Source organism: Equus caballus, chromosome 14, assembly GCF_041296265.1.
Source record: "Equus caballus isolate H_3958 breed thoroughbred chromosome 14, TB-T2T, whole genome shotgun sequence".
NCBI lineage: Eukaryota > Metazoa > Chordata > Mammalia > Perissodactyla > Equidae > Equus > Equus caballus.
In genome coordinates, this window is record NC_091697.1 from 99,624,560 (window position 1) to 99,685,507 (window position 60,948).

At 40.1% G+C, this 60,948-nt stretch overlaps 2 protein-coding genes across 13 annotated transcripts; one reads left to right on the top strand and one right to left on the bottom strand.

Moving 5' to 3' along the window:
• Positions 1–12,235: 12,235 nt before the first annotated feature.
• On the bottom strand, positions 12,236–56,370 carry ATP6AP1L (ATPase H+ transporting accessory protein 1 like). 12 transcript variants are annotated; one of them, XM_070233370.1, is made up of 13 exons: positions 56,257–56,348; positions 47,985–48,194; positions 45,981–46,123; positions 44,480–44,562; positions 43,014–43,090; positions 40,951–41,130; positions 40,434–40,456; positions 33,841–33,887; positions 33,525–33,586; positions 25,257–25,492; positions 19,931–19,981; positions 17,303–17,543; positions 12,236–12,680 (listed from the first exon to the last, which is right to left on the bottom strand). In XM_070233370.1, exons 6-13 carry the CDS (start codon positions 40,981–40,983, stop codon positions 12,378–12,380), a joined length of 996 nt encoding a protein of 331 aa, XP_070089471.1. In that variant the 5' UTR covers positions 40,984–41,130; positions 43,014–43,090; positions 44,480–44,562; positions 45,981–46,123; positions 47,985–48,194; positions 56,257–56,348; the 3' UTR covers positions 12,236–12,377. The 12 variants fall into 12 exon arrangements, with proteins under 12 accessions (XP_070089471.1, XP_023473817.1, XP_001503872.3 ...); XM_023618049.2 differs by lacking the exons at positions 44,480–44,562; positions 45,981–46,123; positions 47,985–48,194 and having other exon boundaries at positions 56,257–56,370; XM_001503822.6 differs by lacking the exons at positions 44,480–44,562; positions 45,981–46,123; positions 47,985–48,194 and having other exon boundaries at positions 40,434–40,563; positions 56,257–56,351.
• A 38-nt stretch (positions 56,371–56,408) lies between these two features.
• RPS23 (ribosomal protein S23) lies at positions 56,409–58,728 on the top strand. The gene is made up of 4 exons (XM_001504640.6): positions 56,409–56,693; positions 57,136–57,295; positions 58,297–58,417; positions 58,532–58,728. The coding sequence occupies exons 1-4, from the start codon at positions 56,690–56,692 to the stop codon at positions 58,676–58,678; spliced, it is 432 nt and encodes a 143-aa protein (XP_001504690.1). The 5' UTR covers positions 56,409–56,689; the 3' UTR covers positions 58,679–58,728.
• Positions 58,729–60,948: the final 2,220 nt, after the last annotated feature.

Consider the following 60,948-nt stretch of genomic DNA (forward strand, 5'->3'; position numbering starts at 1 on the left):
ATTATAGCTAATGATACTGTATTATACACTCGAAAGTTGCTAAGTGGTTGCATCTTAAATGTTCTCATCGCAAAACAAAATAGTAATTTTGTGACTTGCTGGGGATTTAGCTAACTCTATGGTGGTAATCATTTTACAACACGTAAGGGTATCAAATCAATACATCGTACACTTTAAACTTAGAAAATGTGTCAATTATACCTCAATAAAGCTGAAATACAAAAAGGAAATCAAAGTAGAGGGAAAGTCTCTCTTTTGTGTGCTATTTCAACAAACGCTGCTGGATGGAATGTTCATCTTCCTTAAGCTTACCTTCCTGAAGTACCTCTCCCATTCTCGCCTGGACTCCCTGTCCTTCCTGAGCCAGTAACACAAACTCTACTCATCCGGACTGCCAGTCCTGTGGAGACCAGCAACATTGATTTGAGTGACACAGAGGACAGAGTGGCAAAAATGTCATACTATCATGTCTACAGAACCTCAGAGTAAAACAAACTCAACAAGGCAAGAGAACTTAGTTACTTCAATGGGTGGTGGATCCTAAATAACATCCCAAACACAAGTTAGTACTTGAACAACAAAAACTTTGAAAGTTTATGATTTGCCAGACCCAACAACAGGAAGCACTGATGGACACTCAGGAATAAGAAAGAAAGAGTCAGAAAATGCCCTGCACGTGGCTTATTTGATGTAATTTGAGAGGCTCCAAAATTCCCAGGACTAGCCCACCACAATACTGAAGTTTCTCCTATTAGAGTAGTAATCTTTTCTGTGTCTAAGACAGTCTGCAAAAAACGACGATGAAAATATAAACATGTTTCAAATATATTTGGAAATACATATTTCCAAATCACTGATTCATTAACAATTTATCATTTTTCCATCAGAGTTCAAATCCTGAGCAAAAGAATTAAAATCATTGCAAACTTAGTGGCTTAAAATGACACAAATTTCTTACCTTACAGTTCTGGAGGTCAGAATTCCTAAAATTAAGGTGTCCAGAGGGCTGCGTTCCTTCTGGAGGCTCTAAGAGAGAATGTGTTTCCTTGCCTTTTCCAACTTCCAGAGGCCTCCTGCATTCTTTGGTTCACAGCTTCATCCCTGTATCACTCCAACCTCCACTTCTGTTGTCACATCCATCTCCTACTCTCTGATTCTACTCTCCTGTCTCCCTCTTTCTTTCATAAGAACTTTGGCAGTCACATTGGGTCCACTTGGATAAAATAGGATAATCTCCCCATCTCAAGACTATTAACTTAATCACACCTGCAAAGTCCCTTTTGCCATGAAAGCTAACATATTCATAGGTTCCAGGGGTTAGGACATTAGGACATGAACAATTTGGGGGGGGGCATTATTCTGCTTACCGTGGGGTCCATTTCAAACACACACATGAAGAGTTTATGGATTATATATCCTTCCCCTAGAACTAAATATAATTAGCAGTAACAAGGAGCAAAAGCTGAAATCCTGTGAGCTTGTACACAAGGAGTCAGCTGGAAGGGTCATCAGTGGATAGGGCTATTGTATGGAGCCGCTGGCAGGCCCCTATTAGTGAATCACAATGAGGATTTTGCAGCAGAGTCATGCCTTCCTATGCAGATAACTATTCTCCTTTTGAGAAACAGCTTTTGGCTTTCTACATGACCTTAGTAGAGATGGAACACTTGACCATGGGCCACCAAGTTTCCATGTGATAGGGGGTGCCCATCATGAAGCAGATGTTGTCTGACTCACCAAGCCCATAGAGCTAGGCATGCACAGCAATTGGGCATCCCGTCATCAAATAAAAGTAGTATATAAAAAGCAGGCAAGTCTTGGAGGCACAAGTCAGTTGCATGAGAAAGTAGCCTAGATGCCCATGCCCCTACTCCTGCTAATTGCCTTCTCTCTCTCAGCCCACACCTACGGCCTCATGGGAAGTTCTCTATAAGCAGTTGACTAATGAAGAAAAAACTCAGGCTTGGTTTACAGATGGTTCTACTCAATATATGGCAAAGAAAGGGGTTACTCCAGTGGTTACCAACTGGGGGCAATTTTGTCCAGGGGACATTTGTAATTTCTGGTTGTCACAACTGCAGGAGGAGAGTGTCATTAGCATCTAGTGGGTAGAGGTCAAGGATGCTGCTAAACATCCTACAATGCACAGCATAGCCCCCTACAACAAAGAGTTGTCTAACCAAAATGCTAATAGTTTGGAAACCCTGGATTACTGCAATGGTCCCGGTGATTGATCTTCACTATCAAGAGGAAGTCAGATTGCTAGTGCACAGTGAGGGCAGAGAGGAACCCTGGGGTTCTCCCAAGTTCTATAATTAATGTCAATGTCAATGGAAAACTACAACAAGTCAATTCAGGCAAAATGGCTAATGGCCCAGAAACTTAAGGAATAAATGTTTAGGTTACCCCACCAGGCAAAAACTCCAACTGGCAGAAGAAGGCAATTATAAATACCAGCTAGACCATGTGACTAATTGCAGAAATGAGGAGTATGGTAGTTATGAGTATTCCTTCCTTATTTTGATATGAGCATCTTTCCATATTCATATTAACCAAATATTTTTATTTTCTTTCCCTTCCCCATTGCCCTATCATCTAACACAAGATGTGTCGATAGTTGTTAACCTTATATCTCAGAATTGAAGTTGCAGGGTTTCAGAGGAAGAGGTTGAATAACCTAATAGAAGAATGAACATGACCAAAAACACAAGAAGGAATTAGTAGTCACTTTTGGAGAAAGGATTAGAATATTTTCAGTTGTACTCAAGGTAGTTGTATCATGTTGGGCAGAAGTATGACTTTGTTAATGTATTTATTTTTAAAATAAGCATGTTTTGCGGAGATGTATTTGGGTGCCTAGTTGAAAATCAGTAGGCTGTGGTGGTTGTGTAATATGTCCATATAGCTAGGCTGAACTGTGTTTCTGAATTCACTTCCCTGTATGTTTCTGGTTAAGGTGGACCATATTTGAGAGATCTATTTGCGTGAGATTTAGAAAGTGAAAGTGAAGCAGCAGCCATATTGTTTTTAACCTTCAAAAGGTAGAGTCAGGTGCATTTGTAGCTCAGGTACATTGTCATTTATCTGCTGGCTCACCTCGTTGGCACAGGGTAGCACCCAGGCCTGCAGCTACTCTGCCTTCTCCTGGCTCCTCCTTCAACATCTTCAACTCTTGGGCCATGTGTTTAACTCTGTTACTTCATCAAGGTTGGAGGCAGTGAAAACTGGCACAGGTCCCAGTTCATTCTCAGGGTCCTAGCTCCTCTTCATGGATTCCAGCTTGTCCTTGCTCTTCCCCACTTTATATCCATCTTCCCTTCCCGATTGCCTGCTATGCAGACTTCAAGTTTTATCATCAGACGTGAAGACAAGTTCACAGAAACTATTCAACCAGCTTCCAAGTTTGTGCATAAGTAAGGTCAAGAGTCTGCAAAAACACGTGCGTGTATATATATATACACATACACACACACAAATACACACACATTTATACGGGTCTCTTCCACGGCCCTGGAAGGGTCCCTAGCATTGTGTTCTCATGATTGTATTTTTTTGTGAAGGTTGTAAAAATAAGCTATTTCAAACAGTCAACTTTTTAAATTTTTAGTTATGATTTGTTTTTGCTCTCTAAATAATCACCTTCATGCCCAATTTATATTTGTAATTTTATATTCATTTTCCTAAAGAGGGTCTTCTAAATAGCAGGTACTTCAGAATCCATGTCTGTCACCACAGAGGTTCCTGGACCTGAGGTCATTTCTGAGTTGATTTCCCAGAAAACAGCTGGAAAACCCTTTTGCAGGTGCAGGATGAAATAGATGCAAACTGCAAGCAAACGGAGAAGGTCGGCAAGTCCCGAGTTCTAACCACAAGGCATTCCAACATGAAGTGAATTCAGCCAATTCAGTCTTCAGTGTAGTTTACATTAAGGCAAATATCACTGTCAGAAGGAGAGTTGTACTGGCAAATCATCTCTGTTTGGAATACACACATCCTCAACAAGAAGAGAGATGGAGTGGAGGGCACGGGAGCCAAGGCACGGAGGGGAAGATGAATTAAGGTTAGAACATTTATCCAGATCTCCACAAGCATACTTTCCTGGACCCTGGACCTTCCCAAAGAGCAGAAAAATTAATATCAACACACAAAGAGATTTTCAGCTCTCATTGGAATGATTCATTGAGGTGGGAACAAGAATATGTCTTGTTAAAGGAAAAGAATTTGAGACTACTGAGTAGGTTTCTAAGTCCAATACCTCACATAAATGTGACAACAAACTCTTAAGGCCAGAAATGAGTTTTTTGTAAGAATGATGCAACTGCTGGATAAAAATGAACACTTTGGGAAACAGACTATCATCATAATATAGTTGGAAATAAAATTTAGCTTCTTAACCAAAAACTGTAATAATATGCATCTACAGTCAAGTATTTTGCTAAGAACAAAAAAATTTCTTCATCTTCCTAAACTTTTCTATGATGACTTTTAAACTGCAGAGCTATTTTGCATCTTTCATGGCCTAAACATATAGACTTTAAACATTCTTCAAGTTTTTTAACATTGCAAACCCACATTCATCTTATATATGTAACAGAACGGAGAGGTGGATGGATGGCTGAAGACAAAGAGAGAGATCAATAGATGAATGAAGAGCTGTTATTTTAAACCTGGCTATAGTTTTACCTAGGCAGATTAAGAAGAAAGAACTCTGATGAGGGAGAAAGGCTCTTTTCTTTAAGAGCAACACCATACTGAGCACATCGGTTATGAAAGGTAAGGTTTTTAGGGCCCAACTTCCATAAGACTCCAACAAAGAAGAATTAAATTGTTCTACATGATAAAGAAAGAGAAATTTGCAGTGTCTCATTGTGGGTTGAGAAGAGAACAGTCTGTAGGCCCTGAGAGTGGGAAGATACATAGAACATTTGGGGGAAGATAAGGTGAAGCCCCCAAAACGGTGAAAGTTCAGGGTAAAAAAAAAGGAAGACGGCGAGTGAGAAATTCCCTGTGACAGGGAATAAGCATTAAGCTTCCACAAAGAGAGAATTTGAAATTATTCCCTGCCCTAGGCTGTATTTATCTTACTATTCCCTAACCTTCAGTAAAAGTCTGCGATACTCATGTCAAGGTCAGACAGCAGCTCGAGGAACTGGGAGAAATGGGAGAAGGTGAGGCCACCAGAAGAGGGACTGAAAATCAACAGAGGCAGGACATCAGAACTAGAAGAAGCAAGAATAGAAGTCACCACTGCTCATGCCACCAATCCATCCTCCTGCTGAATTCTCAGCTATCTTGGGGGGCAGATTCATTTCTCACATTAAGGGAACTCAAGCTGCTTTATTAGGAGAGTAAAAAAAGTTGACTGCAGAGGCCAGAGGATTTGAGGACACCCAGGTGGTCAGCATTAGATTCACACATGTTGCAAAATAATAACCTTTATAACAACTAAATTTGACTATCTATATTTGTCCTACTTTTCCTTCATAAAATATCAGAAGGTCCAAACCACATTTTAAATTCCATTTATTGAGAACTAGAGGTTTTGTTCTCATATCATTTTGTCCTTGTAAAACGTTGTTGATCTCAGTAATTGAAACCATCAAACAGCAAACATTACAAGTTCTATTATGCAGAGAGATATCTGAAATAAAGGCAGGTTGTCTCAAAGAGTCACAGAGAAAAGCTAGTGGGTTCATTTCGTTAACTATCTTTACACCTCTTGAGGTGTGAGGGCGTGGAAGGCACAGGCATGGACAGAGGCAGAAGAGACAGCTATAGTCAATGTCCCAGAAGTCTGTGTCCTTTCTATGCGTCTCTGTTGAAGAAGGGAGACAAGAAGGAAATCTGAAACACTATGCGTTCTCCGAAGACCTTGTTCCACTGATTTTCTCCCTTTTCTGGAGTATTTATTTTTTAACCTTTCTCTAGACCCTGGTTCCTCCCTCTAGCCCAGGGGCTCTCAACTGCAGAGGCAATCATCTTGGTGGGGTGCCCATGCAGCTTGTTAGCAATGATTTTTATACCGTTTAGATAAATGAGAGAATTTTGCAGGGCTGCCCGATAATAACCACACTCTCACATCCTGAGATGCTTTTTTGAGTGAGGAAGCCCCAGTTTTTTACCTAGGAATTGTCCGTAGCCTGCAGTTACCTATCTCAGCTATCCAGTGGCCTTTGTGCAGCAGGGACCTCAAAGGACTATCTGGCTCTGGAGCCCTTAAAATTGGGGCAAGGGGTAACAAAATGTGGGTGTGGCTATGGGCACATATCACACATGTGAACAGTGTTGTTCATAATGTCACAGCAGGCAAAAAAAACCCGCCACAACCTCAGAAGTGCTGCCTCACCCTACAACATGTTCAAGTTTCTCCCACCTTATTAAAATAGCTGTTTTAAATCCTTTCTCAAAAAATGCCAGATATAAAACAAACAAAGCAACAAATATTAATTTTTCTAAGACTCTATATAAGTCTGATTCCCAATAGGAAGGACGCACCTCAAATTAGGATAATTTAAGGAGAGTTTATTTACAAAGGGACCATTTATGAAGGTCCCAGTATGGTATAGGAGACCCACAAAAGACAGTGCAGTAATCTGGGGCTAGTAGCAATGGAGTTGTTTCCATCTCTGAGCCCAAAGGGACAAGAGAAGAAGTTACTGAAACCCAGAGGGACAGAGTCACATAGAGGAGGCTGTCTTGAGAGAAACAGTGACCTTCAGAGAAGGGATGGTAACCAGCCCAACATATCCCTTCTGGGAGAAAACCAGAGGAATAAATACTCTGAGCTATCTCTACTTCCTCTTTTCCATGGAGTACCATGTTCATCAATGACCTCTTACTGGCCAAACCCAAGGAATAAACACTTCCCAGTTCTTCTCTTACTTGATCTCTCTCCAGCGTTTGAAATGACTGACCGCTCCCTTCCACCTTTTGATTCGTGTCACACTATTCTTTTCTAGATTTGCCTTCCTCCTTCTCTGATCTGCTCTTACTCTAGCTCCTTCACAGATTTCTCTTTCTCATCCTACCCCATAATGACAGTCTTCCCCAGGGGTCTATTGTAGCCTATGCTTTCTCCTTGGGTGATCTCATTCACTTCTCCATCACCACTACCCACTCATTTCCAACTTTCCCATATGCCCGTTACTGCTTGTCTTAGTGTGGGTTTCCTCAGAAGGAGATTTTGAGACAAGGTCTTGAATGCAAGTAGTTTGTTTTGGAGGTGATGCCAAGAAACATCATCAGAGGAGCAGGGAAATAAGGCAGGGCAGAGAAGGAGTCAATAAAATGAACATTATCAAGCAAGATACCACAATGGGCAAAAGCTTAGTCTTGCTGGGGAGCTCCAGGAAATGGTGTAAAACACACTCTAGAAGTATTCCACTCAAGGGATAAGTGACCTGGGGTATTTATACCCAAATCCTGAGAGTCACTGAATGAGGGCTACTCTCAGGGGACATTAATTCCTCAGTACTTCCAGCCTGCCATGTACACAGGTACAGCAGCCTCAGAGGGCAGTGACTGGCAATGGAAAGATGGGCTAGATGCACAAAAAGGTAAGGTGCAAAAGAATATGTGTGGGACACTGACAGCATCGGCTACATTTCCAAATTTCTATTTCTAGACCAGATCTCTCTATCTTTTGCACAAGATGCATACAGCCAACTGCCTACTTGGACCTGTATCACAGGACATGCCTACAGGAATCCTGTACTCCCACTCCTACCCTCATCAATTTCTGATTACAGGGACTGGCATCTCCATCCACCAGCACCTGAAATAAGATAGCTCCCAGTCATTTGTGATTTGCAAATTGGTTGCCAAGTATTATTGAACCAACCTCCTTACGTACCTCTTCTATCTCCTTCCTCCCACCCCAGTGCCTTAGCACAGGTCCTATTATTTTTTGGCTGAATTATTGCAATCATCTCCTAATTGGCATTTCTGTCTCTATTCTACTACACTCACACACCATGTAAACATCTTCCTCAAAATCCTCTCAAGGGCTTCTCCAGTCAAGATTCTAAGTTTTTTTTTAATTGGGATTATAATGACTTATAACATTGTGTAATTTCAGGTGTACATTATTGTTTATCAATTCCTAAATACATTTCATCATGCTCACCCCCAGTAGTCTAATTTTTATTCATCACCATACATATGTGCCCCTTTGTCCCTTTCACTCACCTCCAACTCCCTTCCCCTCTGGTAACCACTAATCTGTTCTCTTTATCCATGTATTTGTTATCTTCTACATATGAGTGAAACTATGTAGTATTTGTCTTTCTTTCTCTGGCTTATTTTGCTTAACATCATACCCTCAAGGTCCATCCATGTTGTTTCAAGTGGGAGAATTTTGTCTTTTTTTATGGCTGAGCGGTATTCCATTGTATATATACCACATCTTCTTTATCTATTCATCCGTAGAAGGATGCTTGGGTTGCTTCCACATCTTGGCTATGGTTACTAGATGGCTTCTCTGGAGAATTCTACCGAACATTCAAAGAAGATTTAGTACCTATCCTTCTCAAACTATTCTGAAAAATTGAAGAAGATGGAACACTTCCTAGCACATTCCATGAAGCTAACATTACCCTGATACCAAAACTACACAAGGACAACACAAAGAAGGAGAACTACAGGCCAATATTACTGATGAACTTAGATGCAAAAATCCTCAACAAAATATTGGCAAACCGAATACAGCAATACATTAAAAGGATTGTACACCACGATCAAGTGGGATTTATTCCAGGGATGGTTCAACATCCACAAATAAATGAATATGATACACCACATTAACAAAATGAAGATTCTAAGTCTTTAGCAATGATCTGTTCTCTCCCTTCATTCCAGCTTCGTCTCTCTTCACTACTCAAAACACAGTCTATGCACTCGCACATATATGTGTATTCAGAGTTCTCCACACAGATGATAAAGTCCAGTCTCCATATATGTTTTCTTCTGCTATGTTTGTCCTTCTCCACATCACCTACCTGGTCAACTCCTACTCATGTCAAATATGACTTTCTTTGCCATATTGTTCCAGATCTCCCAGGAAGACAGACATCTCATAGGATATGCTCCTGCAGCGCTAACAATTACAGGGCAATAATCACATATCTGTTGGGTTAATAATGAAGGTATCCAGGGGAATAGTGTAAATTCTTTACCTGAAGATCAGAACATACCAGAAGTAATGCAAAAAAACAGATAGTGGATGGACAAGTATAAAATTGTTCATGATAATGCTCAACATTACATATGAAGACCAAAGACCCTTTTTAAAGAGGTCTCATCTTCATTCAAGGGATCTGAGTTATGAACAGCGTCAGCTCTGGGAATCCACCACAATGGCTCAAGTAAGGTCCTTTTATACCAGAACTAGATTTTATTATTATTATTATTATTATTATTATTATTATTATTCAGGCGAACAAATACTTCAGAGGACTGCCCAGCCACATTTGTCATAGGTGACTTCATCATTAACAAACATAATGTAATCTAATTAACACTCCAGCCCCTCAACCCTTTAAGGCTGCTGTGCTGCTCCTCGACCTCTGCCCCTCCAGGGTCCCGGCATCCCTATTGAGACTAAGGATTCCAGTTCAAAGACAGCATCTCCCACCTTCATCCATAGCCTGCAGAGGAAATCCACTAGAGCACTTTTCAAAAATGCTGATACTATGTTCCTAACGTATTTCTCAGTGCTGTGACAAAAGGAGTGTCATCATTCCTTCATAGAGGAAAATATTTATGGGAAGGGAGAGCAGGTCATACGTGATAAATCCATTCCTACTTCCCAATTCTCTAAGTTATTAAAGTTCTTCCTCTATGTTGCATCAAGGAAATTCTGATCTCTCTGTCTCGTTTAGTGTATGCCACTGTTGATTCCAGATTTTAATTAACCAACTGCAAAAACTGGTAGAAATACTCCGAGCTGCTCAAACCAGCACATTTAATCCAAAACCCGGTAAAAGAACCTATATCAAAAAATTCAGCCCAGTCTACACCTCCCCCTCAGAGCTAGCACCTCCAGAATCCAGTCCCACATATATTCCCCCAAGTCTTTTATTGTATAAATTATCAAAACCTTGCAATTTTATTTTCCCAGATTTGCCTTTGCAACTGGTTTCCTAGGATATGCTAGAATGTGACCCTAACTACTTAGAGGCATTTAGAGAAATTGGCACCTGCTGGCAAGGTAACTCTCTCTGGTGAGGTCGTCACAGGGACTTCGAGAAAGGCAAGAACAACCTCACTTCATAGGGGTTGCTTCTTCTAGCAAGAAAAATTGAGTAGAATTTGAGGGTTCAATATTCTTAAAATCATCTAAATTCTCCAAAAGTTACCATTCCTATTTCAAAGTTCCTCTATTTTGTAATCAATGTTCTCACGTTCATGTAAGAGACCTGGCAAGGATGTGAATTCCACCTGCAATGCAGTTTACCAGTGTGCAGGATCAGACTTGTGTCTGATTTTCAACTGTCAGCCCTTTGACAAGAGGTAAGAGGTCCTTTTAGATTAGTCTTAGAAACACCCCAGATCTTTGACCATGCCTTGAGCTGTGAATTTAGAACCTTGAGTTATCATTTGCTTTCTGTAAGCCCTCCAGCACAGTTAGAAAGAGCCAGCCTACACTACAGGGTGTCACCCCACACCTAGGGTAAGTATATATCCCAATTTGCCTGGCAGCATCCTGTTTATGTCTGGTACCTTAGAATTGCTAATGACACTCCCTTTCACTTTCAAGTGTCCCAGTTTGATCAAGAAATTATGCCTACCCTTCATGTACCCATAGCCTATCACAAAACCCATTTATACCACCAATGGACACTCACGGCAACCACAATGGAATTCTAACTGTTTCATTACAGAAGGATGTGGGCTATTAGGTTTCCATTCTCTAATGCTAACAGAGTCCCCACTGGTTTTAAGCCAAACAGAATCAGAGAATCAATCCTAGATCCCATTATCTTGAAGGTCTGTTCTCTTTAACCATCTTTGGTACTAATAAGTACATAGATCAAGATTCTTAGTTGCAGACTACAGAATCTACTCCAGGTGTTAAAACAGAAAGAAATTCAGTATAGAGTATTAGGAGCTTACAGAATACTGAGAGGGCTGGAACCAAACCTAAAGTCACAACCAAGAATAATGCAACCAGAAGAAATGTCCAACATGGACCGTTCTATCAGAAATCCCACAGTCACTGTCATCCACTACTTGACATCAAATGGGACTAGATTGTAGAGCCATCATCACAGCTGCCCAAAAGATCCAATTTCTCTGTGCATAAACCCCTACCCTACATTTTTCCCATCTGCATTCTAAGTTTTGTGCAGTGGTATCTTCTTAGTAGAACCATGGTCATATGTGGAACCATAGTAAGGAAAATGCAATGTACTTTTTACACTTCAGATCTCTTTAACACAGAAGACAGTAGAGAAGCTTTGATGAGGATGCACAGTGAGCCAATCTGCCAAGAACTGAAAAGGATTATGGGAAAATCCATATGGAAGAAAGTGGTGGAAAGATCAGTAGTGGCTCCAGACTTCCTATCACAGAAGAGTTTGGGGGACACTGTCTCGTTGGAAGGGGGATTCAAGGATCTGCCTTGAAGCTGTGTTTGCATAGCAAGCACACTGCTCTTACCCAACTCAGTTGTCTATTTCAAGTGGTACCTAGGAGAGCTAATGGAGGTCCAAATCAGACAAATGAGACAAACTTTGGCAGCACAACCAGATGGCAAAGGTAAGATACCAAGACTATTGCCCTAACTTCACATATTGAATTGGGCTGCCTCTCAATAGCAAAGTAAATAATAAGAAAGCCCTTAATAAAAGGGTGCCAGCATATTGACAGGAGTCTTCCCTAAACAGTTCTGTGAAAGAGAAAAAAAAAGACTATTTTTAAAACCAAATTGGGGCATAATTTCTGAAAAAATGTAAACTATGGTACAAAATATTTTGAATCCTGAACTTCCTGTTAACCTTGGATTTATTATTTCTATACTTATCACACCCAAACTGGTACAGGCAAGGAGGACCAAGTGAGTTTTCTCTTCTCTATATTGCGTTGTTCTTTTTTTTTGTCCCCCTAACTTGAAACATCCCTCTGCGTTCAACGTAGCTTTGGGGCAACCATCAGATTTACCTCGGTGGGATTCCTGAGATACGTTTTTCATTGCCCCAAGTCTATCTAAATAGGGCAGCAGAGGCTTCAAAAGTGATTCATTACGTATTTTCCTTTCTTTAATTTTTTTTTAATCAAACCATTCCGTGAAAACCTTATATCACAAGTCAAACAGCACAGAACAGAAACAACTCCTTTCCGAGCCCACCAGGGACTTTATGAGGGAGGGGCCCGCGCTGTTAGACGTAAATTTTGCCGATCTGCTGGCTCCTCAGTTCGCAGCGCTCGACTGCCTGGCTCCGCAGCAGCTCCTTCTCTTCTGCTGCGTCTCGGGCTCGCAGCCGGGGGAGGTGGGCCGGAGACGCGATGACGTCGTAGTGCCGCTCCAGATACCGCAGGTAGACGAGCATGTGCAGGGCGTAGGCCAGCACCAGCAGCAGGATCAGCGACATCGCCAGGCCCATCAGAATGGCTGGGGAGAGGGCAGAGGCGCAGTCTCGGGCCTTGGCAAACTGTCCCCCCTTGATGGTAAAGCCTTGGATCTGTCAGGAGGACGAAAAGAAGGGACACGTTCTTTCTCTCCTAAGATCTACTTCCCACTTGGGCTGGGGGTTCTGGACCCCTAATTGGCCACATTTAAGATACTGGGGCCATGTTTGCTGAATAACTCAAACACACGATCTAACAAATGTGAGTGTGTTACGTGGACAGAGAAACCATTTTAAATCAAGACTGACCCAGAAACTCTGGGATGTATGTTTGTCATAATTAAAAGGCTCTTGAAATTCAAGGCTCTGCAATAAAACCTCTTTTAATCTGACCCTCAGGGATATCCCCTTCATCTAAAACCACAACTGCTGCGGTGTCTCTAAAATTCAAAGCACTCGCAACATTTTATAAGTGTTGGTATAAATTTCACCAAGGATTTTAGGTCTCAGTTCCTCTGCCTTCGATTCTGTTGACAGGAATTAGACCAGGAAGAGTCTTTTAAGGGAAGATATTATGATTCCTAATGAGGTGAAACATAGACAATAATAAAAGCTAACACTCAGTGAAGGTTTTTTTATGTACCAGACACAGCCTTAACTCATTTAATACTCACAATAGCCTGTAAATTACTATTTATCCCTATTTTATGGATGAGACACAGAAAAGTTAAGTGACTTGCTTAGAGTCACACAGCATTGTAAGCGCAGTGAAGCTGTAATTCAAACCCAGGCAGCCTGGCTTCAGAGTCACGTGTTAGTTTACTACTCCCTAACTCCTGACGTGCTCTGTCTCTTCTTCCTCCTGTCACTACCTCTCCCTCTTACCAGTTGTACCCTACCAACTTGGTACTCTTTTTGGAATTGCTGTATACCAGCCCCCCCCCTTGCCCCCTGCCCAGAGAATAGAAAGGAAAGTTTTCTCATATGTGCAAATGAAGTGGTTTAACTACTTGGAACTAGGAGAGGTTCAAATCCACAACTGGCTGCGATATCTAAATACTGTCACACGGAAAGAAACGGGGCTACAGAGGAGCTGCCCCGAGTGACAGCAATCACTTGTGAAGGCAGCCCCCACGTTTAGCTGGCTTTTAGAATACAACCCAACACAGTGTCACCTCATTCAGTCACCTAATATGTTTAAAAGGGCACATCAGGAAACTGAATTATCCATGAACGCTTTACTGAGAACTCATTGTTACGACTTAGGTGGGCGCTTTAGCATCTTTCCATGCTAAAATTACCATGCTGCCGCAGACCTCAGGGGCCTTGCTCACCCAATTGTGTGCTCTAGGCCAAATCCAAAACAGCTTCTGAAGAAAACTCTTGGCCTGGTTTCTGGGATCCTTGGCCTGCCCCTCTATGAAGAGGCAAAGGGGCCTTCTCTTCAGACTAGTGTCTGAAGAGTCAAGCTCCTCAATGACAAAAGATGGCCTCATTTGATTCTGCAACTCCAGCCAAAGAGAACATCCTCACATTGACTGCCACTTCATTCTTGACAAGACTTGGCTGAGAACAGTATCTGGAGAATGCCTGGAAGGACATGTCGTCCATCCATTGTCCGGACTAGAGGTTGCAAACACTGTATCCAGCCCACAGGTGAGTTTTGCTTGGCCCAGAGTTCTGAACAATTTCCCATAAGAATCTGGATTTCTAGCTTCTCCTGAAAAGTCAGGAGATCTAGCAACACTGAGTCTGCATTCCCAGAAAGCAAAAATTAGCTGGAGCTAAATAAATATGCCCCCTTGTGATTCCAGCTACACTTTGCCACAGTCCCCCACTGGTCCACCTGAGGTATTGGCATCCGAGTTTTCCCCCAAGGCATCTGAGTTTGCCATGCATGTGACACCACTCTACACTTTACTCTGAGAACGAGCAGAGCAGCAAAGCTGCATACAGGGACTGCAGCCTTCTGTACATGTACCTTAACCAGCACCCCCGGCACCTCTTGCCTGGACCGAGCCTGCATTCTGCCATCTGTCTACAGTAAGGGTGTTTTAACAAGGCCTGCCTCCAACACCCAGTGCTGTGTTCACTATAAGGCTGCTGTTGAGGATGCTGGCACGTGTCGCACAACACAAGGGATGGGTGTGCCCCTCACAAGTACATTTGCAGTAGTCTCATGAACCCCCTGAACACGTAACTGGCTGACTCCTTCTTATGCTGGCTGCTCCCAAGCTTCGGAGCCAAATTACCGTGCCGCTTCTAGCCAGGGCTGACAAATGGTCTCGTGATTTTGTGTACCAACCTCACCAGAGGCTGTAACTGATCTTTTCTTCCTTTGTTTTTATTAACCCCTATGTTTTTGCCCATGTTTTTGTTTTACATTTTTTTATTACAAAATATATACATAATATAATATCTACCATCTTAACCATTTTTAGGTGTACGGTTCAGTGGCATTAAGCACACTCACATCGTTGTGCAGTCATCACCACTATCCATCTCCAGAACTCTTTTCATCTTGCAAAACTGAAACTGTACCCATTAAACACGAATTCCTCATTCCCCTCTTCCCTAGCCCCAAGCAACCACCATTCTACTTTCTGTCTCCAAATTTGACTACCCTAGATACCTCATATGAGTGAATCATACAAATATTTGTCCTTTTCTGTGTGATTTATTTCACTTAGCATAACACCCGCAAGGTTCATTCATATTGTTGCACGTACCTGAATTTTCTTCCTCTCTAAAGCTGAATAAGATTCCATTGTATGTATATACTAGATGTTGTTTTTCATCATTCATCAATGGACATTTGGTTTGTTTCCACTTTTTGGCTATTGTGAATAATGCTGAAATAAACACGGGTGTACAAATGTCTGTTCAATCCCTCCTTTTAATTCTTTTAGGTATAGTCCCTGAAGTGGAATTGCTGAATCACATGGTAATTCTATGCTTACTCTTTGAGGAACCGCCATACTGTTTCCCACAGCAACTGCACCATTTTACATTCCCACCAGCAAGGTACAAATGTTCTAATTCCCCACATCCTTGCCCACACTTATTGTTTTCTGTTTGCCCTTTTTTCTTAATAACAGCCATCCTAATGGGGATGAAGTGGTTTGCCCATTTTTCAAAGTGATTTTTCTTGTAGTATTTCTGTAAGTCCCCTTAAGTCATGTCTGGAACAGGTGGAGGCATAAATCAGTCAATTCCTCCTTTCTAATTAGGGTATGTGTGCATTATTCCTTGTTTTCATTATTACTTTCTCATTGCCCTTTCTGCCTGCTGCTGTTTTGAAATATCAAGAGAGAGAAATTACATATACATATATACATATACATATATATGTATATGCAATTTATATGTATATATGTACGTACATATATGTATGTATGTATGTATATATATCTACATATAATTTATATATTTATGAAGACATAAATACATATAATTTGTTATACATATAATTTATAATATATAATTTATATATGTATATAGACATATAACTTATATGTATATATGTGTGTGTATATATATGTATGTATGTTTGTGTGTGTGTGTATATGTATATATAATGTGTATATATATATGTAATATATATATAAGTGTCTTTGGAACCAGACAGTCCAGAATTCAGATTCTGCCTCTCCTATTTACCAGTTATATCATTTTGAAAAATTATGTAAGTATCAGAGCTTCAGTCATCTCACTTGTAACACAGGGATAATAACAGCTACCTTACAGCATTATAAGCTTTTTGAAGACAAACAATGTGCGATAACCACAACAGTGTCAACACAGATGGGACTCACAAGCAGCAGCTATTGCTTCCATGCTGACACAGTCCTGGGTGTCGCCACACATATTGGGCCATGAATTATTTATGTTCATAAGGATAGGTCAGAAATTGAGAAGGTGTAGTTTGAGAAGTAATTTGAACCCAGGTCTTTCAGACTCAGAGAGGCAAGTTCCTTCCCTCCCCCAAACCACCTCTCCTCAGCGTCCTCCCCCCCCACACTGCTCCAGCCTGGGGAGGGAGGGTTCTGTGGATATATACGTATGTAAAATTGGAAAGTGCCCCTAAAAGGGATGTGCAAAACCCTGCCTATTTCAGTGACTCGGAAGAACAAGAGAAGCTTTTTTCACAGGTAAACAGGACGGAGGAACTTGACAGACGTCTCCCAGCCTGAGACTCTGCTGGTGAAAAGGAACCTCTTGTGCTCCCGCCCCCTCCCCAAAGACTTTCAAGAGGAGCTTTGGGATATTTTTGACTCCCTGGCTGACAGTTCCCTTCCTATGCTACCTGCCAAAGCTGTCACTCACGCTACAGATGTACTTCTTATCTGCCCTGATAGGATCACTGCTCACTCCCTGAAGGAAGTACAATAATTGTCCAACAATTCCTCTGCCCAGAAGGGCCTCTCACTCCAGGAAGTGTCAGTCACTGGGCTTCAGGCCACAGCTTCTCCCCGGCTTAGATTGCTGGCATTCCTCACTGATAGTTATTAGTGGCTGGATAAACCTGACTGTAAAGCAAGGGGGAGCGGGGAGGGCTGTGCAGGGAGAGAAAATATCCTAGTCCACTTCATACCCTAGAAGATACAGAAAAACAATACCGATATTATTTTTAAAGTATCCACTCCTCTCTTTTCCTTAAACACATGTTTCAGTTTTACCGAGTTTCTTTGGCTCCAAATACACAGGTGCACTGAGCCTATGTTTTAGTTTATTACCTGGAAATCAACAAAAGTGACCTCCCACAGGCTTGACGTATCATCCGTGTCGCTGGGCACCAAGAGGGCATCGTACCGCTGCAGGCTGCTGACGCGCTGGCAGTGGTAGGAATAACGTGACGGAGCATATATGCCAGTTGCATTGAAGGTTGCTTGGATGGAATTATTGAAAATAATCTCGACTCGGTGCAAACTAAACCAGCCCTGGATGGACAACTTGTTGTAATTGATAAGGGTGAATCTGAAAATGATTATGAAACAGTATTACCCCCAAAGCTCTTCTACATTTGCTGACACAGGACATCGTCTATGAACGGTACAATCGCGCCCTCTGTTGTCAGGTAGTAGAACTGCCTCAAGAGAGGCTTTTACGTTTCCGGTTTGGAATGAAAGCAAATGACAGGGCCCTGAAAAGTAAGCAACACAAACTCTTACAAAAAACTCGGCTTTTTTATTTTTTAGAATCAACACTCGATATTATTGCCAAAAACTTGAGAACAACTTGAATGGACATCAATATAGAATTAGCTAAATAAAGAATGTTCAAAAATAATAGGAATAGTTCTGACTACGTGTGAAGCACCTTTCTGTGTTCTTTATGTGTATTTTATTCACTCTCTACCACAACGCCATGAGACAGATAATATTACCGTCCTCATCTCCTAGACGAGGAATAAGACACAGAAGAGTTAAGTAAATCATTTCTGCAAGTTCACTGAGAGAGTAAGCATTGGAGCTGGGCTTTGAATCCAACCTGAGACGAGAGCCCTTATTCTTAGCCATTTTGGAATGGACTATTCTCCAGCCATAAAAACATTATAATGTACATAGGCCATGACCTTTTTTTTCACTAAAAAAATATGTGTGACTGCATAAAAAAAAATTCTGGAAGGGTAGACATCAAAATGCTAATTAGTCATTACAAATGGTGGTTGGATTATGAATGATTTTCATTTTTTTCTTTTTATAGCTCGATATTTTCTGATTTTTCTGTTTTCAATGGACATGTATTACCTTGTGTTAGCTTGGGGTTCTACAGAAGCAGACCCTGAGACAAAGATGTGGATACAAAAAGTATTTTTGGGAGGTGACCCCAAAGGTATTGGGGAATTTGGCCATTCAAAATATGTAGTATGGAGAGAAGAGAAACAACAGAGGAATGGAAGACAGTCAAAAACGACACATGATTAAGCAAGTTTCCACTGTGGTAAGTGGGGCTTAATGCCCATGAGGAACCCTGGAGCCCGAGTAGAATGCCTGCCTCTGAGTTCTCTCGCCTGAGGCTGAGAGAGCTGGGGCATTTATACCCTCGCTTCACTCACTGGTTGAGGGCTGCTGGGGCAGGCACAGGAGGCAGTGGGCCCCTTTGGCCAGAGGAAACTTTTAGGCAAAGAAGGGCTAGCAGTGAAAGTTGAGCTGGTGGACTGTAGTGGCTGCAATGGAAATGCCCAAGGGGGTATAGATGGGGTACTGACAGTGTCTGCCACATACCTTTATCTCAGAAAAATAATAATCATAGAGCTATTTTCCTTTTGGGGAAAAAAAGTGCTATTTGAATCAAAAATATTCCTCAATCGTATATCAAACAGCTATGTGTATGTGTTTGGTTACCTTCTGGGTTTCTATTTTCCTTTTAAAGTTTCTCTGGAAGGTAATGACATGCGTTTTCTAAATTACGACCAGTGAAACACTAGTGTCCCATGATATGCAGGAAAGTGTTCTGACGAGAGAGCTTTCCAGGGTGATACCAGGAAACACTGGGTTAATCAAAGCTACCAGGTGCAACATCTTCCTTAAGACGCGTCTTCACAGAAACCTTCATATACAAGTTTACACGGTGACGCTCCAAAAGGAACACAGGGTGGGTAGTGTTTCTCAAACACATTTGACCACAGAATACCTTTTATGGGGACTCTTATAAATATTTTCATAGAGCAGAAGTGTTTCACAGAACACAGCTTGGGAAAGACTGCCCAAACACACCCTGCTGGTTTTTCAAGTAATGTTAAAGACACAGCTCCTATCTTCACTAAAAGCTTGATCCTATAGGAAGGGAAACATATTTCGATAAGAAAAAAAAAATGTAATGTGTCCAAATTGGCACGCCCCACCCTTCCCCAGAGCAGTTCCTAACTACTTGGACAAACCACTGTCGGCAGATGCATCCTTCCATACATAAAGACAAAAACGCAGGCCTGTGTTGCTTATCTGCTGGGGAAGTCAGCTAATGGAGAATTTTTCATTATCCTTAAATGATAAGTGTGATTCACTGTAAGGAGCTATATAGAAAGAAACTTTAAATCAGAGCCCCAGCCCTTGGAGCTTTAAGTATATTTTTTGCTCAGAGGAAAAGGGTATCACATTCTCACATTCATGTGTTCGTGTGTTCTCAAGGTCCCTAACTGAGGAAACTATAGATGCTTTGGTAGAAACTAAAGGAAGCATTACGATAGGATCCCATCACATAACACCACTGACTTTTCAGTGTAATTAGGTAGAGGTGACATTTCACACGTCAGTGCTTAGCACACAGCAGGTCCTTGATACTAGCATGTTGAATCAATAAATTATATGGAGCTAATCTGAAACACTGAACCTATGATACTCCAAAGTGGTACCCATACCTACCTTACATCAAGACCTTTGGGATTTTGAGCATCATCAAACTTCAGAGACAACCTGAGAAAACAGAAACAACACAGTCCATCTAAACAGGAACAACCCTTACTTCACACTGCACTCAGAAATTACCTCAAAATGTTCATAGACCTAAATGTAAAAACCAAAACTATAAACTTATAGAATAATATTTGTGCAATCTTGGGACAGCCAATGGTTTCTTGAAAAAATACAAAAGTACAAACTATAAAAGAAAAAATTGATAATTGAACTTTATTAAATTCAAAAACTTTTGCTGTTCAAAAGATACTATTAAGAAAACAAAAAAGACAAGCCATAGAGTGGAAGAAAATATTCACAGCACATATAGACAAAGAACTTCTATCTGTACTATAATAAATAACACTAACAACTCAATAACAAGAAGACAACTCAACTTAAAATGGTCAAAAGATAGGCACTTCATGAAGGAAGATATACAAACAGCCAATTAATACATGAAAAGATGCTCACATCATTAGTCATTAGAAAAATATAAAATAATGCTACAAGATAACATGGTACAGTAATCAGAATGACTAAAACTTTTTTAAAAAAATCTACTTGGAAGCTTTTAATACCTATATTTATCCCCATTTTTCTGAAAGTTAATATGAGATTTCCTGGAGCAGAGACAGATTATTACTAACTCATAGCAACAACCACATTGGTTCCCCTTTTAACCCAATTCTTCCTCACGGGCAACATGAAGAGAGCCAGATACCATCCTGTATGTACTAGAATTTGTCACACAGGTGAGGAACACCAGAATTATGAACCTGGGAGTTTATCTGGAGAGAGACAGTGGTCCCCCTTCACCTCCTGAGAAAGGGAGAGAAACATCTGCCTCCTTAGTGTCAAAAATTTTCCTTGGGAAGAGACAAGGGAAGGATCCTGGGTTCCTAGCTCAGAAGGTACCTCTGATGAGTTTTGTTAGCCTTTGGATGGGGGCAAACAGCTCACCATAAAGGAGACAAATGGCTGCAGGTCTAACCCATGTATGTAAATAAATGTCTCCAAGGGGAAGATAAGAAGCCTCTCTGGGTTGCCAAGCCCCGGAACGTCTGCATGGCTGAGTTTCATTACTCCTTGACATGTAAACACACCCCTCTGAGAAGATAAATCTCTTATCAACTCCAAGACTTATCTTTTAACCCAGGTTCCAGTAAAATTTGTTCAAAAATTACTCACCATGCAAGAACACAAAAATATTTTCTCTACAGTCCCACACTAACCATACCAAGAGTTGGTGAGGATGTGAGGCAGCTGGAGCTCTTACACAACGCTGCTAGAAAGGCAAACGGCACCACCACTTTCAACACAGTTTGGCAGTTTCTTAAAAAGCTAAACATACACCTACCATATGATCCAGCCATTCCACTCCTGGGTATTTACCCAAAAGAAACGAAAATATATGCTCCTACAAAAACTTGTACATGAATGCTTATAGCAACTTCATTTAGAAAGTTATCTAAAAACTGGAGGAAAAAACAAATCTCCATCAAGAGGTGGAGGGATAAATAAGTTGTGCTATATCCATCCAATGGAGCACTTACTACTTAGCCATGGAAAGGAACATACCTTTGATACATGCAACAATATATGAGAATTTCAAAATCGTTACGCAAGTGAAAGAAGCCAGACTAAAAAAGAATGTACACTATACAATTACACTTATATAAAATTCTAGAAAATGCAAACTAATCTATAATGATAGAAAGAAGATCAGTGTTCACGTAGAGAGGTGGGAGTGGCAAGAGGGATGTTACAAAAGGGCACAAGGAAACTTTTGTAAGTGAAGTAAATGTTTGCTATCTTGATTGTGGTGATGGTTTCATGGGTAAACACATATGTCAAAACTGATCAAATTGTCTGCTTTAAAGATATGTAGTTTAGTGTATTTCACTTATATTTCAATGAGGTTGAAAAATAGGAATGGCAAAAAGTTAAGTAAATAATTGAAATGGGAAAAGGTGAGGAATTTAAATACACAAAGTATGACACTGCTATGTGATGTTATAATGTCTAGAAGTTATAACACCTCAATATACATTATAAAACCAAAAAAGTGAAAGTAGATAGTTATAAAATGTCCAATTACAAGCTTGAAAAACAAATCACATAAATATAATCTCATTAACTTGGTCCCACTTATCAAGAAGTAAGAATGTCAGCAATTGAGCTGAAGTTTATCTTCATACCATTTACAGGGAAAAGGGAAGGGGTACTTACAAAACAAACCATAAAATAAGATTGCTAAGAGAAATATCTTTATTTCCTAACATCATAAATTTAGACACCTTAGAGGCACTCATTAACAAACACTTTGTAGCTAATTTACACAATAGGGCAAGCCTTCAATAGGACCTTTCTCTAACAATACTCCCACACTCTGTTACAAATTACTGAAAATACTTTAAAGAAGTAAAATGCATTTCTTGAATAACACTTTATAAATTTGATTGGTCACTTATTCTAACAGAATTTCTCTAGTTCTTCCAAGGAATCAGAATAGCTTAGTTACCCATAAACTGGCTCTACAGCTAACAAACTAAACTTCAAAGCAAAGCCATGCTGAGCCCACCCTAACCTCCGTCCCCGTCTCCTGATGGAGCAGCTCAGTGGCCTCCACACTTCTGACCCTCCACAATCCTTCTCCAGCAGTCCTGGTTTCAGTGAAAGCTCGATAACATGCTGTGCTGCTGAGTACAGAGCATGAGGCCTGAGTTCAACAAAGCAAATTCAACGATCCTTCAGGGAGAATCTTTCCAGTGCCAGGCACCGTGCCATAACCTGGGAACACACGGGAGAGTTACAGCCTCACCAGTCACTCAGAAAGGAGCTTCTTTTACTCTTCCCAGCACCCTACTCTCCCACGCTTAAGATGGATTTTGAATTCTTCAGATTATAATTGTCTAAATTCAAAATACACACAGATGCTGGGATTATGCTCTCTTTGTAGGGCTTTCGCTATTTGAAAAGACTTCTATAGCAAATCTGTCTGCCAACAGCTTGCCTTTCCCTGAACATTTTGTTTCCAAGCGCTAAAACATGGTCATCTTTTTTAAATCTGTGCTTTTGACCCTACATGGTTATGTCTTTGCTTGGGTTTGTTCTTTCGGCAACTCCCTTTCTGGTTCTTGAGAACACAGGATTTCCTTGCCAGCACAGCAAACGAACCTCACTAATCTGTGTGATTCTCCGGAATCAGGAACACTAAGTCTCTGCAGCTGGTCCTTGAACACCTCATGTCCCAGGAAGCCTCCCACTCATCCCCTTGGGTGGGCTCTCCAGGAAGCCTGCACGCTCGCCCGAGCACGACTCTAAGAGGTGGCTGCTGCACACTCAGGACTCGCCCCGGCTAGCATTTTAGGGTGGTGACAGGAAGAAAAAGTCAGGCCCTGCCCAATCATTCATGTGTGCGCTGTGAAAACCATAGCTTCCCTGGGCCTCTCCACCAGGTCACTAGACACTACTTTATTTACTCTAGTTATCATCAGGAAGCTAGGAAGGTAATACTACTACTGTGAGCGGCACTTGACAAGCTCTCAAAGTTCTCATGCATACATTTCCTCATATGATTTTCACAACTCTATGCTGTCGGGCCAAGAGAGGAGGTAAAATCTCATTGCTAAAGACATTTTAGACCCCAGTCTATCACCATACAAGCTGTATGATCTTGGCAAGTATCCTAACATCTACGAGCCTTGACTTCCTCACCTGAAACATGGATCATAATAGTACCTGTAACTCGGGGACTTATTCGCAATAGTATTATGAGGAATAATAGATGTGCCTGTGAAGTCCTCACACGGTATCTGGCTCATGGTAAGTGTTCAAGGCCTTTTAGATAGATGCCATCAGCTCCGTCTCACAGACGATGATCCTATGGTGGTTCCTGTTTGTAAAGTCACAGAGCTCTCTGGCAGAACTGGGCCTAGAAGCCAAATTTTCATTCTTTCTGTTTCTGGGTTCCCAGTGATCAATAAGGTTTCTAAAGCACAGCAAAATGCTGTGGTGCCCTGATCTTCCCCGCAAATACCTGGGGTCAGGACAAATGGAATCCAGGAGGGCCAGTCAGCCATGGACAGGCAAGATGATCCCCAGGCATCGGCCTCTCTCCGCACAGCTGACCACAAATAAAGAGCCCTGTAGGGAATTAATTAGAGCCTGAGGAAAAAGTCCTGAGCTCTCAGCAGGGCTGAGTCTCTTCGGTAGTCGTGCTGAAACAGAATAAAGAGATCTGGGAGGACTCTGGATGCTTATGCTTACAATTCCCTAATAAGAGACGGTGGTTCTGAATAGCGAGATACTTACTAAGACTCGTAATATAACTTGCAGGTGTATATTAATATAATCCACTTTTACCCATCATCAATAATTTTTAAATGATAAGTTCAGGAATAAAAAAGTATTTCCAGCCAAAGTATATAAAAAGAATACACACACACACACACACACTTTAGGTTATGGTTTATACAAAGCATTCTGCCCTTCTAAACCAGGCCAGAACAAATGCAGAAAATCTTCCAAAAGTCTCCATTATACCAGCAAATGTTGAAAGCAAGGAGGTTTATAGAAAGCAAGTGGGACACGCCAGACTTCCTACCCCTGGACCAAAACAAATACAGGCAAACATTTTTGCTTGGATGAGTGAAAACCGGAGAAAGGCACTGGAAATTGACTTCTTTGAAAGGGATATTTGTTTAATCTGCTTATCTCAAATCAAAAGTAATTATTCTAATCATTATGAATCTTAAAGAATTCTCTGAAATTTGGCCCTTCAAAGGTACCCTTGCGCACTTACAAAGAGGCAACGCTCCGCAACTTCAGAAGACTCCCTGCAATCAGACATCTGCCCTGACTAGAGTCACCTTCTCTGTCTCACCCACTGTAATACATCTGACGGTGCTCTGTGGTATGTAACGTCCTCCCTGGTGGGACAAAAGTAGTTGACACCTCGCATGTGGAGTTGACACCACACCTGGAATCCTTTTCCCTTTTCCAGAGTGAGTTTGGGAACCTTCATTTTCAGAACCCTGATTTTCCACAAGCTTTCGTAACAATCAGCTAAAAGAGTTCAGATGAAAATTGCTGGGGAAAAAATAACAAATTTTTTAAAATTAATCAATAACTGGTTCTTCCATTTTAGACATTAAACATTTCCCCAAAGATGTGTGTCAGAGTCATGTCCAAAAGAGCCTACTTCTTTTTTCTGAAATCTCAGAAAACTGGATGCCCAGTTAATAGACTACAGTCACCCCAAGGGCTTCCTCCCACAAAGCAGTCAACTTACGTGGCACTTTCTTCTCTGCAATTTGAGTTGCCAGCATCCACTGTTGCCTTCTGGCCAAAAGCTTCATCCGTAAGGTCCAGCTGAGTCTGATTCTTAAATTTAATTGTTATTCTTTTGGCCCAGAAGAGAATGCAGGGAACTCCATCCATGGAGACGTTCACTGGGCTATGACGGCTGAATGCATTCCAATGTTCTTTCTCTAAATGTCCTTGTCTGCTCAGATTGCAGTTGAGAGCCTAATTCACCAAATAAATGAAATTCAAGATACGAATTTGTTTTAAATTAATTAAATTATTAGATTATTAAATAATTAATAAAAGGGTTATTAATAAAAGGGTTAGTTTACAACCTGCTAAAACTCTGATCTCTCAGCTCCAGAGTCCATGCTACTGTGGAGCAAAGGAGATGGACAGACTAGATCATAACAAGCCCAAAATGATAGTTATACCTGAGAGGTACATGAACCCCATTCCACAAAGAACCAAAAATGGAAAGAAGTAACTTGTAAGAAAACAAACAAAAAAAAATTGCAAATAATAATATTAGCAATATAGAGTTTAAAAGTTATCATGCTGGGGGAGGAAGAAGGGATGAATAGGAGGAGCACAGCAGATTTTGGGGCCGTGAAACTGTTATTCTGTGTAATGGTAGATAGATATCATTATACATTTGCTAAAACCCATAACATGTACAACACAGAGAGTGAATCCTAATGTAAACTGTGGACTTCAGTTAATAATAATGTATCAATATTGGTTCATCAATTTTCACAAACGTATCACACTAATGCAAGATGTTAAATATAGGGGAAATTGGAGGAAGGGATAGAGGGGTTATGTGGGAAACTTCTGTACTTTTTTTCAATTTTTTCTGTAAACCTAAAACCACCCAAAAGAAAAATAAAGTCTATTATTAAAAAATAAAATTCCAGAGAAGATCCAAGATGGCGGCATGAGTAGTCTTCTTTGTCTCTCCCCTTTTGAGTCTACAACTAATTGGACATTCATCGCTTAACAAAGGATATTCATATAGCATCTCAGGACGCCTGAGAGACCCACGCTGCTATACATCGGAAGGCAGATGGACTTCCCTCCGGGAAGAGGTGGAGATAGGTGAAAACTCTCCGACCCCGACCCCCGAACAGCCTAGTACCTGCAAGTGGCTTTCTTCCAGCGGATGCCCCCAGAACATCGCCACACACCAAGGGCAGGAGGGAGTGCACACCAGAGGAGTGACGGTGGAAACAGGTAACCAGAGCCCTACCTAAGCCCCCCGCAATTACACCTAAGCCCAGAGGGAAGCTCCAGAGTTACACACCAGAGGCGGCGGGGAAAACCCCTACCCCCCATTAGTGGAGAGGCCCCTCCCAGCATCCACAACGCTGGGAGGCTCCCAGAGAGAATCCCAAACGGTGTGGCAGCCCACCAGCTGCTGCCGCCAGCTCCACTGACCGGGCTTTCACCCGGGAGGGGCTTGGGACTACCGGAGATCTCCTGGGAGAGGACTGGGGCTGGGTGGAGCTCCAGTGGCTGGCTCCGCGGCCCGGGGGGGAAACTCCAGAGTTCCGTCCAGGCAGCAGGCAAAGTCTCTGCCTGCCATTAGTGGAGAGGCTCCGCCCAGCATCCACAATGCCGGGAGGGTCCCGAAGAGGAGAATCCCAGGCAGCGCAGCAGCCGGCCAGCTGCCACTGAACTCAAGGTCTCCGGCTATCCCCCAGACAGGGCAAGGGGCTCCCCAAGATCCTAGGGGAGAGGACTGGGGCTGGGTGGAGTTCCAACGACCCAGCTCCATGGCCCAGGGGGAAACTCTACAGTCTCACAGCAGCCTCAGTGATAGCATCTGCACAGCACTAGTAGAGAGCAACCACAAGGCTGGAAGACCCTGGGACAAAAGTAGCACAGCTAGGTGAGCTAACCACAGACTGCAGAAGATGCCCATATCTCTGCTGTGACCCATTGTGGACAAGTGAGATTTTGTGGGCACCGACAGTGACAGAGCTGCAAATATAAGTGATCCTGCCCCTGGCAGCTGGGAAAGCCCATAACACCGCTGCAGACCCTAAGGAGGGAGCACGTCTAGGTTGTCTGCAACAGTAGGCACCAGCAGCCTGAAGCCCCCTTGTGACGGCCCCCACAGCTGAAGAGGGAACCCACAGGATCACTGTGACTGCGAGGAGGGGCCCAGCCCAGTTAGCAACAGCTGATAGGGTTCCTGGTTGGTGCAGTATAAACAGCTGTCCCCCCACCACACCAGTAGAAACAAGTGGAAGCAGTAACTAAACTGTATCTCTATGTGGAGGCACAAATCTACACCATCAAGCAATACGAAAAAATATATTAAATCTCCAGAACAGAAGGAAAATGACAAACACACAGAAAACAATTCCAAAGACAATGAAATATATAACCTAAATGTTGATGACTTCAAAACAGCCATCATTAAAAAACTCAATGAGTTCAAAGAGAATTCAGATAGACAACTCAACGAGCTCAGGAGTTATGTCACAAAAAAGTTCGATACTATAAAGAAGAACCAAACAGAAATATTGGAAATGAAGAACACAATAGAGGAGATTAAGAAAAATCTAGACGCACTGAACAGTAGGGCCGATAATATGGAGGAAAGAATTAGCAATTTGGAAGATAGGAATATAGAAATGCTGCAGACAGAGGAGGAGAGAGAACTAAGACTAAAAAGAAATGAATAAACTCTCCGAGAATTATCTGATGCAATTAGGAGATGCAACGTAAGGATTATAGGTATACCAGAGGGAGAAGAGTGGGAGAAGGGGGCAGAAAGCCTATTCAAAGAAATAATGGCTGAGAACCTCCCAAACCTGGGGAAAGAGATGGAACTTCATGTGACAGAAGTCAATAGATCTCCAAACTTTATCAATGCAAGTAGACCAACCCCAAGGCATATAGTAGGGAAGCTAGCAAAAGTCAATGACAAGGCGAGAATACTAAGGGCAGCCAGGCAGAAGACACTAACCTACAAAGGAACCCCCATCAGGCTATCAGCAGATTTCTCAGCAGAAACTTTACAGGCTAGAAGAGAGTGGAATGATATATTCAAAAATCTGCAGGACAAAAACCTGCAGCCAAGAATTCTCTACCCAGCGAAAACATCCTTCAAATACGATGGAGAAATAAAAACTTTCCCAGATAAACAAAAATTAAGGGAGTTCATTCCCACAAAACCTCCTCTTCAAGAAATGCTCAGGAAAACCCTCATTCCCGAAAAATCAAAAAAAGGAAAGGGGCTACAAAACCAAGAGCAAAGGAGATAAGTAGAAGGACAACAACAGAGAGTAGCAGCTCTCCATCAGAACAGATTAAACCATGGGACGAGAAACAAAGGAAATTGAAGAAAACCAGAAAACAAGACATAAAATGGCAGCAGTAGGCCCCCACATTTCAATAATCACTCTAAATGTAAACGGATTGAACTCTCCAATCAAAAGACACAGAGTGGCAGGATGGATCAAAGAACAAGACCCAACAATATGCTGCCTCCAGGAAACACACCTCAGCCCCAAAGACAAACACAGACTCAGAGTGAAGGGATGGAAGACAGTACTCCAAGCTAATAATGAACAAAAGAAAGCAGATGTCACTATACTAATATCAAACAAAGTAGACTTCAAAGCAAAACAGATAAAGAAAGACAAAGAGGGACAGTATATAATGATCAAAGGGACTCTCCACCAAGAAGACATAACACTTATAAATATATATGCACCCAACACAGGAGCACCAAAATTTGTAAAGCAACTCTTAACAGAACTAAAAGAAGACATCAACAACAGTACAATAATAGTAGGGGACCTCAACACCCCATTAACACCAATGGATAGAACATCCAGACAGAAAATCAACAAGGAAATTATAGAATTAAATGAAAAATTAGACCAGATGGACTTAATAGATATATCTAGAACATTTCATCCAAAAACAGCAGGCTGCACATTCTTCTCAAGTGCGCATGGAACATTCTCAAGAATAGACCATATTTTGGGAAACAAAGTAAGCATCAATAAATACAAGAGAGTTGAAATAATATCAAGCATCTTTTCTGATCATAATGCTATGAAACTAGAAATCAACTACAAGAATAAAGCAGAGAAAGGTGCAAAAATGTGGAGACTAAACAACATGCTACTGAACAAACAATGGATTATTGAAGAAATTAAAGAAGAAATCAAGTATTATCTGGAGACAAATGAAAATGAGAATACGTCATAATAAATCATTTGGGATGCAGCAAAAGCAGTCCTAAGAGGGAAATTGATTGCAATACAGGCTCACCTCACTAAACAAGAAAAAGCTCACATAAGCAACCTCAAATGACACCTAACAGAAGTAGAAAAAGAAGAACAAACAAAGCCCAGAGTCAGTAGAAGGAGGGAAATAATAAAAATAAGAGCAGAAATAAACGATATTGAAACAAAAAAGACAGTAGAAAGGATCAATGAAATAAAGAGTTGGTTCTTCGAAAAAATTAACAAAATCAACAAACCCTTAGCCAGACTCACCAAGAAAAGAAGAGAGAAACCTCAAATAAATAAAATTAGGAATGAGAGAGGAGAAATCACAACAGATACCAAAGAAATACAAGAGATCATAAGAGAATACTATGAAAAACTATATGCGAACAAATTGAACAACCTAGAAGAAATGGACAAATTCCTGGACTCTTACAACCTCCTCAAACTGAACCAGGAAGAAATGGAGAATCTGAATAGGCCAATCACAAGTAAAGAAATAGAAACAGTAATCAAAAACCTCCCCAAAAATAAGAGTCCAGGACCAGACGGCTTCTCTGGAGAATTCTACCAAACATTCAAAGAAGATTTAATACCTATCCTTCTCAAACTATTCCAGAAAATTGAGGAAGATGGAGTACTCCCTAACACATTCTATGAAGCCAACATCACTCTGATCCCCAAACCTGACAAGGACAACACAAAGAAGGAGAACTACAGGCCGATATCACTGATGAACATAGATGCAAAAATCCTCAACAAAATTCTGGCAAACCGAATACAGCAATACATCAAAAAGATTATACACCATGATCAAGTGGGATTTATACCAGGGACACAGGGATGGTTCAACATCTGCAAGTCAATCAACGTGATACACTACATTAACAAAATGAGAAACAAAAACCACATGATCATCTCAATAGACACAGAGAAAGCATTCGACAAGATCCAACACCCATTTATGATAAAAACCCTCAATAAAATGGGTATAGAAGGAAAGTACCTCAACATAATAAAGGCCATATATGACAAACCCACAGCCAACATCATACTCAACAGACAAAACCTGAAAGCCATCCCTCTGAGAACAGGAACAAGACAAGGGTGCCCACTTTCACCACTCCTATTCAACATAGTACTGGAGGTGTTGGCCAGAGCAATTCGGCAGGAAAAAGAAATAAAAGGAATCCAAATAGGCAACGAAGAAGTAAAACTCTCGCTGTTTGCAGACGACATGATCTTATATATAGGAAACCCCAAAGAATCCATAGGAAAACTATTAGAAACAATCAGCAGCTACAGCAAAGTTGCAGGGTATAAAATCAACACACATAAATCAGTAGCACTTCTATACACTAACAATGAACCAACAGAAAAAGAACTCAAGAACTCAATCCCATTCACAATCGCAATGAAAAGAATAAAATACCTTGGGATAAATTTAACCAAGGAAGTGAAAGATTTATACAATGAAAACTACAAGACTTTCTTGAAAGAAACTGACAACGACATAAAGAGATGGAAAGATATTCCATGCACATGGATTGGAAGAATAAACATAGTTAAAATGTCCATACTACCTAAAGGAATCTACAGATTCAATGCTATCCCAATCAGAATCCCAAGGACATTCTTTACAGAAATTGAACAAAGAATCCTAAAATTCATGTGGGGCAGCAAAAGACCGTGAATTGCTAAAGCAATCCTGAGTAAGAAAAACAAAGCTGGAGGCATCACAATCCCCGATTTCAACACATACTACAAAGCTACAGTGATCAAAACAGCATGGTACTGGTACAAAAACAGGTGCACAGATCAATGGAACAGAATTGAAAGCCCAGAAATAAAACCACACATCTATCGACAGCTAATCTTTGACAAAGGAGCTGAGGGCCTACAATGGAGAAAAGAAAGTCTCTTCAACAAATGGTGCTGGAAAAACTGGACAGCCACATGTAAAAGAATGAAAATTGACCATTCTTTCTCACCATTCACAAAAATAAACTCAAAATGGATCAAAGACCTAAAGATTAGGCCTGAAACAATAAGTCTTCTGGAAGAGAATATAGGCAGTACACTCTTTGACATCAGTTTCAAAAGAATCTTTTCGGACACTATAACTCCTCAGATGAGGGAAACAATAGAAAGAATAAACAAATGGGACTTCATCAGACTAAAGAGTTTCTTCAAGGCAAGGGAAAACAGGATTGAAACAAAAAAACAGCCCACTAATTGGGAAAAAATATTTACAAGCTACTTATCCGACAAAGGATTAATCTCCATAATATACAAAGAACTCACACAGCTTAACAACAAAAAAACAAACAACCTGATCAAAAATTGGGCAGAGGACATGAACAGACATTTCTCCAAAGAAGATATAAGTATGGCCAATAGACACATGAAAAGATGTTCATCATCACTAATCATCAGGGAAATGCAAATCAAAACTACACTAAGATATCACCTTACACCCGTTAGATTGGCAAAAATATCCAAAACCAAGAGTGACAAATGTTGGAGAGATTGTGGAGAAAAAGGAACCCTCATACACTGTTGGTGGGAATGCAAACTAGTGCAGCCACTATGGACAACAGTATGGAGATTTCTCAGAAAGTTAAAAATAGAAATACCCTATGACCCAGCCATCCCACTACTGGGTATCTATCCTAAGAACCTGAAATCAGCAATCCCAAGAGTCGCATGCACCCCTATGTTCATCGCAGCATTATTTACAATAGCCAAGACGTGGAACCAACCTAAATGCCCAGAAACTGATGACTGGATAAAGAAGATATGGTATATATACACAATGGAATACTACTCAGCCATAAAAAAGGACCAAATTGTTCCATTCGCATCAACATGGATGGACCTTGAGGGTATTATGTTAAGCGAAATAAGCCAGATAGAGAAAGACAAACTCTATATGACTCCACTTATAGGTGGAAGTTAACATATAGACAAGGAGAACTGATCAGTGGTTACCAGGGAAAAGGGGAGGTGGGGGGAGGGCACAAAGGGTGAAGTGGTGTACCCACAACATTACTAACAATAATGTACAACTGAAATCTCACAAGGTTGTAATCTATCATAATCTTAATAAAAAATAAATAAATAAATAAAATTTCACCATGCCATGAAACTAATGACAGTAATCTCTTCAGAAAATGTCACAAGAACCCAAATAATGCAGGACTTTAAATAAAGAAATTAACATGTTAAAGAAAACAAAAGGTTTCTAGAAATCAAGCTTCATTCTCCAGACCATTAATGTCCAATACAACATTCTGCCTTATTGGATATGTTCTATATCTGCTCTCTTCAGCTCAGTAACCACTGGCTACATGTGGCTATTATTATGCACTGAAAATGTGGCCAGTGCAACGGGGGACCTTAATTTTTCATTTTAATTAATATTATTTCATTTGAATTTAAATTTAGATAGCCACAAGTGGCTAGTGGCTACTGTCTTGGACAGAGCGGCTCAGAACATTTAATATACATAAACTAGCAAAGTATTCTAACATTGTTCTACATCTTATGAATCCTTTGTGATTTCTAGGAAACCCAAGACGATGCACTTCAGTACCTGACTCTGGAGGTCACAAAGACAGGTCTATATCTGAAACAAGATCCACTTATCGAGGTCAACTGTTCCATACCAATTACTCCAGTGTAGTACAGATTAAGAGAAAATAAACAGGCAGCAGCAATCCAAATTTACCAGTAACCAAAGATAAACTGTTACCATAGTGATTCTATCTGGAAAGCAACAAAAGTGAGACTGAATATTGTAATGAATATATATGACAGCAAGTGAACCTTTAGTTTTTCCTGAACTATAAAATTACCATAACACATTTCCCCACCCAAAGTTCAAGCAAGAATGTTAGTTATTAATAGAATTACTATTTATATTTTCATAGTGTCTCTGACCTGATTGAAATGTGTTTAAATTTTTTTTTAAGATACAATCTACTTTCCTAACATATCCATACCTGTGTCATTGGTATTGCTGTGAAATTCTGAATTGGTTTCATATCTCCATTATTCTGTTGATCTGTCAAATAAAAAAGGTGAGTACAAAGGCTAAATGTCATTGTCTTATTAATGTAATTGAGTGACAATAATATGCTAAGCACTGTAAAATATATCAGGCTTGAGCCTCTTCTGGCTCATAATTTAGAATAAACTAGTTTAAGGGCTATTCACATGCGAGACTCCTGGTCAAGCACCAGTGTTCAGGAAAGCCCATCACACACTAAAGCCTTCCTCAGCCCCCCAAGGAATCACAAGGGCAATTAGAGGTCTTACCACTGTTGACAACCACTTCTTTATCTGAAGATGTTTGAGAGCTGAAACTAGAAAAAACAGAATAAAAAGATGCTGAACAAATATCTACATTTCAGACTTTATATGAAGTTTTAAGGAGGACATATTTTGGTTTATTACATCTCAGAGTAGAGGAGCAGAACTTTAGCCTGTCAAAACTGTCCACTTTTTAATAGTGAATTTCTGACTTAAAAAAGCAACATATGTTCTTCAAAGAAAATAAGAAAAATGCCAAAAAATTTAAAGAAAAAAATTTTAAATATCAACCCTAATCCCTATTGATTGAATAATATTGAGTGCCTAGAATGAGTCAAGCAGTGTGCTAGACTCTGAGGTTTAACCAAAAACAAATAATAACCAAATAACCAAATAATAAAACATAATAAAATATTTTAAAGTGAAATGTTATACTACATGGTACTGTTAACATATTAATGTGAAAATATTCAACCTTTTTTATTAAAAAAAAGACAGACTCTATTGCCAAAAAGGTGTTTCTAAAAATTATGAGGATATAAATTATGTAATTATAATATACATCCTCCCAGCGTTTCTCTCTCTACACATACACACACACACATATAATTTACTTTTTGTACAATTTAAGAACAAATTTTTGTAAACATTCTGTTTTGGAGCCTACAATTTTTTTTTCACTTAAAAATATATCATAAATATTTTTCCATGTTATTACATATTTTTCTAACATAATTTTGAGTTCCATGTGCTATTACATCATACAAATGTATCAATTTATTTAACCAAATTCCTATTAAGTATTTAAGTTGTTTCAATTAATAAACAATACTACATTGAACATTATTGTGGATTGCTTGTTCATACCCCTGAGAAGTTCCTTAAGATAAATTCCTAGAAGTGACACTGCTAAGTTAGAAGATATACACATCTTTTTATCATGGAATATTGTAAGCATACATAAATATAAACAGGAAAATATAAGCCCGCACCATGTACCTGTACCCACAGCCAGCTTTAGTAATTGTCAAGTTATAAGCAATCTTGTTTCAGCAATAAGCACACCCACTTTCCCTCTCTGGTATTATTTTGAAGAAAACCTCAGAAATTATATCATTTAAGTATATATTTCTAAAAGATAAGGACTTTTTAAAATAAGAGCCCAATTACATCTAGAAAATATTAGTAATTCTTTCACATTAAATATCATGCCCATTTAAATCTCTAATTGTCATAAAAATTTTTACAGTTTATCGCATATTTTAAATTTTTAATAGGTTGTACTTGTGTGTATGAGAACACAGATCAAACTCTATACTTACAGATTCCTATCCAATACCTGTAGGTATAACTATCATACAAACTCTACACATTTCTACAATTAGAGAAATATATAAATTACTTATCATGATCTTTATGCAAAACATAATTTTAGCTAAAGAGTTACTAAGCGCACATCATGGTAAAATGGTTTAGAATTAATTACATGGAGTCTATTACAAAGTAAGTGCACCACTCTCTTTGTAATACAATCTCTATTATCTAAGAATTTCTGAAGATGACAAATTGGTGACTGTGATGTCTACTAGTTGTTATTAATAAATTCATGCATGTATGCAATTATTCATTCATTCTTATCAACTTCACTGAAGTATAATTTAAGAACAATAAACTGCATCCATTCATTTTGTAAATTCGATGAGTTTTGGCATATGGATATACCCATGACACCACCGCCACAATAAACATATGGAATATTTACATCCCACAAGAGTTTTCCCATGTACTTTTCCAGTGGAGAGGATGTTTCCTCCACCCTCAGCCACAGGCAACTACAAACTTGCTTTCTGTCACTTTAGCCTGCATTTTATAGAATTATATATAAATAGAGTCATTTAACATATAGTCCTTAGTGTTTGGCTTCTTTCAGTCTTAACATAATGATGGAAATTCATTGGTGTTGTTATATGTATCAATCTTTCTTTCCTTTTATTACTGAGAAATATTTCATTGTATGTATACCACATTTGTTGGTGTATGCACCTATTGACGGACATTTAGGGTGTTTCCAATTTGGGGCTACTACAAATAAAGAGAAAAGAACATTCATGTACACGGGTTATGTAGAATATGTTTTGGTTTCTCTTGGATAAATACCCAAAAGCAGAGTGGCTAAGTCAGATATTAGGAGTTTAACTTGTTAAGAAATTGCCAATCAATTTCAGCATAGGAGCTTTCCTGTGGCTCCACCTTCTTGCTAACATTTGGTACTGTCAGTCTGCTTAATTTTAGCCATTCTGATGGGTGTGTGTTGCAATCTCATTGTAGTTTTAATTTCCATTTCCCTGATGACTAGTGATACACAGCATCTTTTCTTGTACCTAGTGACCATTCATATATTTTCTTTTGTGAAGTGTGTCTTTAAATCTTTTGCCAATTTTTTAAGTTAAATTCATTTTCCTCTAATTACCGAGTTGGAAGAGTTCGTTGTATGTTCTGGATAAAAGTCTTATGTCAGATATATGCATTGAAAATATTTCCTCCATTATATGTTTTGCTTTTTCATTTTCTTAATTGTGGCTTTCAAAAAGCAAAAGTTTTAACTTTCATAATGTCTAATGTATTCAGTTTTTTTCTTTTATGGTCTACGTTTTTTGTATCTAAAAGAAATATTTTCCTAACAGAAGGTCATAAAGATTTTCTCTTGTGTTTTATCTAGAAGTTTTAAAGTTTTAACTTTTGCATTTAGGTCTGTGATCCATTTTGAGTTGATACTTGTGAATAAGGTACCTGTAACATGGTGGAGCCTGAGATAAAGAAAATATCCTATTAGCTTCCAGAAATAAAAAGCAAGAAACATGCAATGATTCAGAAAATCTCTCTCTCACACCCTTTCACAGGAAGCTAGTGGAGGATGTGCTCCAGCAAAGTAAAGGAGAAAACAAAGAAAGAGGAAAGCATAGGACTCTAATAAATAGTGGATCTAAATCAGAACAGTGATGAAGAGAAACCTAAGGATGACTGTTGCACATCAGACAGAGAGAGAATCTATCCAGATTGGAGCAAGAGGACAAAAGGGTCCTAAAGGAGGGAGACTAAAGGGAAATTTCTAGGTAAAAGGGGGATTTGAGAGTCTTCGCTACTTGTTAGATGAAGGGATGTGTGAAAAAAGTTAAGGACATGCATATTTTTTAAATTGCAAATGAAAAAGGGCAATTTTTAACTCAAGAGAAAAGGAAAGAGTTGTACAAAGAGAAAAAAGGAACAATTATAGTACACTAACTGGCTTGTCATTGAACAATATATGTATAGTCTAACTGGTGCTTGCATTCTGATTTATACTAAGTCTCCTGTGAGTAGGGTTAGCATGAATCAGTCCTCTGACCTCAACCACATCTAGGAGAACGAAGAAATTTAATTTTCTGAACAGCAAAAGTGAGACTGCAATCAAAGTAATCATGTAACTACAATAGAGATATGCTTTAGCCAAAAGATCTCTGTCTACCTAAACTCCAAACTCTGGAGTGCAAGTTAAAAAGTAACTGAATATAAGACAGAAAGACTAATACCCAGAGAATACTTCTTGAAAGGCTTCAAGCTTTCTAAAAAGCACCTGTATACAAGCAGATCTTTTACATTTTTTTAATTTAAATTTTATTTATTCAAAATAATATTTCATGATACAGGGTTAAGTATTCAATTTTAAAATGTCTTATTGAACAAAAACAGAAAATTATGAGAGACATTTTATCCAAATCACATAAAAATGTATCATATCATTTAGAAATATCTAGTCAGGAGGGGAGTTTAATAAATGTTTATTGAACAAAAGTATATAAATGAATGAATGAGTTACCATATCCTTAACATGCTTGGCTTGAGACTTCATTCTACTAAGTAAAAATTTCCATATGTTCACTAATGAAAAGCTTCTGGTAGACAATATAGGCTTATTTTCATTTCAGTGAATATGATCATGAACATACCAATAACACTGTTATACTTCTTTTTAAAATAAGCTGTAATTGGGGCTGGCCCCATGGCTTAGTGGTTAAGTTCAGTGAGCTCCACTTCGGCAGCCTGGGTTTGCAGGTCTAGATCCCGGGCATGGACCTACACCACTCATCAGCCATGCTGTGGCTGCGACCCGCATATAAAGTGGAGGAAGACTGGCACAGATGTTATCTCAGGGCTAATCTTCCTCAAACAAACAAAAAAAAAGAGGAAGAATGACAACAGATGTTAGCTTAGGGCTAATCTTCCTCACCAAAAAATAAAAATAAAATAAAATAAGCTGTAATTTAGATAGACTTTGCCCACACCCATAAGCCTGACCTAATGAGGTTTTATGGGAAGCCATAACCACAACCAAAGACAAAATAAACACGCATTTTCTCCACACTGCGTAATCTCTGAACTAAAGTAGTAACTAAAGAATTATCTCGTTAAAATTATCTGAGTGAACAAACTAAGAAACACTGGCTTAAAAATATTAAACCTATATTGTCAGTAAAATACTCAGACCCCTTTTCAGTAAAAGGGATCTCTTTAATACCTCAAAAGCAATCTAGAGCCTTATACTTATAGTGGCTGGTGACAGACTTTTGATTTACCAGATTTTCCATCAGAAGTCTCCCAAGCATGCCATCATGAAGGTGAGGGTGGAGCAGCTCCCTCATGGTCCTACCCAGGATGAAGACCACACTCCCACCACAGCCTACCAAGCCCTGAAAGACATCAGCCTGCTAACCGTGCTCATCCCATTTCACCTCTTCCCCTTTCTCTCTGCTCCAGCTACAACAGCGTTCTTCAGTTCAGGTCCCTGAATGTTTCATGTTCCCTTCCTCTCTCCCAAGAGTCTTAGCACCTGCTGCTCCCTCCACCTGGAATGCTCTCCATTCTCCCCTCCCCCGACCTCCTAGTTATTTCCTATATCCTCCAGATCACAGCTTCAAATATCCCTTCCTCAGGAACACTGTCCCTAACTTCTCAGACTAGCTCAGATCCCCCTATTGTATGTGCTCATCACCTCCTATACTTTTCTTTCACAGCACATTTCAAAGTTTACTTGTAATATCTATCCTTTGATTAATGAGCATCTCCCCTACTAGACTTACAGCTCCATGAGGGCAGGGACTCTACCTGATTTGCTCACCATTGTAGACCCAGCACCTAGCTCACTGCCTACCCATTTAAAAGTACCCAGCATTAAAAAAATGTGTTACATGTATGAAGGAACAGATTAATGAACAAACAAACTCTGAAAGGGAAGTGGAAAATGGGAGACCACACAGGATGCTGTCCAAGAGGGAAAAGATTTCCACCTGGTTTCAGCATAAATCCAATCTGGAGAAGGAATATGTAAAGGAAGAGTGGGGTCCCCTACCCTCTCTAAGCTGAGGAAACATGTACCAAGTTTAAAATACAATCATCCTTCTAGAGACTTAAGAACCTCGAACTGCCCCATAGAGTTGAAAGATATTTTTAATTTCAGATCCGTATTTGAAACAACATCTACAAAACAGAAATTGTTGTTTCCTTCACAACAAATTAATGTGCCATATTAGATTCACATGATCATTGACTTAAGTGATTTCTAAGGTCCCTTCTGAAGCTAAGATTATGTAAACCCATCAACCTTGCTTCAAAAACAGAATTGGAATTTTTATAGTTCTTGGTGTGCACTTTACCACTGTAATACACAAATCAGTCATTTCTGTATAAATCAGGTAAGGAAATATTACTAAGGTTTAACAACCTAAGGAGTATAGGTCACTTATTATTTGAAAGTGAATCTTAAGGAAAGCATTAAGTGATTTGGAAACAATGAGGGAAAACAAATTAAAAATGCCTACACTTATAGTTTTTATCAGTTGGTGTCTTAAGGATTCTTTAGCACAAGTTTTTAGAGATCATCCTGCTTGCTGCCGTCCTTTCGTTCACACTAAATCCGCTGAGGCATTCGTTGACATGGCACATAATGCGTAACTGGGGGATATGACATAAATTAAATGCTACGCATATTTGATTACTCTTCCTTATAGATAAATCTCTATATTTTCCCTCATATGGCATAGAAAGAAACCAAAAGGACAAAGGAAATAGAAATCAAAATTTTGCTTGTTATTTTTAAATAGTCTGTGCTCCACACAATTACTGTCTTTTACCAGTTAAAATAATCTAACATATTTTCTTTGGGGGACAGGTTTTAAATTTTTTCCTCTCTCTCTTTCTCACATAATAACAGCAGGAGAAACTGTGAAATTAACATTTACCTATAAGCGTAAAAGAAACCTGAACACTGATTTAAGGAGTCATTTTCTCATAGATACATACTTTGATACATAATACAAATGTTTCTTGAGTATTTTGAACAAATAACTCTTCCCTCTTATAATAAGGACTATATTTGTATCTCTTATTTATAAACTCTAGTTCAATTATTTTAGTAGCTACAAAATGATCTAATCTCATATATCCATTTTTAATTATAAACAAATGTAGCATGCAGCAATATAAAGAAATTACAGAACCACATAATTTCACATTTGCACTGAAGTGCACAGATGTACTGTATTAAAAGATGTGCAATTACTCACCTTACATTCTTCCTGGCAAGTATCTGGTCCAAAGTTAGTGATAATCCCATACATAAAAAAATAAGTGAAAAACTGAACAAGATTTTTCTTCCCATCAAGAAATGAATCAGTTTCTTCAAACAAAGCACATCTGTTAATTCATAAATGCAAACAGAGCAGAGGCAGTAGTTTCACGCCATGTGACTGACAACATAGTCAACCAATCAGAGGACAGCTTTCCCAGGATGTATTACGTGTGGGAGAGGGCAGAAGGAGGGGCCTGATACTGCTCAAATTAGAGCATAGAGTGAAACCATGGGTCTATTTAAGTTGTTTGATTATTTATAATGAAAGGTTATTAGGGAGCAGATTTTTAGAGAAAAATTGGTATTGTTTTAATACTCATATAACAATAAAAATCTCACACTGCTTTTCAGGAAGCTATTAAATTCTCAAAATCTATGAAGTATACATTATTACGTGCATTTTTCAGGTGAATAAGAGTAAAAATCTCTGGAACTTAGCTACTTTTACATACGTGTCCTAGTTCAGAGTTTCCTGTTGAATTCATGACTCCATTTGCTGAGAGGCATGGAACATAATGGTAAAGAACACCGACTTCCGAGTCAGACAGCACTCAAGAGCATTCCCAGTGCCAGCTCTTCCAACTATCTGATATTAGGCAAGTTATTTTTCCTCCTGAGCCTAGTTTCCTCATCTGCAGAGTGGGGACAAAAGTATTTAACTCATTAAATGATGCCCTAAATAGCCAAACCCATCTTGAGAAAGAACAAAGCTGCAGGCATCACACTTACTGATTTCAAAATACATTACAAACCTACAGTAATTAAAACAGTACAGTACTGGCATAAAGACAGACACACAGACCAATAGAACAGAATAGAGAACCTAGAAATAAGGCCATGTATGTACAGTTAACTGATCTGCAACAACGGTGCCAAGAATACATAATGGAGAAAGGATTGTCTCTTCAACAAATGGTGCTGGGAAAACTGGATATCCACATGCAAAAGAATGAAACTGAACCCTTATTTCACACCACACACAAAAATCAACTCAAAATAGATTAAAACTTAAAACCTAGAAGAAAGCAGAGGGGGAAAGCTTCATGACATTGGTCTTGGCAATGATTTCATGAATATGACACCAAAGCACAGGCAATAGAAGGAAAAATAGGCAAGTGGGACTACATCAAACTAAAAAATTTCTGCCCAGCAAAGGAAATAATCAACACAGAAGAAAAGCAACCCAGAGAATGGGAGAAAATATTTACAAAACATATATCTAATAAAGGGTTAATTTGCAAAATATATAAAGAACTCCTACAATTCAATAGCAAAAAAACAAACAAAATACAATTTAAAAATGGGCTAAAGGCTTGGATAGACATTTCTCCAAAGAAGCCATACAAATGGCCAACATGTATATGAAAAGGTGCTCAATGTCACTAATTGTTGGGGAAGTGCAAATCAAATCCACAAAGAGATATCACCTCATTCCTGTCAGGATGGCTATTATCCAAAAGACAAGTGTTGGCAAGGATGTAGAGAAATTGGAACACTTGTACACTGTCGGTGGGAATATAAAATGGTGAAGTTGCTATGGAAATTAGTACGGAGATTCCTCAAAAAATTGAAAAATAGAACTACCACACAATCCAGCAACTGCACTTACAGGTATTTACCCAAAAGAATTGAAATTAGGATCTCAAAGAGGTATTCGCACTCCTGCGTTCACTGCAGCATTAATCACAATAGCCAAGGTGTAGAAACAATGTAACTGTCTGCTGACGGATGCATAGACAAAGATATACATGGCATACACATACAATGGAATATTATTCAGCCTTTAAAAAAATAAAATTCTGCAATATGTGACAACATGGATGTATTGTACACTTAAAAATTTGTTCAGAGGGTAGATCTCATGTTAAGTGTTCTCACCACAATAAAAAAATTTTAGTAAATATCATAGATGAAATCCTTTCCTTACTTCAATGCCTAGCTAAATAAAGAATATCTAATGTTTCTCCTTCTCTGCTAGCCTCCCCCTCCCACCCCTGCAAAAGGCATGCAAAAAAACAAAACAAACAACAAAATCCCTAAGAGTTGTTTCACATTAAAAAAATACAACTAAAATGCCACAATAAAGAAAATCCTCCAAAATGAAAGTGTCAGCGTTTTTAGTACTTAAGAACCTTGATCTCTTTAATGGCGAAGTACTGGTCGCTGAAAAGGGCTATTTGTAAGTGACAGATGATGGATTATGGGAAGGTGGGGCCTCGCCCAGAGGAGACACTCCCCGTCCTCACTGTCCACTTTGTACACACACCTCCTTCTAACACGGCTCTGGGGAGCCCTGTAGAAAAGGACAGGAGGAGACTGAAGCACAACGACTAGGGGAAGGGGGGATGCAGAAATAAGGAGGAAAGTTGCTAATAGAAATTATAAAATAGAAAAGGACACTGCCATCACTGTGGCCTTTCCATGCCCTGTCTTATTCCTACTTTCCGGCATATTTCCTTTTCCTCTCCCTGTTCTTTCATTTCACCCAACTTCCACCCTTTGCCTCTCATTTTACCTTTCTGTCCTTCCAATTCTGTGGAACTTCAAGTAGCAACTCAGGTCTGGACAGCAGGAGTTGAGTCTCAAGCAAGGCTGCCAAATAAAATACAGGACACCCAGTTACATTTGAATTTCAGAGAACAAATGATTTTAATAATAAGTATGCCCCATGCAATCTTTGGGACATACTATATTAAAAAATCATTTGTTGTTTATCTGAAAACTAAATTTAACTGGACATCTTGTATTTTTATTTGCTAAATCTGGCTATCCTAGTGTTAGGGTCTCTCTGCTGCTGAAACTTTAACATGCATACAAATCACAGGAGATTCTGTTAAAATGCAGATTCTGATTCAGTTGGTCTAGGGTGGGACATGAGCTCCGTTGTTTCTAACAAGCTTCCAGATGATGCCGATGCCGCTTGCCGAGGACAGCCCTGTGAGTAAGCAAGGAGCTGGAACAGCATCTTTTAACAGAAATATGAGAGCTACAGATGGAACTTAAAATTTTCTAGTAGCCACGTTGAAAGAAGTAAAAATAAACAGGTGAAGTTGGTTTTAATATATTTTATTTAACCTAATATATCTAAAATATTATTTCAAACATAATTACTTTTAAAAATTATTAATGAGATATTTTACCTTCCTTTTCTACCCTAAGTCTAGAATCCAGTGTATAATTTACACTTACACACATCTCAATTTGGACTAATCAAAATGTCAAATGCTTATACGGCTAATGTCCACTGTATTGGACGGAGCAAACACAGAACATCTCCAGCTGCCAGAGCAACAGGTCACAGTCTCCCATGGCAGCAGCATCAGTGTCTGATCACATCACTCCTCAAATCCCTGGTCAGGATGAGGCGAGAGCCCAAGCCCTGGATGACTCTGTACTGTGATAGTAATGGATCTGTGAAGACTCAGAAACCATAGTGTTAGTCCCTTAGTGCCTATCACAGACAACCATTCATGGACATATGCTTCGGTTATATTTTCAGGCACACTCACATATGTAAAACTTTTTATTTTAAATCAAGTATCATTTCAACATATTTTATGACTTGATGATCCTAAAATTTTAACATAGCATTCTTCCTGTTGAAATTTTCTCCCACTTGGTTAAGAATTTTTAAGGCAGAATAATTAGTAGCTAGTAGGTTTCACACATGTATTTTAGAATAGAAGTCACACTTAAGATGTGATTGACTGAGAATAGCTCATCTTGTGACTTTGGAGGAGAAAAGCAGTGGCAAAAAATGCTAATACGATAGCTTGCAGGCTGCAAAGCACTTGGGTATCACCTGCCTGGCACTGTACCTGCCTGCTCAGATGGCTGAGGGCGTCTCTGTCCAGAACTGCGAAACATCTGAGATTTTGCCCAACTCGTAAACTAACATGTTAGTCTGCCACAGTTTCAGGGATGCTAGCAAAAGACACAAGACTCCTGGGTCAGAGACAAAGGACTTTATTTATTACTCACCACACAGCAAGCAGCATGAGCATGAGTATCTTTGCGTCAGTTCCCCTTGCCCATAAAGCAAGACAGGTGGGCCCAGATGGATGCTTGTACACACAGTGGGTTTCATTTCAGGAGAGAAACCCTGAGTTTCCAAGGCTATAGGCACCCTGCCCTTTGCTACAGAGGAAAACACTATTTCTACCTTTAAAGACTGTTCACTATACAAATATCCTAAAGATATTCCAGAACAAAAACTAGTTTGTGACTCACTCACAAGATACACAGAATATGCAGAGGGACATATCCTCTTAATAGTCTCCATTAGAGAACAGGAAGTTGTACATCCATGCTGCCTTCTTTTCAAAGGAAAGAAAGGTTTGCTTCACGTTACGATTTACTGTATACTATTAAATACAATGTCACCTGAAAATTTGAATATCAAAAATCTATCTTCCTATAATCATATCTGACCATGTGGAATTGTGTTCTCACGGGGAAACAAATGGATCTAATTTAATTCTAACATGTGCCTTAAGGAACATCTAGCATTTGCCAGACCGCAGTCTCTATTCATCCAAATGCTCTCAGACTGAAGACCCCATTAGTTGAATGTTCAAGCCAAGTACAACAGTCTTTGCACACTGATTCAAAATCCAAATCCATCCACCTCCTGCAAAGCCCCACGTGCCCTGGCCCCTGCTGGTCTCTCTCACCTCGCTTTCTGCCAGCCCTTCTCCCCACCAGGCTCCAACACACTGGCTCACACTCAGCTTCTCAACACCCTCCGTGTGCCAAGCTTTTTTGCACCTCAGTGACTTTGCTCATATTGTTCCCTCTGTGGGGATCACCTCACACCTCTCTAATTCTCCCTGCATTTTGTTCACTCACATCAAAATATGTATCACAATGTGTATGAGACATTTATTTTCTTGTTACTTATTCATGGTGCATTTCCTCACCAGAAGGCCTGCTCCATAAGGGCAGAGACTATGTCTAATTAACTGACATATATCTAGAGCCTAAGATGCTGCTGGTCCAAGTTGGTGCTCAATAAAATGTACAGAATAACGAATAAACCTATCCAAAAATGTCACATAATTAGTTCCCACTTCATGCCACATGGTTGTGACTCCCAGGGCCTGAATATTTAGATAATTCTAACTAGGAAATCAACTAATTCAAGTAATTCATTGAATTCGGTAACTTGAAAATGCAAACGGACAAAACCCAAGTTCTATCAGTTCATTAGCAAAATACTATAGTATATACTTCTTGCTCCTTGTGGAGGGGTATGACTCTGTGATGTCTAACATGTGTCAAGCTGACTGGGCCATGAGGTGCCCAGATAATTGGTTAAACATTATTCTGGGTGTGTCTCTGAGGTGTTTTAATGAGATTAGTATTTGAATGAGTAGATTGAGCAAAGGAGAAGGCCCTCCCTAACGTGAGCGGGCCCCATCCAATCTAATGAAGGTCTGAAGAGCACAAAAAGGCAGAGTAAAGGAGATTTCACTTTCTCTACCTGTCTTGGAGCAGGACATCAATCTTCTTCTGCCTTCGGATTCAGACTAGGTCTGGAATGATACTATCAGCTTTCCTGGGTCTCCAGCTTGCTAAATGCAGATCTTGGGACTTCTCAGCCTCCAGAAATGCATGAGCCAATTCCTATAATAAATTGTATATATGTATATATCTATAGATAGATAAATACATATGTACAATTGTGTGTATATATATATGTACATATGTGTATATATGTATAGATATAGATATATCTCCTATTGGTTCTTTCTCTGTGGAGAATCCAGACTAATACAGACTCTATCAAGTTCAGAGCCTAATTGCTGCCATAATTTCCACCAATTTTCATCAAATCAACTTCTGAGTTGATTAGAATCAGGTTAGTAAATGAAATACTTATAAGTGCTTTTGATTTAAATGTTAATGTTTCTTACTTTAGGTTCCCTTTTGACTTCTTGGAACATGGATAATGTACCAGATTAGTGGCACATATTTACGTTTTTGGTTTTCAAACTAAACTGAGACAGAGGCCAGCTCTTTCATAAATTTGCCCATCAGTCTAACATTGATTGTCATATGTGAAATGCCGAGAACACAAAGTAGGAAAGACCCAGTCTTTGCCCTGAAGAAGTTCCCAGTCCAGTGATGTGTAGAAATGTGAACACATAATTCCTGGAGTAAACACCTTGGGGATGATTCACCCAGCAAACCAGTGACCTCCGCTGACATTGGCCCCACCTCCACTCCAAGCAATGGCTGATTAGATGAAGGGGAGAGAGAGGCAGGTATATAATAGATAAAAAGACAAGAAATGTGACATAAATAACTTTTGAAGAGTTGAAGCAGCTTTCTAGGTCTTGATTCCATTCCCTCATGAGGTCAGTGTACATCTCTTGTTGCTGGGGTTTGTGAATTACCCCGGTGTCCTTCCAATAACTTGGCTTTTGTTCTTAACACAGTTTGAAATGGGTTTCTGTTACTTGTAGTGCAAAAGAAGCTTTATTGGAAAGGTCTGCTCAATAACAAATTTAGTGGAACAATAGAGGCCTGGACTAGCAAGAGAGGTTTGAGGGTCAGGGAGAACCTAACAGACCTGGGTCCTGGGGAGGAAAGGGCCTCCGCTACTCTTAAAAATGCTCTCACTGGGCACCTGCAGGGTCCCCACCTCAACAGAGACAGGACCCAGAGTTTTAATTCACTAAAATAAAACTCATATCGAGAATATGTGCTATTTGATGTTGCCCTATACTTTACACGCTCATTTATAAGAAGAGCAAAATGGATTCTTTGGACAAAAATTAATCAGCACACTTAGTTTCAAAGGAAGCATTTTATACAACTACTTGGCAAAAATCCAAGATGCTGTTTGCTAAACAATTAACATAAATTTGGAAATTTTAACTTAAAACCTAAGTAAACATAAAAATTCATTGGCACATGAGTGATGAGGAAAACTGCAGATGAGAAGCAGGCTCCGAGGACTGGAATTTGCTTGCCCTTGGAGAGACATTTGCATTTGTGAAGGAAATCTCCATGCCTCCCTCTCTGCACCAGGAGGAAGGGGGGATGGCCTTATCTCTCAAAACTCTTAATCAATGCCAAAGGCAAGAACTTAAGTTGGCAATCTCATGTAACTGATTTAGGGTGGTGGCTTCTGACTTTTACTTAATCCGATTTGATTCTTATCTATAAGTCATGGGATCACCCAATAACCAGACCCCACCTGCACTGATACCATTTTAACTTTTTCATATTCTTTCCTTTGTCTTGTAAAGAGATAACTCACATACCTATGCCTTATAAAATTAGCCCTAACCCTCAACTCAGGGCAGCAGCAGCTCTGACTGCCCATGGGCCCTGTCCCCATGCTATTCCACACTATTCTCTAAATAAAAGAGCACTACTGCCAGATCTCGAGAGTCCAAGAAATCTTTCTTTCGACTCCTTGGCTCACCGATCCTGCATCAATGAGCACATTATTCCATAGTAAGAAAAATCACCATACCTATGAACTGGTAACAGATCCATTCATTTGAGTAATCTTGATAATCAGTAATGACTAATGGAACCAACAGGATCAAAAAGTAATGTTTTAAATCAATGGAAAGATTACTCCTGTCCTTTGTGTAGCTATATTATCCAAGAACCCTTGACTTCTTCTTTTCTTCTTCTTCTCCTCCATTTTCTCACTCCTTTTTCTCTCTTGTTCTTTTTTCTTTCAATGTAAGGAAAAAAATTCATTTTACCTTATTTAAAGTCCTTTAAGAAATAAAGTCTTAGTAATATAAAATAATCACAATTTTGCACATCTACTTTTATAGGAGCTTTTACATTTATATGTTATAATAATTTACAAGTTATTACATTTAAATAATCTATAAGTCATCCTGGTAAATCTTCATTTTACTGTGGAATGCACAGGCTTAAAGAGTGGCCCCCAGCCACTGCCCACCACAAAAGATCAACTGGTCTCCACTGAACCCACAGACAGCACAGGTCTGGCCCATCCACCAGATTCACAAACCTCTCCAGGGAATGAAATTCTAAAACTTATTTTTCCATTGAGTGAAGAAAATTATCTTTCTTTTCCTAGTGAGAAAAATTATCTTTCATTTCTTATAACTCAAAGGTCCCTGCTGAAAGAGAAGCCTATTTTCTGTTTGGTTCTCAGCCAAGTGAGAGAACACCTGGAGAATAACTTTTAATATGCATATTAAAATGACAACTCCCTTCCGGGAACTTCACAAAGGGCATCAAAGAACAGCATTGTCAATTCCCCCTAGATCCTACACAGAGGTTTAATTACAATAACAAAGATTTTAAACAACAGTCCTGAATATTAGTAAGATTATATGGCAATACACGCATATTTCTTTAGTTCCACCTTGGAACAGATATGAGAAGAAATAATCACTACACCAAAAGGTAGCTATACTGAGAGGATAACCAATCTCATTCATTTTAGATAAAGGAAAAATTGTGTTAAATAATTTAATCAGGTAAAATGAAGCACTCAGCATTCATCAGTAGTAGTTATACAGAGCATGCAATCACCAGTCTGACTCTTACTGCTGCTTCTTTCTCACTTAAAGCTGTTATTTTAACTTGTCACATTTCCATAGCAACTAATGCCTCAATTTTTATAGCTAAAGCACTAGGAATCATTTCTAACCCTTCTAAATGCTCCAATATCAGTTGTCAACATTGTTGAAACCGTTGGCTGTTCCTCCCCAAAAGCTAACTTCTCCCCGATACCGTGCAAAGAATCAGCACCACCCTTGATCTAAATCTCTTTGATAACTGATCTAATTTATGAAGACCAATCTTTCTTCCTAGTTGGGGGGCTCTGAGAGAAGTCAAATAATACCACCTTTCTGCATCATCGGAGTGGACAAATGTAGGCCCAAATAACACCTTTATTACTGAGAAAGGCCAGGATGGAGGACAAAGCTTAGTGCAGGAGCAAAATGTATTGTAATTGAACCCCTGTCCCCAGAAAACAGACATGGCAGCCTATCATGGCAGCCCTGGGCTCTCAATAGGGAAGAGAGTCCTGTCCCAGGAGAAATAGGGGGAAATGCAGGCTCTGTGGGCAGGCTGGGTCCCAAAAACGGGTGAACAAACTTTCGAGACCCCTCTCCCTGGTCTAACAGGCAAATCTAGCAAGCAAGCTGTATAGGCTTAAAGTTGGTACAATAAAAATCCATTCCGTACTGTGAAGCAGTCATGCAGGCCTCATAAGCTTGTGTTAGAATGACTCTGCAACCCCTCACCTCATGACTGAAGCCCCCAGCTGGATGGATCCACAACCAGACAAGATAAAGGGTAACTCGCTCACACTTCCCAGCAACATTTCTTAGAGTTTGAAGGAAAAAGTAAGGACCCTGGTCCTTGCCTCCCTCCATACACAAATAACACCAACATTACAAGCCTTGTTTGATGTATAATCAAAAGTTCTTGTTATCCTAGAAGTAGATGGCTATTAGGTGTGTAAGCCAATTCTTGCACGAACACTGCTTCGTTAAAAAGTATACAAACTGCACTCAAATCTGTAGACGTCAGGGCCTGGCCTGGTGGCTGAGTGGTTAACGTTCTGCGTGCTCCACTTCGGGATCCCAGGTTCACAAATTTGGATCCTGGGCACAGACCTACTCCGTTTACCAGCCATGCTGTGGAGGTGTCCCACACGAAAAAAAATAGAGGAGGATTGACACAGATGTTAACTCAGGGCTAATCTTCCTCAAGTAGAAAAACCCCACAAAACTGTAGACCTCAGAGCAGTTCCTCAGAATACTCTGTTGGACTGTTTCCTGGGACTTGAGTTCCTCACTTTGATTATCGAATAAATTCCTTCATTTAACCTTTAACTAGACTGCTTATTTCAGTTGACAAAGGAAAGAACGAAGAGCTGAACATGCCTAGACCATTTTTCCCAAATTTGCCACAGATGTCACCCCTCCTCACCTGGCCTGGAAAGAGTAAATTGGCAGAGAAACAAGGAGTTACACTAATTTAACTCCTTTTTCTTGGAAGGAATTACTAAGAAAGAGGAAAACCTGTTCTCCTTCCTGCCTCCACTCCCCCAACATTTCAATAATGACCAAATAGGATTCTTCTGTGACAAAGTATCTATGTTTTCATATATCTCTAGTAACCCATGGATATCAGGTTACAACTTACAGCAAGAACACCTTAATCTTAGCAACGACATCTCTTAGTTTTCCTGGTGTTTTGCTGTCTAGAAAATTACTTTCATTCAATAAGTACCTTATTTACTTAACATTCATTAAAAGCTTTTCTAAACTCATTAAAAATCAAAATTCTGCCTTATAACTAATCTGAAAACCAACAAACATGTTCTGGTTAAGCAAGTTAACTTCTTTAAGTCTCAATTTCCTTTCTGCAAAATGAGGCTAATAATAGCACCTACCACATAGGAGTTGTTGGGGCATTAAAAGAAATTATGCATGTGAAGTCCTACTCCTGGCACCTAAATAGGACTCAACACCAGTTAGAGACAGTGGTGGTGGTGATGATGGCGATGTCAATGATTTTGCTCTCTCTTTCACAGTCTAACTCCAAATTATACCCTGAATCTTAAGACATCTCTCCACCTCGAATGTAACTACTTACAATCCCTTATCTGTATTATTGCAACAACCGCTCCTTGGCTAACCCAAGTCCTCTCTTGCCCATCTATAGTGCCCTTCCATCGCAGGCACAGTGATTTTTTAAAAATGTAGGTTAGATCTTGTCACTCTCTTACTCAAAGCTCTCTGATGGCTTCCTATGACACTCAGAATAAAATCCAAACTCCTTATCCTGGCCTACAGGTTGGACATGAGCAGGCCCTGCCCACCTCTCTAACTTCACCTTCCTCTATTTTCCCTCTGGCTCACTACCCTTCAGCCATGGCAACTTTTTTTCTTTTCCTCTAACTCCTCAAGCTCACTCTTGTTTACCGGCCCTTTTAGGAAACTTAGGGCCCAAGGTCAAGAAAATTCCTTCTTCTTTCAGGCTCCAAATTAAGTAGTTAGTTCCTCATTAGGAAGTGAAAAACTCAAAGCTCTAAAAACAAAAATTAAGTACTTTCTTCTCCGTTTTCTTAGTTATAGTAATCAAAGTCCTTGGTTCATAACACACTAATTAAACCCACTACCTAAAGTAAACCATAACCTACCATCCAACTATGATCACCACCTAATGTCACTACCATCCTGAATACAGGACACAGAAAACCTGAACAGCACTATCAACCACCTTGGGCTAATTAACATTTATAGAACATTCTTCCCAACATCAGAAGAATATACTCTCTTTTTAAAAAAGAATGACTATATTCTGGCCATAATGCAAACCTCAACAAATTTTTTAAAAATTGAAATTAAAAAAGCATGTTCTTAGAATGCAATGGAATTAAACTAGAAATGAATAACATAGATATTTGGAAAATCCCCAAATATTTGGAAATTAATGCAATTCTAAATAATCCATGGGTCAAAAAGGCAAACAAACAGGAAATTAGTAAATGTTTTGAATTGAATTAAAACTAAAATTTAACATGCAGACCTCATGGCACGCAGCTCAAGCAGTGCTCAGGGGGACATTTATACCATTAAATATACTAGAAAAGAACAAAATCAATGACCTAAGCTTCCACTTGAAGAAAATAGAAAAAGAAGAACACATTTAAATCAAATTTAAAAACAAGAAGAAAAAAGTAAATAATAAAGATACAACCAGAAATCAGTGAAATTGAAAACAGAAAAATAATAGAGAAAATCAGTGAAACCAAAAGGTGGTGTTTTGAACAGAACGGTAAAATTAACAAACTTCTAGTTGACCAAGAGAAAAAAAGAGAGAGAAGACACAACTTACCAATATCAGGGGTGGAAGAGGAGACATTGCTATAAATCTACAGATATTAAGAATATTATAAAGGAATATTACAAACATCTTTATGTCTATAAATTTGACAACTTATACAAAACAGACAAATTCCTTGAAAGGCACACATTACCAAACCTCCCTCAAGGAGAAATAAATAACCTATACAGGACCACATTTACTAAAGAAACTGAATTCATAGTTAAAAACCTTCCAACAACAAACATACAAATATATATAAACGTACATACATTCATGCATAACAGACTGCCATAACAGCTTTGTGAAACAATCTTGAAAACTTAGATAAAACCGCCAAACTCTTAGAAAAATGACTTTCCAGATCTGACTCAAGAAGAAATCACAGATCTTTGAATGGTTCTGTAACTATTAAAGAGATTTAGTGTGTGGTTAATAACCTTCACACACGAAAAAAACACCAGGCCAAGATGGTTTTACAGGCTGTTTTACTAAACTTGAAAGTTTAGAAAACAAATCATCCCAATTTTATATAAACACTTCTTGTGAATAGCAACTCCGTTTGTAACTTGTCTTTTTGCTTTCTTTCAGGTGTTTTTGCTGAACATAGGTTCTTAATATGGTCACATTTATCATTCTTTTCTTATCTTGTTTAGAAATATTTTCCTTTCTCAAATTCAAGAAGACATTCACCTTTCTTTTCTATTAAGAATTTTAAAATTTTGTTGTTGACATTTAGGCCCTCAATCTGTCTGAAGCTGACTTTTGTTTTCAGCCTGAGACAGTGATCCAATTTGATTTGGGTAACCACTTTTGTGCTGCTCCATCTGTTTCACAGCCCTTCCTTTATACACGGAACTGACATCGAATTCTCTCATTTACTAATACTCATATGAGTCCCTTGCTGGGCTTTCTAATGCATTCATTGGTCAATTTATTTCCTTATGCACTAATACTGCACTATCTTACTTAGCTTCATAGAAATTTCTCCTATCTGGTAGGGCAGGCCTTCAGAAGGGTTCTGGCTATTCCTCACTCTTTACTCCTCCAGCTTCAATCTCACAGTTTGTTGTAATCCTTTCCTTGCAATTACTCTCAACTCCCTTGCCCGTCCTCCATCACATTCACCTGACTAGATCCCACCCCTGGCTCTGTTAAAGCCCAACTCACCACCTGCTCAGTCACTACACTGAATGAATCTGAAGAATACACAAAACCATGCTGACTGATGTAACTTTACAACCATATAACTACAGTTCCAAATGGACCCTCAGAACTGTTCAACAATCCTACATCCTCTTGTCAATCTATCTTCCCACTTCTAGATTAGGAGGCAAACTCCTACGCTGAAACCTAATTCCCAGTGTGATAGTACCAGGCCATTAGTAGGCAGGGCCTTTGGGAGATGATTACATCAAGCGCGTAGAGCCCTCATTAATGGGATCAGTGCCCTTATAAAGAGACCCCAATATGTCAATTATACCTCAATAAAAATGGAAAAAACAAACAGACAAGAAAAAACAAAAGAAAAAATAAATATGAGACCCCAGAGCTGCCTTGGCCCTCCTGCCATTTGAAACTATAGCAAAAAGAAAGCTGCCTAAGAATCAGGAATTGGGCTCTCAACAGACACTGAACCTGCCAGCACCTTGGACTTGGACTTCCCAGTCTCTAGAAATGTGAGAAATAAATTTCTGTTGTTTATAAGCCACCCAGACTATGGTATTTTGTTATAGCAGTCTGAAAGGACTAAGACTATCCCTCAGCAAAACGGAGGTAATAAAAGTGTTTACCTTTCAGGGTTACCAGAATTAAATGAGTTAATAAATGTAAGCCACCTAAAATAGTCGGTGGCCCCTAGGAAGTACTAGTGAATGCTAGTATTGTTATCCTAGATGGTGACTTTACACCCTTCCCTCTCCTCAAACCTCTTTTCCCTACTCTTTGTCCTCACTGATGACCTTGCTTCTTATTTCATTGAGGAAGTAGCAGTCAAAAGAGAAGTTCCACATCTTCCCATCAACAAATCTTCCAATTCACTTGCAGTTGTACCCCTATACTGTGCCTTCTCTATTACTATAGGTAAATTGTTACTATTCCTAAGGTCAATTCCTCCACTTGGGCACCCCTTGAGTCTACTCAAGGACTTGCTAGTGCAATTATCTCCTTTCCCTAATGAATTATCCATTTTTTCTTCTCCAGTGGAACAATCCCATCAGCACTCAAAAATGTCATAAAATCTGCCATCTTAAACAAACCCATCCTGATTCCACATCCTCCCCAAATATAGCCCCTTTTTTCTGTACATTATAGAAAAATTCCTTGCAAAACTGTCTATAGCTGCTGTCTACACTTCCTCCTCTCCCATATTCTCTTGACTCCAATCCAATCAAGCTTTCATCTTCACCACTCCATGGGATCCCCACTTGAGAAAGTCACCAATAACCTCCACATTGCCAAACCCAAAAGTCCTCATCTGACTCTCCTTTCACACTTGCTCACTTCCACCTTCTGCACTTGACCTTGGTTAGAGTATAGCATTGACCACTCCTTCTCAGTCTATTTTGTTTCTCCTGTCCTCTCTTCCATATCACTAAACTTTGGTGTGCCAGGGCTCAGGCCATCTAACCTTTCTCTGTTTACCCACAGTCATCCTCTATGCGCTCTCAGTCATGGCTTTCAATGCTATCTAGTCACTGATGACTCCTCTGAACTCCATACTCATATATGCAACTACCCACTTCACATCCCTACCTGGATGTCTAACAGGCATCGCAAACGTAACACAGCCATAACAGAACTCTCACTTTCTCCTTCAAAATCTGCTTCTCTCCCAGTATTTCCTACTCAGTAAATAACACCACAGTCATCCAATTGCTCAAGTCAAAAACGGTAATTTTAACTCCTCTGGCACATCCTACAGTCCTTAGCAAATCCTGATGGCTCTGGCGTCAAACAGTATACCTAATCCAACCATTTTTTACCACCTCCACTAACAGTCCAAGCCATCATCATCTCTCAACTGGACTATTACAACACCCTTTCAACTAGCCACACAGACTCATCTCTTAAGAGTTTTTTCTCCTCACAACAGCCAGAGCTATCCTGTAAAGGTATAAATCCTATCTTGTTACTCTTCTGCTCAAATCTTTCCAACGGCACTAAATCACCTGAAGAGTAAACAAAGTCCTCACCATGGTCTGCAGGTGCCACATGTCCCCGTGCACCTCTCAGACCTCATCTACTGCCACACTACTCCCCACTCTCAGAGCTGCCGGTCTCTGATCCTTCAGTTCTTCAAAAGCACCAGCCCATTCCACTTACTGAGCATCCCTTTTCCTGGAAGGCTCTACCCCACATCCTTGTCTGACTGGCTCCCTCTCTTTAGCATCTCATCTCTGAGGTAACCTCCAGAGATGCCCTCCTAAGCCACCCTATCCAGGCTAGCCACCCCAACCCCAAGCTACGACCAATACAAACTGTATTTTCTCTATAGCACTTACCAATATGTAAAATTACCTTTTTATTTTTAAATATATAAATTGTCTCCTCACACCTAGAATATAAATTTTCTAAGAGCAGAAAACTTGACTCTCTTGTTAACTGTTGTATCCCCAGTGTCTAGAACAGTGCCTGGCATAGAGAAGGTATTTTTTAAAATAGTTGTTGAATGAACCAACATCCTAGAAAACTCTCATATTTGCTTCATTCTACAGGAGAAACTGAGGTTTAAAGGGTTAATTAAATGACTCGCCCTAAGGTCGCACAACCACTAAATGGCAGCTGTGGGGTTTAAGGCCTGGTCTACCTCCAAAGCCTGGGTCTTTAATTACTACATCACATTGCCTCACTTCAATTTTTTCAATTTACTCCGCTGTTTGTGAGCAGGAGTAACGACTCGGAACTCTAACCTCCCAAACCACCAGCAGGAGCCGACACCGCCACACGTAAGCCCAGACGAGCGCCGCGCCTTCCTAACACCGGCTCCACTAAGCCCCGCCCCGGGGTTTGCCGAGAGCGCCTGCGCCGTGGCGGGTCTCGTGCAAAGAGTTCTGGGATTGGTAGTTCACATTCCTTCTGTCTCCGGCATTCACGTAAAAAGAAAGAACAATGCAAATTAGATATCTCTGAATTTCATACAAATTAAATAAAACGCAGATTCTGGCTTGTAGGTTCTGAAAAGCAGTGGAAACTTGTCGTATTCAAACGAGAGGCGCCAGCCGCGGATCAGGCGCGGCGCAGACAGCCGCAGGGGTCCTTGGCTGGGCGGGGCTTGCTCGCGGTGGCTTGTGGCTCCTTCCTGTAGGGCTTCCCTCTTTTGCTCAGGCCCGTGGCGCCGGCAGGATGGGTGAGCTGTCTCGGGCCTGGCGGAGGGGGTGGAAAGCGGGATTTGGGGTCTTGGGGCCTGGTGGGCGAATGGGAGCACAGCGGTAGGAGGACGCCACCGGTGGGGAGGACCCGATAAGGGGAGCCCGGCGAGGCGCTGCTCGCAGGCACATGGCCCAGCGCTGAAGGGGTCCATGCGGCGCCGAGCTCGCCACCGAGGGACGCCGGTGGCCGAGTTGCCCTTCCGCGGTGGCGTGGGGTCTCGTTCCCTTTGGACGACGCCCCCTTTGGAGCGTCGACGTCCACCTCTTAAGCTGGTTCCGGGGAAACTAAGGTCTGGCCCGCCTGCCGCGGTGTGATGCGAGAACCCGCCGGCCTGTAGTCTAGGTGGGGCCACTGTCGTAGGAGATGCCCAGTACCACTGGGGTGTATCTGCGGGGGGACTCAGGCGATCTGGTTTTCAGGCAAGTGTCGCGGTCTTCGTACGGCCCGGAAGCTCCGCAGCCACCGACGAGATCAGAAGTGGCACGATAAGCAGTACAAGAAAGCCCATCTGGGCACAGCCCTGAAGGCCAACCCTTTCGGAGGCGCTTCCCATGCGAAGGGAATTGTGCTGGAAAAAGTGTAAGTGAATGTCTGCTGCTGCTCCCGTCGAGGTTTATTTTACTCTGGTCCCTCGAGAGTAACACGTTTGAAGAAGTTGTGATGTGAATTCTGGGTGTTGGTGTAGCTGTATTTGTTTGAAAGTTGGTAACTTGAGGATTACATCAAAGGTTTTTCATCTCCGAACATCTTAACGTCAGCCTGGGAGGAATTGAGGGGAGTGGCGTTGGAGGGGAGATGGGAACAATAGTGAAGTAAGGGGCATAGATGAGCTTACTGTGTGCGAACCCTTCTGAGCAGTTGGCACCTCCCACCTATTAAACCTTGGCAATCACATTTTTGTGTTTGAGAAAACTAAGGTAAAGAGAAGTGTCTTGCCTGGGGTTAGACAGCTGAGATTAGGCACGTGAGTTTGCTAGTACGGTCCTTCCTCGTGTCTGCAGGGGACTGGTTCCAGGACACCCCCATCCCACAATCCGGGGATGCTCCTTTATCTTATGTAAAATGGTGTAGTAGCTGCAGAAGACTTAGGCGCATCCTCCCGTATACTTTAAATCATCTGGATTGTTTATAATACCTGATGCCATGGAAATGTCATGTAAATAGTTGTTACACCATAATGACAGGGAAAAAAAAATCTACGTGTTGAGTACACACCATCATAGGCCTTTCAGTGCACAGATAACGGAAGGCCGACTACTCAGCTGTTCCGACTTTACAAAATGGTAGTTTCATGTGGTCCAGTCAAATTTAGTGGCGGTCAGGATTTGAACCGAGACTTTCTAGCTCTAATTCTTAACTGTTTGAGGAATTTTTACAACTGTAAGGGGGCTGGAAGTTTTCCCCCATTGTGCTAATGAAACTAAGGCTGAGGGAAAACTGGGTTGAAATCACAGGACTTTACAATTTAAGATTAAATTGAAAAGGTAGAAACGTACAATTTCTAGTGAGTTCTATGCTTACTGAACTAAAATATACCCTTTTCAGAAAGCCAGCTCACTCTGCTCTGCTGTTTGTTTCAGAGGAGTTGAAGCCAAACAGCCAAATTCTGCCATCAGGAAGTGTGTCAGGGTGCAGCTGATCAAGAACGGCAAAAAAATCACAGCCTTTGTGCCCAATGATGGTTGCTTGAATTTCATTGAGGTGAGTCTGTTGTGGCTTCTGTTCTTGGAATGGTTTCCTTAGTTTTTATTTTACAAATGGGTATTTTTAGTGATTGCCACCGACACCAGAAGTAAACTGTTGATTCTATTCCAGGAAAACGACGAAGTTCTGGTTGCTGGATTTGGTCGCAAAGGTCATGCTGTTGGTGACATTCCTGGAGTCCGCTTTAAGGTTGTCAAAGTAGCCAATGTCTCTCTTTTGGCCTTATACAAAGGCAAGAAGGAAAGACCAAGATCATAAGTTTGGATGGTGAAAGCGTGGTAGTAATAAATTTTCATATGCCAAAATTATGTTCTGTGTCTTATTTTTCTTCACCACAGAAATGCATTGTACACTTGACCAATTTTAGGAGATTGGGAAAACAGAGTTAATTCGGGATTCTCTAGAGTAAATGGGATTTATAACCTAGGACAAAGTTTTCCCTTAAAAATAAGTAAATCTGGAATGAATAAATGTACGGTATTCCCGTGTAGAGGGCTGCAATCATCTTGGGAGCCTTTGGAGATGTACATTTTTGCATCCATCTCCCTTGGGAGCCAGTATAATAAATACCACCCTCAGGTTGCTCCCTGCTCTGATGTTTGAGTAAAAGAATCAGTGTTGCAGTTCTAGCCAGAGTCAAAGTAATGGGAGAGATTGATTAGAAAATGTCAGGATGACTTGTGTTTTGATAATTCTTAAAACTGGGTGTTGGGTACATGGGGGTTCATCGTCCACAAATTTTGTTGCAAAACTTAGGAAAGAAAAGGTAAGTCTGGTATAAAATGAGGCTTCTTAGCCTCCTCATTTAAATCTGCGGTCTGAGAAGCTGCTGTTGATTGTGTTAGTAAGTATAATTTGCTGTGATCAAAGCCTAGTCCTAGGTTATCTTTAGGATCTTTGGAAAGTAGAATTCTTTGGCTTCCCATTTCCCACAGGGTCATGATTAGGCTCCTTACCGTGGCACAGGAGACCCTGAGTGCTGTCTGGTCCCTGCATTCTCCATCCAGCTTCCCCGCTTCCATTCCCCATGTTTAGAGGGCCTTGCTTGTCGCCTCTTGCTCCTCCCGTCAGACCTCACCGATCCCAAACTCCCTGCACACTTGCTGCAAGTGATCGTGTGACTTTCCACAAGAGTGGAGACACTGGCTGTTTGATGCTTTCAGATGGTTCTAACTCACCCGCCCTCTGCAGAGATGACTGGGCCTGAACAGGAAGAGGCCAGGAGGGCCGCATGGCTTGCAGGGGAGGGTTCAGACCTCTGCCAAACCTATAAAGGCCAACATGCCCAGAAGGTGTTGAGACACCCTGCACCAAAGATCTGCACTTGTCTCCTGGGTGCATCTGGGACACCTGTCATCCTATGGCCGAGCGACAGATTGGCCCATAAATCCACCTCAAGCGCTTGAAACCCAAGAGTTTGAAACTGATCTCCATTCCTTCTGCCTCCTGTGCATTCCTCCTACCCTGCCCCCTACTCCCCTGACACCTGGTGACTTAACACCCATTCATTTGTAGATCCAGCGTGGAGTGTGCGCTTGTCACTGTTGTGCCTAGAGTGAGGAATGAGGCACTCAATTGGCGTGCAAAATTTAAGCAAAATCCCAGGAGCTGTTTTGTAGATGCAGAAAAACTAATTCTTATGTATAGAAAGGCAGAACAACTAGAATAGCTCAAACAATATTGAAGGTGAAGAAAGAGGAATCACAAAACCTGGTTTTAAGGCTGAAGTAGCTACAGTAATCAAGATGGTGTGATAGTAGAGGGAAAGAGAGATCAATGAAATTGAGTCTATAAATAGACATACAGATATGACCAACTGATTTTTGACAAAGATACAAAAGCAACTCAAGGAAAGTTGGTCTTTACAATAAATACTGTGCACTTCCACTGGCAAAAATGAACCTCAACGTAAGCTTACACCTTACCTAATCTCATACCTTATACAAAAATTAACTCAAAATGGGTCATAGAATGTAAAAGGGAAAGCTGTAAGATTTGTAGAAGAAAACAACATCTGCATGAGTTAGGTGAAGAGTCCTTCCATTCTTCACCAAAACCATGTTCTATGAAAGAAAAAATGGATAAATTGCACTTCATCAAAATTAACTTTTGCTCTGAGAAGATCTCATTAAGAGAATAAAAAGACAAACCACAGACTGGGAGAAAATATTTGCAAATCCACACACCCAACAAAGCACTTGTATCCAAAATATATAAAGAACTGTTGAAACTCAGAAGTCAGAAAAGAAAAAATCCCATGACAAAATGGGCAAATGAATAGGGGCTGGCCCTGTGGCCAAGTGGTTAAGTTCGCGTGCTCTGCTGCAGGCGGCCCAGTGTTTCGTTGGTTCGGATCCTGGGCACGGACATGGCACTGCTCATCAAACCATGCTGAGGCAGCGTCCCGCATGCCACAACTAGAAGGACCCACAACGAAGAATATACAACTATGTACTGCGGGGCTTTGGGGAGAAAAAGGAAAAAAATAAAATCTTTAAAAAAAAAAATGGGCAAATGAACAGACTTTG

Coding starts and splice junctions, on each gene's coding strand:
- ATP6AP1L (XM_001503822.6), bottom strand. CDS start 40,528: ATGGGAAGAAAAATCTTGTTCAGTTTTTCACTTATTTTTTTATGTATG. Junction 33,587..33,840: donor AGAAGTGGTTGTCAACAGTG/GTAAGACCTCTA, acceptor TTTATTTGACAG/ATCAACAGAATAATGGAGAT. Junction 17,544..19,930: donor CCCAAAGGTCTTGATGTAAG/GTAGGTATGGGT, acceptor AATCATTTTCAG/ATTCACCCTTATCAATTACA.
- RPS23 (XM_001504640.6), top strand. Junction 57,296..58,296: donor GGAATTGTGCTGGAAAAAGT/GTAAGTGAATGT, acceptor TGTTTGTTTCAG/AGGAGTTGAAGCCAAACAGC. Junction 58,418..58,531: donor GTTGCTTGAATTTCATTGAG/GTGAGTCTGTTG, acceptor ATTCTATTCCAG/GAAAACGACGAAGTTCTGGT.